Source organism: Haliotis rubra, unplaced genomic scaffold (assembly GCF_003918875.1).
Source record: "Haliotis rubra isolate DU_JTF1 unplaced genomic scaffold, ASM391887v1 Scf1731, whole genome shotgun sequence".
Taxonomy (NCBI): domain Eukaryota; kingdom Metazoa; phylum Mollusca; class Gastropoda; order Lepetellida; family Haliotidae; genus Haliotis; species Haliotis rubra.
The window spans coordinates 38,778-110,866 of record NW_025765705.1 but is presented as its reverse complement, the minus strand read 5'-3'; the positions used below and the strand labels follow the sequence as shown (position 1 = coordinate 110,866).

General features: G+C 40.3%; 1 protein-coding gene across 1 annotated transcript; it reads left to right on the top strand.

The window, feature by feature from the left end:
- The first annotated feature begins 30,504 nt into the window (after positions 1 to 30,504).
- LOC124272831 (platelet endothelial aggregation receptor 1-like) lies at positions 30,505 to 68,155 on the top strand. Its single transcript, XM_046708052.1, has 6 exons — positions 30,505 to 30,572; positions 56,105 to 56,171; positions 63,590 to 63,892; positions 64,173 to 64,308; positions 67,690 to 67,712; positions 68,145 to 68,155. The coding sequence occupies exons 2-6, from the start codon at positions 56,138 to 56,140 to the stop codon at positions 68,153 to 68,155; spliced, it is 507 nt and encodes a 168-aa protein (XP_046564008.1). The 5' UTR covers positions 30,505 to 30,572; positions 56,105 to 56,137.
- Positions 68,156 to 72,089: the final 3,934 nt, after the last annotated feature.

Sequence of the window (72,089 nt, the reverse complement as noted above, 5' to 3'; positions counted from 1 at the left end):
CCTTGTTTGATAGCATGTGCTGCCATACGTTTAGATGTCCCCTATATCCCATCGCACGGACCTTTACCATGTCCACATCTGGCTCGGATGTTGTCAAAGTAATCTGTGTGGTTTGCAATGATGTTGAACATAAACCTGTTTCTGTTTTGGAAAGATGGACTATCAGTTCAGTAATGGATATCCGTGAGCTTTGGATAGAATTTTTTCAATTGAGGTATCAGCTTCTGCACGATAATCTCAGCATTAGCATTATGATAGCTTATATCTGACACATAGACCAATTTTTATAAATTAGGTCTTCGGTGTCACGCCTGATGCCATATAGCTGGAATATTGCTGAGTACGGCGTAAACCTAAACTCGATAAACTGTGTCACTCCTGAAATAAAAAAACTGGGTGTAATGAAGCTGCTGTAGCATTCCAGTATGCGGACTGAATTGCATCCATGGTCTGGCATATAAAGTCCGCAAAGTCCATCTGTGTTAGGGAATGTCCTTGGGGCAAATTCATTTTCAGATCATGGAGCGCTTTGTATTGTGCAGCTACTCTTACTAAGAAGAGGTGGTACTGATGGGTTTGATACTCTTAACTGAAATGCTGCAGTACTGTAGTAGCTGTAGTGTCTGGTTCAGTTACGTTTGTCAGCATCTGATTTCTTTTTGCGTTCGCAATAGGCTTTTTTAATATCGACTCCTGTTTTGGCCATGACTGTCTGAACTTGGAAGTAAAACCACATTTAGACTTTAGGATTCGTTGATGGTTATCTAAAACTAGAATTTCATGCTTTACCATCTTGTAAAGTTCGTAAAATCTGATAGAATGTACAGTTGAAAATGTGCAACGGATACGTTACCAAATGCAACAGATACGTTACTATGAAAGACTTCAGTAAATCATCAATGCATGTTTAAACAGTAAGCTAATTAGAATCGCAATTTATAAATAAACTTTGCATTAAATAGTTAACATAACAAAAACCCAATATAGCATGTTTTTACAACGTTTAGACTGGTGATGATCCGAGACTGCATGGATAATAAATTCATACCTTTCAGATAGGTGACGTTCTTTCTCATGCGTCCTTCCTAGGAACCAGAAATGCTTCTGTGATAAAAACATCGTTAATTATCACGTAAAACGTGTGAGTTTTTAACGCGGAAAATTCAAATTTTGACACGGTGGTAACGTATTGGTAACGTATCTGTTCATAACGTATCTGTTGGACATAACATGTATTTAGATGTGTTGGACAAACAGTTAAAGCCAGAAAAGGGCCATAACCCCCAGACTACTCACCAAACTCCATGCACGATGGTCATGTATGAGAGTCGATGAATGTAAGACGATTTATTCCAAAATGGGAAGCAACATGTGTAACGTATCTGTTGATATTTTCGCGTACTTGTTACAGTTGAGAGTACTCTCTCAAAAAAAATAATATTGTGAAAGCATGCGTCTTTCAACTGTTTGTTAAATATTGTTTTATGTTCATTTGCCGTTGAGATGACATTATAATTATTGTTATATACCTTCAATTTTGGTTTCATAATGCAACATGATTTTAGGTAACGTATCTGTCAGTTATTTTGGCGACACCTACCTCTGAGCCTGGCTTGAAAAACACTGACATACTTAGGTATTGGAATCGTACTAAATATATTCTTATGTTATCGAGACAACATTAAAACCTAATATTTAGAAAATTTGTTCACTGTTTCGAATATGACATGTATAAATGTAACTGCTCTGTTGGTTGGCGACATGCATATTTATGTAAAACTGGCACATTTAAGAGCCTGAAAGTAAATAAAATCCGTTTCTATAACTTCTGTTCACTGAAACCCAATAAGGTGGTCCAAAGCATGTCCAAGCATTATTCAGAAATATTTTAAGGTGTGATCACAATAATTATTCATGCATATTGAAGTGTGCCACAAGTACAATTATTTGGCTAAGTTACACCTTTGTAAAGCAAATACTTCCCACTCAAATAATGGCTAATATAGGCAGAAATGACATGTACGTTACTGTCCAAAAGGCAATTTACACTTTTTTTTAAGGTCATCATTTTTTAAGCACAACCACAGTATAGTTTACATGAGCATAGGAAACGACAGAGTAACTTAATGCTTCATGATTTGGGGACAATATATTTCCTTATTCCTCAACACAATTTTTTCATGACGAGGAATGAATCACTCTAAGAATGTCCAAAGTTTCATGGAAATGTACGTTACTGAGACTTCATCTCATCAAGGTAGACAACTACTGAAGATATGAAAACGTTTGATTGATTTAAATTGAAGAATAATATGTTTTCAAAAGAATTAAATATTCATTAAAGAAATAACAAAACCTTTCAGTGCTGTTAAGAAGGTGTCTAAATGCACTAATCAACCCGTAATTTTAATAATGAAATGTACGTTACTCCCTTGAGTTTTTAGAGGTCTGACAAGAGAATGGTTTACTATACAAAGGGATGTTTATGGATATAAGACAAAAAAATGAAGTGAGTTGCTCATTGTTCCTACTTGAAATAAGCATACTGCTTCATATAAATGCATAGTTTGAAGATACGTTACCGAAATGTACGTTACCAAAGGATACGAAACTAATATCTACAATGCATACAGCTTTACACAAAGCTGACCATGTGCTTCCTGTCGTCTGCTTGACCTTGGTTACACTGATTGCAAGACAAACTATTTGAAATTCAACGCTGAAAGACCTAAAATCGTCAATGAAACTGAGGTAAGTTTGAATGACTATGCTTAGTAAAGTTCATAAAGCTCATCTACAAGGTTATTTGCGATTTATTCGTGTGAAAATGTCTTAGTTTCATGTCTAAGCTGAATTTAACTTCATATGTTCACAAAGGAAACTTTTTTCATGGTGATTGTAATGTGAAATGTACGTTACCAATGGTAACGTACATTTCAGGAAACGAGATATATTAATTTTTGACCACACTCAATCAGGATTATATATCTAGATTTTTGTAAAATACATTTTATTGTTCATCTAAGATTCTAGAGCTAAGAAAGTATGATTTTAGCCACGGAAAACTGCACAGTTAGACAACGTATTATGCTTACTGATATTCAAGTTTTCCGAAACATCTCTATGTTTGATCACCTTAGTTCGACCGAAAATATCTCTTCAAAATAGATGAAGTGAATAGCGATATTTGATGTAGAATTACAACATAAAGACGTATATATCACACAAAGTTGATCAAAACATTATATCCAATCAAACAAACATTCAATTATGGGGAAAACACGTGCTGAAATACAAAAAGCATATAGGGAACGAAAGAAATTGAAGGATGGCGAGGCATATCTTGAGAAAGAACGACAGAGACGGCGTCAAAATTATGTTCCGTCGTCTCAACTAAATCGCAACGAGTTGTTGAAAAGAAACCTAAAGAATCTTGATAATTTGAAGAGACACAGGTCTCAAAAGAAAGCATTGCTTGCGGCTGCAATTGAAAATGAACCTGAACAAGAAACGAGTGGCTACGAGAGTCAGGGTGCAGCTTCAGATCAACAGTTGGTGGTTCGGTTGCCCTTACCAAATGCCAGAAGATTGGGACCTAGACGTAGAACAAACAAAGCTTTAGCAAAGGCCTACAGAACCATTGCAGACCTCAAAGATAGACAGCATGAATTATCGAAGAAATACCACTCACTGAAAATAAAAATAGAAAGACATGATGTAAAAATGGCGGCTGGTTCAACAAGTACGCCGAAAAGCAAAACTGAGGCAATGCTGAAGCAAGCCAAGTTCAACACAATTGAACAGAGAAAAATCAGGAAAAGTTGCTTCTTAGTAATGCTCTTATTTCAGAAATTACTCATTCTAAGGACGAAATGAAAACCTCAAAGCGTCCTCTTCTGCATCGCATTGTCTCAGGGAAAATCATCAAGAAGTATCGATGTTTGAACCAGCTGAGTTCCCAGACTGGATTATGTCGCCACAAGTTATCAAACGTTAGGAATAAATGCATTGTGCTGACAAAAGGAAAAAGGACAAGGACTCTACAGATATACGAATCTAGTGTCCTGGCTTTCCTTGAACGTGATGACAACAGTAGAGTACAACCTGGAAACTACACATGTTCTGACACTGTCATATCATAAGGTACACTTTGGAGTATCAATTGCTCATTACCAACAAAACATTTTATAACTATCCCAATGCGACACCATTATCTGTTAAATGCACGTTTAGTGGAGAATGAACCTAAACATCTCAGCCCTGGTTCGTGTAGCCGGCAGATATCTGTCACGTAGGTGACGTAGGACGATTTGACGGTCTTCTACTCGTGACGTCACACGTGGACGACCCGACCTTGGGCGATCAGAAGTGGTGCCAGTTTGTTGTAGACGACCTCGCAAGACATACACAGTGCGACGGCTGCATCCCATTGCTCTTGCGACGTCAATAACTGATCTTTCCGCTTGCAACATGCCAACGGCACGTTCACCTTGCACATTTGACAATCGTGGCATTTCAAGTACCGTAAGAACTGTGGTTTAAAAGTGTTCTTTCAATTCTTGAGGCCAATGCAAACACGTGCATATGAAGAAAACTTCGATGCGAAGATCACGTGATCGACTGCACGTGTAAAACCTGATTTGGCACTAACGTCATTTGCACGACGAATGGATGGGTTTGAGTGGGTTTTGCTAACATTTTTCTAGAGTCGAAAGATAGGGATCCCATTTGGGATACATAGATGTATCATCAGAGAAAAATTATTCATTATTTTTCAAATAACATTTTGTGAAGTTTCTTTTTTGACTTAGTATATATTACAGCAACTCCTTGTTCGAGTAATGCGGGGATATATTGTTAGGGAATATCACTAGCAGGCAAGTATACCGTACAGAGATATTGAGGGACACTGATACCCTCCGCACCATCGAGTCAGGTGCTTCTTACGCCTTCACCGGGTCAGATATTATTATCTGTAGGTTGTGCATACGCGTTAAAGATGAATACGATCCACGCACATGGGATATTTGAATTCATACTATCACTGCCGATTCAATGGTGGCGCTCTGCATTGACAATTTCGAATGGGAGCGCAGACGTCAACTGAATTGTTACCAACAGTCCAAGCATTACAGTTGAGCCAAATCTAGCCACAACATGGTAAACAACTAACATAATACCTTGACTGATACCAGCTTTTCCTGCTACCAATATAGTATGATTTTAAATTAGTGTGGACGGGAAATGTGACTGCAACGAAGCATGTATGCAGATAGCATTTGGCAATAGTACTGCAGACCTTGTGTGACGCATACAATTTCCCCATGTAAAGGCAGTTAAGCTGCCACAGAAGGAAATGCACTTTCAAATGCCGAAAAGTGTCCTTGCCTCGTGGAAATAAAATTGAATTTACAATTTAAAAAAAATTGAAATACGTATAATGCTGCACGACTTTCTAAAATCTTTAGCAAGGGAAACCATGTAAGCTAGTTCTTTCGGAATGAAATGGTCCGATACAACACACAACGCATGGCTATAAACTAAAGTGATAATAATACAGAAGGCTGGGGAGTCTCCGGAAAGTTCGTGGCGGGTTCGACTAGGCAGCGTTTCCTTGGAGAAGTCCCATTCGCTGTCTGGGGTGGGTGTGGAGGGGGCAAGGGCCCCGAGCTGATGATGAACCTTACCAGCCTGATCACCCGAACCCTCTCTGCTGCAGGTTTTATCTTAATCTGTAACAAATAACTGATCACAACTTAGTGTCAGGCTAGCATGACACTTCAATAGAAATGTTTGTTTTGCATGTGTTGAAATAGAGTGATAAAGTGAATGAGTTAAGTTTTTCCCCTATTCATCACATCAGGGTACACCAGAAATAGGCTTCACAGTCTGTACCCTGTGGGGAGTCACACCCAGGTCTTGAGCGGGAAACAATGTCGAAAATGGCGAGCTTGACGAGCGAACGCTTTAACCATTAGGCTACCCCACCGCCCCGGAGTCATAAAGGAATAGGCGAAGAGGTAATGTGTTTTCATCATGAACCTTACTTACACTATGTACATTCAACATGTGTAAGTATAAGTAATCTAAGTGATCTATACATTGCCTGTCTCTCGCTTCAGTATCACACTGTTATACTGTACTCTGGTACTGATCTTCTGCATGTGATTACAAATATACCTTGCTTGGGACGTTTCCACTACAATAACATATTCGTCACATTGGGTACCTTCAACAGAACTGTGTGTGCAGCTACGAGAACAAATGCCGCCACCCTGAATAAGACTTAACAAGACTTATGTCCAGAATTTCTATTATATTGTTTTTCATACCATTTCTACAGTTGCACATGGGCTCCAACATGCAGGGTAGACTTCAGGTCAAGTTTGGTTATACGGAGCATGTAACAGTGACAATACAAAATAAATCAGTCGTTTAACAGATTGTGACATGAAGACCAGAATTTGTAAAAAGAGTCGATTCAGAGCTTAACATTGCTGCATATTTGGTTAAATTGTAATATTGAGTAATCTTTTTCAACATGAACTGAAATGTTAGCATATTTCCGGAAGTTATACGATTAAAAATAGTAGTTTTGAAAAGGATGAGGATCACATTAATTGGGTCGTTATGTTTACGACGGAATCCAAGAAGAATTTGTTGTCGTTTGTAAATATTTGTAAAATTCAAGTGTCCAGAAATGTATCAATACATGAAACGGGATTAGTTTCATTACAGCACGAAGGTCCCTTGATTTCAATTACGAGATTCCGACATAGTATCTGAGAAACCCGACAACGCCATAACACATAGCATTGCATTGAGTACAATCACCATTGAGATACAAACACCAAATTAATGTTCAACACGACAAACATGGACATTACTCATGTTAGCCCATATGAAAGTACGTCAATGTTGGAGGAACTCACGTATCCCTTCTCTCGTGTATTAAAGTGTAAATAAATGTACAGATCTTACAGATCGTGAGCACTTGCTTGAAAACATCTTTACAAAGAGAGAGTGGTTATGAATATTTCCGGAAAGAGAAAGAGAAACATAGTACCGACCGGAAAGATGTGATATTTAGTTGAATACTCGTCCTTCAGCTTTTTACAATGTACTTAGTTTTGTTCACATTTGAACAGAGGAGTTTCCACGCGATTAGAAATTAAAGTTTCGTTTTTATTAGTTTCTACACCTAAATGCACTAGAGAGTCATACAATTTCTGGGAAAGTATTCACTTGATTGTCCGGTAAACTTACAGGCTGCAGTCCCACGATGACTACTGGGCGGTGACGGACCAGTAGTACTTTTGATGTGAATTGTGTGAATAGCGGGTGTTACAGGTGGGGCAGGACATGCTTACACGCTTCACGAACACCTGGTGTCCTCACTGACTTTCAATGATCCATCCATGTAATTTCCCTGGTTAATCGAGGCTGGTTATGTCATTACATGGACACTTTATCATATTGAATAAAACAAAAACAATGAACTTCAAAACATATCATGGTTTTCCAGAAACTTGACTACCCTCTCGTCCCGTGGACAAGATATATATTAAAACCTAATTTAGAGAGAAATTGATCAGTTACACCACTCGGCTGCTCTTCCGATGAGGTTGCCGACAAGTACCTATTTCCCCTACCGATACGGTATTTGATGAGAACATGGATCCCTCAGTGTCAGTGGTTAACCTAAGACAAACCCCAAACACCTGTGCACACTGCATATTTGCAAGTGAACTGTCACTGTCGACTAAACATTCTGTGTGAGAAAAGATCAATAAAGGTATTAGCAGGAGTCCTTTCGATTGAGTTAAAATGCGTAAAAATCTAACAATAGTTAGACTGTGAGTTACACATCACAACCATTCTGTTCACTTGTCACGCGCCAACGACCCATGTCAAGGTTGTAAAGACACAAACACTGAGTCAGTAAAGTAGAGAATTGTGGACAACCAGCATGTAGCATTCATATATATATTTATGAGTGCGTGCGTGCGTGTGCGTGTGTGCGTGCGCGTATGTGCGTGTGTGCGTGTGCGTGTGTGTGTGTCAATTGCCTTGTATGTTGTATATATGGCGAGTTGAGACAGGCTACGATGTGTAATATTCAACATGAAAAAGCCGGAAACAAATCTTGATTTGTTATCACAGGCGATATATCCTCAAACAGGCTGTCATCACTGCTGTAAAATTGTACCTTGACTCACTTCGAAAGTAATCCTCGAAAAAACCATCTCACGAATTTAAAATGCATGTTGTTATTTCAGAAAAATAACCGAAAGTAAAAGCAATTGAATATTTTTTGTGCTTCATCTGGCAAAGGCTTCAATTTCTGTTTGTGGTCGAAATAAATCTGTGCCCAGAATTGCGTTCCATACTCAGTAATTTCAAATGTTTCACTTTATCGCATTGGCCAGAAGGTCACACACTATTAGGCTGCAAGGGCAGATAATATATTCGGGAGAAAGCTAACATGGATTTGTTATACTTTGAAGTTTATTATTGTCTTGGACAGATATTTTTTTTCTGTAAGAAACACGTAATGGTATTAATCTATTTTGTGAACGGCATACACTTATATCTACATAACCAAGCGTCAGCTCAATGGCACACGCGTCTGAGCAGGTGAACAGTTGTACATGTATACAAACAGTTCACACACACACACACACACACACACACACACACACACACACACACACACACACACACACACACACACACACCAAAAAAAAAACAACACACACACACACTTTTCACAGGAATTCCAAAAGTTATGACAATCGATATAGTCTTTCATGTGGATTTCACAGTGCACAGATCATTACTGATTGGCTTGAACTGTCACAGTGTCGACGTGACACAGGTTACGATAATCTCAGTTCATCTCGTGTCAGGGCTACGTGATGGAGTACACGGATGGCCAGTGAAAGCGCGGCCACACAGGTACTGCCTCTTACAGGTCCGCACCGGTCCCGGACACTATACAAATATGAATACATTTAATACACTTTCACAATATGAGATAAATGAAAAAGGCAGAATGTAGAATAAATGAAATTTATTCTAAATTATAAAAGAAAAAAACAAAAAACAAACCCAAAATAAATAAATTACAAAACCACCCTCCACCCACTACGCATTTATCACACAATCACATCAGTTCACTTCTGACACTACAAATCACCCTCCACTTACTACACATTCATCACACAATCACATCAGTTCACTTCTGACACTACAAATCGGCCACCACTCACAACACATTTATCACACAATCACATCAGTTCACTTCTGACACTACAAATCACCCTCCACTCACTACACATTCATCACACAATCACATCAGTTCACTTCTGACACTACAAATCACCCTCCACCCACAACACATTCATCACACAATCACATCAGTTCACTTCTGACACTACAAATCACCCTCCACCCACAACACATTCATCACACAATCACATCAGTTCACTTCTGACACTACAACCCACCCACCACTCACTACGCATTCATCACACAATCTCATCTGTTCACTTCTGACACTAAAAATCTTCCACATCTCACAACACATTCATCATATACGATCATACCTACTTACACACCTGGCATATATTACCACCGATCTCTCAAACCAAAATACACAAAACAACACTTTGGTGATTACACCAAAAAAGTTACCCCAAAAATTAAAAAAATACACAAATAAAAGTTGTATGTTCATCCATGGCTTGTAAGGGGCAGCTCCTGTTTGGCCTGTGTGGACTAGTACGGCCCTGTAAAGGGGAGCTCCTGTCAGGCTTGTGTGGACCAGTACGGCCCTGTAAAGGGGAGTTCCTGTGTGGCCTGTATGGACCAGAGCGGCCCTGTAAGGGGGAGTGTCTGTGTGGCTTGTGATGACCAGTACGGCCCTGTAAGGGGGAATTCATGTGTGGCCTGTATGAACCAGTACGGCCCTGCAAGGGAGAGTTCATATGTGGCCTTTGAGAATCAGTACGGCCCTGTAAGAGAGAGTTCGTGTGTGGCTTGTGATGACCAGTACGGCCCTGTAAGGGGGAATTCCTGTGTGGCCTGTATGAGCCAGTTATTGTCCTGTATGTGAGAGTTCATGTGTGGCCTCTTCTGGCCAGTACGGCCCTGTAATGAGGAACTCCTATGTGGCCTGTATGAACCAGTAAGTCCCTGTAAGGGAGAGTTCATGTGTGGCCTGTGTTGGCCAGTACGGCCCTGTAAGGGGGAGTACCTGTATGGCCTGTATGAACCAGTAAGTCCCTGTAAAGGGGGAGTTCCTGCGTGGCCTGTGATGACTAGTACGGCCCTGTAAGGGGGAGTTCATCTGTGGCCTGTATGAATCAGTACGGCCCAATAAGAGCGAGCTCCTGTGTGACCTGTGATGACCAGTACGGCCCTGTAAGGGGTAGCTCCTGTGTGGTCTGTATGAACAAGTACAGCCCTGTAAGAGAGAGTTCGTGTGTGGCTTGTGTTGGCCAGTACGGCCCTGTAAGAGGGAGCTCCTGAGTGGCATGTGATGACCAGTACGGCCATGTAAGGGGGAATTTCTGTGTGGCTTGTGCTGACCAGCACGGCCCTGTAAGGGGCAGTTACTGTGTGGCCTCTATGAACCAGTAAGTGCCCTGTAAGGGGGAGTTCATGTGTGGCCTGTGTTGGCCAGTACGGCCCTGTAAGAGGGAGTACCTGTATGGCCTGTATGAACCAGTACGAACCTGTAAGGGGGAGTTCATGTGTGACCTGTGATGACCAGTACGGCCCTGTAATTGAGACTTCCTTTGTGGCCAGTGTGGCCTGTGATGACCATTACGGCCCTGTAAGGGGGAACTCCTGTGTGGCCTGTTTGGCCTGTGATGGCCAGTACGGCCCTGTAATGGAGAGTTCCTTTTTGGCCTGCGTGGCCTGTGTGGACCAGTACGGCCCTGTAAAGGGGAATTCCTGTGTGGCCTTTATGACCAGCACGTCCCTGTAAGGGAGACTTCCTGTGTGGCCTGTGTTGGCCGGTACGGCCCTGTAAGGGGGACCTCCTGTGTGGCCTGTATGACCAGAGCGGCCCTGTAAAGGGGACTTTGTGTGGCCTGTGTGGACCAGTACGGCCCTGTAATGGAGAGTTCCTTTGTGGCCAGTGTGGCCTGTGATGACAATTACGGCCCTGCAAGGGGAACTCCTGTGTGGCCCGTGATGACCAGTACGGCCCTGTAAGGGGGAACTCCTGTGTGGCCTGTTTGACCTGTTTGGCCTGTGATGACCAGTACGGCCCTGTAATGGAGAGCTCCACACAGGCCACACAGGTCAAACAGGCCACACTGGCACTCCCCTTACAGGATGGAAGATCGCACTTTTCACGGACACTGTACAAATATCAATACATTTGATGTACTAATCATTCAACAGACAACGAGTATTACATGTTCAGAATGATTACAGTTTACAGACTGATTACAACACTACATTTCACGTAGAATAATAACCGTCATTCAACACACAGACAAGTGATTATGCTAATAGGTGCCGCTGTATTTGATAATTCACTATGCAACACAACTATATGTACATTCCAAACTTACAGAATATTGTAAGCAGCATGATACTTAATTATGAACGTTAACAATTAATTCACAAATTCAACTCACGTCATGAGATAAACCTTGCTTCGTGGAAATGAAAAATCAATTTACGATCACCATTAACACAACATGTGTGGTGAAGTTTACAGCGGACAGATGAACTTGTTCAATAATCCTAAGTTTGAAATACGTATAATGTTGCTTGACGTTCACAAACCTTTATCAAGAGGAACTATATAATCTAGTTCTGTCGGAATTAAATGGTCCGATACACCACTCAACGCATGGCTATAAAATAATGATGATAATATATACCTGTCAAGGACACTTATAGTGACAGGGTAACATGCCCGGTGTTCCATGGCCCACACTTCAATAGAACGAGTTAGTTTATCATGCAATGAAATGGAGTCATAAAGTAAGTGAATTTAGTTTCACGCCTCTTTTAGCAATATTCCAGCAATATCACATTAGAAATGGGCTTCACACATTGCACCCATGTAGAGAATCGAACACGGGTCTTCAGCATGACGAGAGAACACCTTCACCATTAGGCTACACCCCCTCCCCGAGTCTTAAATAGAAGCGACAAAACCCTTTTCAACATCGATAGCAAATGTCTGCAAAAGTGAGTGAGTTTAGTTTTACGCTGTTCCAGCTATGTCGCCGCGGTCTGTAAATAATCGACTCTGGACCAAACAATCCAGTGATCAACAGCATGAGCATCGATCTGCGCAATTGGGAACTGATGACATGTGTCAACTATTTGTGTAACGATTCATCGATAGTATCGATGTTTGCATCGTCAACTACGCGATACGAGTGCATCGATACAAATGATATTTAGGCAATACAGTATATCAGGATATTTATGTCGCGGGGGTCCATGATACATCGATGTATCGCCACAAGAGATGATCTATCTCGATACTACTTGCATAAACTAAAATTGGAATTTGTTTGTGTCTGTTATCTTTGTTACATGAACAAAGGAGTTTGGGTATAAGTGAAAGACTGTGAACTTTTTTCAAACTCTGTGAACTGTAGAATATTCGTCTTGTTTTAGTTGTCTGACAAATGACACCATTTATTAACAACTATTAATGATGACCTAGCACTTTTTAAGAAAGAGAACAAAATATGATAAAAATTAGAAAGTAGACTTAAGAAGGGCTTTTTCAGTGATTTTGAATTCTGATATAAATTACATTGAATCGTTTGTGAAAGCATTGGTGTGGAAATATAACTTCTCAAAGGAAACTTCAATTTCAGAATATACTTATAGCAGATCAAGGTATACTGAATATGTTTGACTGTACTTTCTTACCCATTCAATGCTGAAATTTTATCAGATTAACAGCTTTTGAAGTGTGTGTGAATGTAACACAAGTTCTGCTGTATAACAAATAAAGTTTAGGTCATTATATCTATCATACCTGTTCTGGTATTAGAAATTGTAAAGTATCGGGATACGTATCGTATCGCCACCATTGTATCGTGATGATAATTGTCTCGCAGGTTCCTTGCCAATACTTTCATCATATATCGTCTCGCCTCATCAAACTGGTATTGGGATATATCGTCTCGCCACTTAGGCCACGATACACAGCTGTAGTGTCAACCGAGTCAGCGAGCCTGCCCACCCGATCCCGTTAGTCGCCTCTTACGACAAGCATGGGTTACTGAAGGTTCATTCTAGCCTGGACCTTCACGGGTCCTGCAAAAAGCAGAGTTGATTGTACAATTCTAACTATATCATGAGTATATGAGGAGGTAATGTGTTTTTATCATGAACCATGCATACACTACCTACAATGTACATTCAACGTGTGTCAATATAAGTGATATATGGTGTTATATGTACAGGTTATACCTTGAGAGCCATAGACAATTAGATGTACATTGCAACAGTTCCTAAAATCAAGTTTCAATCCCAATGTTTTGATCAAATGTTTTGTCAATTTTGACAAAAACACATGAAAATCTTCCCATAGCATGCACATACTCCACTCGTAATCCAACGGAAAGGGTGGTCTTGCTTCGTGTGTGATCACATATTTAGCTGTCCCGCATCTGTCTCTCGCTTGAATATATACTATACGCATACATATTCTACATACACAATGTATTTTAGTGAGAAAGTGAGTCGTTTATGTTTCCATAGTTCCACAAGTAAGCATTACATAATGAATGTTAAGTATCACACTTTTGATATGATCATACATAAATAACCGTTTCATCAAATACTGTTACAACATTAGCCGGAAATGCATGTGATACTGCTGAAGTACCTTTACGCAATATTTACGCATTCACTCACTAAGTCTTATGTGAGGAAATACCTTATGCAAGTCACTTAAAATGTTTTGTATGTATGTGGTGGTTATGTACAGCTAAGTATAACATATGTACACTTTCGTATTTCTTTTAAAAAAACACCTTAGTCACTCACTGGTGTGAAAGGTGTCAGTTGAGTTTACAGAGGATCCTTTGAGTGCCCTGTTGATACTGTTTACAAATATATGGCTCTGTTTTCAAATGCAATATAGAAATGGTGTGACTGCATTCACCAGACATGACTGATTTCCATGTTACATAAACACCCACATTGAGCGTCTATCATCACAACTTGACAACAACTGGTAGACATGTTTTTTTTATATATATATAACCTGTAAACACAACTTGAAAGCTTTACTACTGCACCTGTGACAACCATCTGTAACGTGTAAAAACTGAGAAGAGAGAGCAGGGTTCTCGAGTAGAGGGCTGTGTTCGAGTGACATGTGACCTGTACACAAACAGTAGGTCATTAAAAGCTCTTTAACAAAGAGCGAATGAAGACAACGATGTGTAAAAATCGTCTGGTACTAATCGTCTGTATGTCATAACAAAGATACCTTGCTTGTGACGTTTCGCCTGCAATAGCTTATTCGTCATATGGAGGCACCTATAGGACTATTGTACATGTACCTATCAGAAGAAGTGCCGCAGCCTTGAATGTGACAGCTCTTTGTGCAGTAAATGTATACCAGTTTAGATATCAAAAACAGTGGTATATTCTTACTCCAGCACGTAGCTCTCCAACTGCGAGATTCCGACTTGGTTTCTGTTAAACTCGACAACGACGTAACATACCATTACGTTGATTAAAGTTCTACAGTTCACTGTGGTGTCATAGTTCAGTACAATCACCACTGAGGTACACAGACTAAAATTATGTTCAACACGACATACATGGACACTACGTTGATTATAGTTTTACAGTCTATAGTAGTGTCACAGTTCAGCACAATCACCATTGAGGTAAAAAAGTCAAAAAAAGTCAAAAAGGAGTTTATTTGTAACAAGGCCAAGGGCCCATATACAAGATATAACTATACGTAGTTAACAACAGCATACAAATGAAGTCTAAAGTGTTTCCAAATACCTATTTGTTTTGATATATGCATGGTAAATGTAATACTGTACACGTCTGATTAAATTCTCCTGAGTTGCACATATCAGCCTTTTAAATGTATGGATAGAAGGGAATTTCCAAAAGTGTTCCGGAAGAAAAGTTATTCTCAATTCATTGTACAAGTGGCATATAAGTGTGAAATGATACTCATCCTCTACAGAGGTGTTGCAAATGGGACACAAACGTAAACCAGATTCGATTGATTGCCACCTACCTTCATTATAACGTAGTGGCAAGACATTGCATCTGAATTTGATGTAAGTAGAACGTACCTTTTTTTTCTAATATGATATACAGGTATCTTTCTGGTTCAAATATGAATTTATATTCTCTATACATCACATATCTAGAGCTGTTATTCAACGTGGAAGTCCAACTTTGAAAACATTCATTTATCAGTGATGTTTTAAACAATTGTACAAAAGAAAGTTCATCGCCAACAGATTGGTTAATCCCGATATATCCAAAGCCATGAGAAAACAAAATATTTTTTACGAATGATACCCAACTCTTTTTTCCAATGTCATCAAAATATCTTAACATGTAATACACTTTCTTGGGTAATCTACACTCTCTCATTTTGAGCAATTTTAGCCAATAACGTAAAAGCCGTAAGTAAGCATTTATATATATTGGATAGCGGCCACATTCGCCATATACAATAGTATTAGGAGTTTGTTTTCCTACCCTTAAAAATCGCTTGCAGGCTAGAAGATGTACCTTTTCCAATAATTCATAATGCTTGACTCCCCAAGTCTCACAGCCATATAATAATATCGGCATCACCTGAGAATCAAAGATTTTAAAATATATTGTCGGGTCAATCATTCTAATCTTATTTAGTTTGACAATGATTTCCACCAATGCTCTTTTACCCCGGCTTGCCAAGTCTGAAATACATTTAGTCATCTAAATACTTGTAACTATTTACAGTGGCGATTTGGTTTCCTTTATGAAACCACTTTTCCTTATTCGAAAGAATGACCCCTTTTCTGAACACAATAATTTATGCTTTATCAAGATTAACAGTTACCCCCCAATTGTCTGAAAACGTTTCAAGAATATTTAACTGGTTTTGAAGGCCGACAATTGATTCAGATACGAGGATGACATCATCTGCAAAGAGAAGTAGGAATAGTTCATATAAATCAGGGAACAATTGCACGCCGTGTCTACCACATTCATTTACAGAGTTTGACAGTTCACTGATGAATAATGATAATAACAACGGGCTTAGGATGCATCCTTGGCGCACTCCATTTGGGCAATTGAATAGATCGGTAATATCTGAAGGAGAGCATTTTACGCAAGCTTGTACAGATATGTAAATTGCTTTGAGTGCTGACAGCATTTTCACCCCTAACCCGTTCTGTTTAAGGCAAAACCAACGATTATTTCTTTTCACATAATCAAACGCCTTTCTGAAATCTATGAAGGCGACATAAAGCTTTTTTCGTTTTTTCAGAAAGCATTTTTCGACAATAGAATTTAGCGTGAATATGTGATCTGTGGTTGAATAACCAGATCGGAAGCCTGCCTGTGTTTCTGAAACTTTATCTTTTAGCTCTGTCCAGACTTTCAGTCTATTATTGAGCACACCAGTATAGATTTTGCTCAAGACGCTTAACAACGATATGCCCCTGTAGTTGTCGGGGTTATTTCTATCACCTTTTTTGTGTATTGGGACAACGATAGACTTTGTCCAGCTTGTAGGAAATTTTCCCGAGTCATATATTTTATTGAAAAGTGTAGCGAGAAAAGGCATGAAATACGAGGAAGTGGTTTTGATCATTTCAATTTGTATTATATCTGTGCCAGCTGCCTTACCATTATCTATATGTTTTATAGCATCACTAATTTCAGATGAAGTAATATGTGATTCTAGGATAAGTGAATCAACTTCATCTAAGTCTGGTTCTTCCGTAGAGGCAAAGTGGTCAATCACTGGTGCATCATAAGTTGCAAACAGGCTACTAAAGTGGTTAAACCATGCATCATTACTGATATTCGGACGAGGTCGGTGCAAAGGAGATATACCTCCGAGGATACGCCAAAACGTCTTTGGGTTACTGGTTGCTTGCTTCAGCTTTGTTGCGCTCATACGAGAGCTTTGTGCGCTTACAGATACCCTTATATAAATTCCTCTGTTTGCAATAATTACGTCGGTTTTCCTCAGATTTATTTCATTGAGGTACACAGACCAACATTATGTTCAACATGACATATATGGACATTATGTTGATTAAAATATAGAACAAGTTTTATGGATAACAACTTCTTTATTTCGTGAGTGCGACGTTTCGATACAGATTCTTGTACCGTTGACAAGCAGGAGTGATACATGAAGTGTAGGAGCTGCATATTTATACTGTATATAACAATGAAACAACATAATAGACAAAGGAAACAACACGATTGCCATAATTGGCTAAGCGGTAAGCTGGTGAAGCCAGTGAGTACACAAAGGATAGTGAATGGAAGCCAGAGATGTATAAATACAGGAGTAGTTACAATGATATGTTTACACAATAGGTGCGATGTTTATACAATAGATTGGGCTTGGTGGAGGAGTGGATCATAAGCTGATGGAATCCTCCAAACCTCAGCAATATCCAAAGCAGCTCTTCGCCCATCTCAACAGCCAACATCCCCGCATCAAATTCACCATTGAAACAGAGCAGAACAACCAACTACCTTTCCTTGATGTCCTTGTATCCCGCACCCCCTGCAACCAACTCCAGACCTCCATGTACAGAAAACCTACCTATACGGATCAATACATCCACTACAACTCCAACCTCCCCCCTAAAGTCAAGACCGGCGTCATCTCTACATTGACCAGAAGAGCCAAAAACATCTGCTCAACAAACCTACAAGAAGAAATTGAACACCTGAGGAAAGTCTTTGTAGAACGCAACCACTACCCACCTGAAATAGTCAACAAAACCATCGAAGCAACGCTTTCACCTCCTGCCAAAAGATCTAAACCAGAATCAGCCCCCATCAAGATATTCATTTCCTACATTGGTAAACCATCACACCAAATCAGCCGACTCCCGAAACAACAGGCAGGCATAGACACAACCTTCTCAGCGTCCTCCAGCCTCAACAACCTCCTCCATGCCAACGGAAGAAAACAACCCACCTTCAACAACAACAACCCGAAATGTATTATTTATAAAATAAACTGTGATTGTGGACAAAGCTACATAGGTGAAACATCCCGACCCATCAACGCCCGAGTCAAAGAACATCGCACCTCGGTTTCCAATTCCGACGCCAAATCAGCCATCTCTGAACACATCAAAGAAAACCCCCATCATCGAATAGAGTGGTCCGACATCACCATTCTCGCCAACAACCAAACGGACTTCACTAAACGCAAGCTCACCGAAGCCATTCACATTAAACGCCATAAGCCCACCATCAACCGTGACCAAGGATACTTCATTTCATCAGTTTATGATCCACTCCTCCACCAAGCCCAATCCATTGTATAAACATCGCACCTATTGTATAAACATATCATTGTAACTACTCCTGTATTTATACATCTCTGGCTTCCATTCACTATCCTTTGTGTACTCACTGGCTTCACCAGCTTACCGCTTAGCCAATTATGGCAATCATGTTGTTTCCTTTGTCTATTATGTTGTTTCATTGTTATATACAGTATAAATATGCAGCTCCTACACTTCATGTATCACTCCTGCTTGACAACGGTACAAGAATCTGTATCGAAACGTTGCACTCACGAAATAAAGAAGTTGTTATCCATAAAACTTGTTCTATATTGTACGTCTCAACTTCTAAAATGCCACTCAAACAAGTTATGTTGATTAAAGTTGTACAGTTCATAGTAATGTCATACTTCAGTAAAATCACCACTGAGGTACACAGACTAACATTATGTTCAACATACATGGACATTACATTGATTACAGTTCTACAGTTCATAGTATTGTCATAGTTCAGTACCATCACCACTGAGGTACACAGACTAACATTATGTTCAACATGACATACATGGACATTATGACCCCCTATGAAACTATGTCAATGATAAGTATCACATGGACACACCGCATGTTGACAAATTAATTATCAGACTAATTATAACAAAGTATTGATGATCGACCCCGCTGGATACTTCCATGAGCCGTCAGTTGTTAACCTAAGACAAACCTAAAACCCCTGTGCACATTGCATATTGCAAATGGTTTGTCACTGTCTACGCAACTGTTGAATAATTCTGTGTAAGGACAGATCAATATAGGTATTAGCCTGAATCCTTTCGATTGATTTAGAATGCGTAAAGATCTAACATAATAGTTAGCCAGTAAGTTACCCATCACCTTTCTGTACAACAACATTCTAAGCCTGCTCCACTCGTCACGCGCCGACAAGTACCTATTTCCCCTACCGATACAGTATTTGATGAGAACATGGATCCCCCAGTGTCAGTGGTTAGACAAACACCAAACACCAGTGCACACTGCATATTTGCAAGTGAACTGTCACTGTCGACTAATCATTCTGTGTGAGAAAAGATCAATAAAGATATTAGCAGGAGTCCTTTCGATTGAGTTAAAAAGCGTTAACATCTAACAATAGTTAGACTGTGAGTTACACAACATCATTCTGTTCACTTGTCACGCGCCAACGACCCATGTCAAGGTTGTGGTGACATAACCACTGAGTCGATAAAGCAGAGAATTGTGGAGAACACACACGGCAACTGACATTCCTATATATGGATATTACGTCACCACTGTATAGCTATGGACAAAGAGCTGCTGCAAGTGTTATCGACATTTTCGACATTGTAAACTACGCGTTTTCCGTGTCACTGTGAATTGGGACAGGCTGCGATGTATTATATTTAATATGAGAAAGCCGGAAACAAATATTCTCTTGTCAACCTCCAAACAGATTTTCCTCACTACTGTAAAATTGTACCCTGTTCCCATTTGAGATTAATCCTCGAAAAGAAAAACATGCATTCAACTGTGAATTCACATTTCAATTTAATTGAAATGCAAATGTAACCTATTTTCCATTCTTAAATGGATGTTGTTATTTCAGGAAATAAAAGTTGTGCATGTATACAAACAGCTGTACATATATACAAACAGCTGTACATGTATACAAACAGTTGTACATGTATGCAAATAGTTGTACATGTATTCAAACAGTTGTACATGTATACAAACATTTGTACATGTATACAAAAAGCTGTACATATATACAAACAGCTGAAACATATATAAAAACAGTTGTACATGTATACAAACAGCTGTACATGTATACACACAGCTGTACATATATACAAACAGTTGTACATGTATACAAACAGCTGTACATATATACAAACAGCTGCACACGTATACAAACAGTTGTGCAAGTATACAAACAGTTGTACATGTATACAAATAGTTGTACATGTATGCAAACAGGTGTGCATGTATACAAACATCTGTACATTTATACCAACAGCTGTACATGTATAAAACCAGCTGTACATGTATACAAACAGTTGTACATGTATGCAAATAGTTGTACATGTATACAAACAGTTGTACATGTATACAAACAGTTGTACATGTATACAAAAAGCTGTACATATATACAAACAGCTGAAACATATATACAAACAGTTGTACATGTATACAAACAGCTGTACATATATACAAACAGTTGTACATGTATACAAGCAGCTGTACATATATACAAACAGCTGCGCACGTATACAAACAGTTGTGCAAGTATACAAACAGTTGTACATATATACAAATAGTTGTACATGTATGCAAACAGGTGTGCATGTATACAAACATCTGAACATTTATACCAACAGCTGTACATGTATAAAAACAGCTGTACCTGTATACAAACAGTTGTACGTGTATACAAACAGTTGTACATGTATACAAACATCTGTACATGTAAACAAATAGTTGTTCATGTATACAAACAGTTGTACATGTATACAAACAGTTGTACGTGTATATAAACAGTTGTACATGTATACAAACAGTTGTACATGTATAGAAACAGTTGTACATGTATACAAACAGTTATGTATGCAAACAGTTGTACATGTGTACAAGCAGTTGTACATGTATGCAAAAAGCTGTACATGTATAGAAATACAACAACCTTCCCCCAATGAGAGACTTCGAGCACATGGCTTATGTCTAGTGTGCAAATATACCTTTATCCGAAACATGTTTGTGAAACACCATCATTTAGTATTTCTGGCTATGAACGGAAACACCGCATCACCTATACTCTCTTTGACGATGATCATTGCTTTGTTCACTTTGCTAAATGGACTTTGATAGTTTTGTTGTGTATGGACCTATCATCTGCAACTTCACCAGAGATGACTAACTGATGGATCGCCTATGAGTAAGGTACCCGCAATACGAAGAAACACCACGTCCAGTATGGGGAATATAAAACTCACCCTCCGGGTAATGCTGTACGCGTGTGCTGTTGGGATGAGTGAGTGAGTGAGTAAGGGTGGGGGAGTGAGTGATTTTGTGTGCGTGTATGTATGTATGTATGTATGTATGTATGTATGTATGTATGTATGTATGTATGTATGTATGTATGTATGTATGTATGTATGTATGTATGTATGTATGTATGTATGTATGTATGTATGTATGTATGTATGTATGTATGTATGTATGTATGTATGTATGTATGTATGTATGTATGTATGTATGTATGTATGTATGTATGTATGTATGTATGTATGTATGTATGTATGTATGTATGTATGTATGTTCGCATGCGTGCATGCGTGCGTGTATGTAATTTAGTTTGTTCATACATTCAATATTATTTGGACTTTATTTATACTAGAAAGTTGTTTTTTTGTTGCATGTCAGTATGGCTCGGGAGGGTTCCACTGTCCACTGTTGGGATGCTTTGCTTATTTCATCTGCTCCCTCCTAGGGCTGGGGCAAGTGACGAATACCACATGTGACTGAGAGGATGGATAGTGGTCAAGGGTTCTGCAGATGTGGTCGACATAATTGATCTTGAGGAATAATAATCCTGGCTAGTTGTTTTCACAAGAATTCAGGACACAATATTGAAGGCATATTGTGCCAAAGTCTGCCTCTAAGTTCCTATACCATATCATTCCCCGATACACCGATCATACCTTTCAGTAAATGAATGAAATCCAAATTGTCCTCAGGTTCAGGTCTGAATCTCACTGGATTCGTTTTCAGTCTAAGAGGACAATGTGTGTTTCTTCCGAAACTATATGTCACCATGAAACATCCAATGTCCAGCCCATACATGCTGGGACTGTTATAAACTCTGCACCACGTTACTTTAGTTAGCGATTGTGTCATTGCTGAAGGAACGTGAACTGCCTGCTCATTCCACATAATATATTTGTTATCAGTTGTTTGTTTGCAAAATTCCATCTGTATGGCGACCGTCTGTAAATAATCGAGTCTGGAGCAGACAACCCAGATACAAACATCATGAGCATCGAAATTGGGATAGGTAGATATTTGACAACCACACCGGAAAGCTTGACCACCCGCCTCTTGCGACAAACATGGGTTGTAGAAGATTATAACCCAGATCTGCACGGATGTGGGATAGAATTGAGGTCGGCGAGAAACAACAAAGTAACCAATTCCAACCCGGATCTTCACGGGTCGTAAATAGTTATAAGCAACAATGATAAATCTGCTTAAAACCAATCAGACATGTTTGTTGTTAAAACAACCCTCAAAATATCAATTAAGAGATATAGCCATTATTTATAAGTTAAAGATTTAAGAAATGATATCTCACGTAGTATTACGAACACCAGATTACAATAGAAACTCACCAAGATACATTTTTATGTGAGTTCTATATCAGAACCGGTTAAGAGAACGATCATCAAAAGAAGTCGGTTATCAACATTCACTAAACACAGGTAAGGGTCCGGTTGCAATAGGTAACTGCTGTAAGAGTGAGTGAGTGAGTTGAGTTTTACGCCGCACTCAGCAATATTCCAGCTATATGGCGGCGGTCTGTAAATAATCGAGTCTGGACCAGGTAATCCAGTGATCAACAGCATGAGCATCGATCTGCGCAATTGGGAACCGATGACATGTGGCAACCAAATCAACGAGTCTGACCACCCGATCCCGTTAGTCGCCTTTTGCGACAAGCATAGTCGCCTTTTAGAGCAAGCATGGGTTGCTGAAGGGCTATTCTAATAGACCCGGACCTTCACGGGTCAACTGCTGTAAGAGGTTATGCCCATGATGTACGTTATCACCTGCAACAGGTGACATATGTGTGCACAACGTCCACGTGTCATCCAACAACTTCCCACACGTCAATTGAATCACATGTGTCAGTAATGAAGGCAGCGCCACTGCTAGAATAATTAACGTTCGTCATGTGTTCTGGCGAGACAGGGTTCAGTCTCGATATTCATGGCTAAATGAATCGAGTCTGGAGTCATTGTAATGGGTGTTTTGTGGTCATTGACGTTGTGCAGCATGATTGTGTTGGGAGTAGTTTGGTATCACAATAAAACTGTACTGCACTCCATATTACTCATGGTAGAGTCTCATGTTGGCATTGCTCATTAATTCATCTTTCATGATGATAATGCTGGCATGCTAGGATTGTGACCTTGTTACTCACATCCCTGCTATGCCATAGCCAGCACTGCCCCCTAGCACTCCTTTTTGAACACATCTGGGGCGTGCGGTACTGGTGGACGAACATGGGCCGACTCATGACGAATGTCAACGTCCAAACGCACCCACAACACTTGGTACTGCTCTCCTTGGTGCGTCAAACAATACGGATCGACCCACGAGAGGTTGGCCTCCAACGATGTACATCTGGTCTAGTGGTGTTGGATGCTAAAAAACAAAACAGTTCGAAATTGCTCTCTGATAGGCTACGTACAAGCAGATATGGCCACATGCCTTCTATTTGGACCAGACGATGCCACAGACAAAGACTGATAATTCCTAATATCCCCTACTTTCTTGCACACATAATAGTGTATTGATTTAAGACCAAGACGTGTACCTCTACGATGACCGCCACATGCAGGTCGCATTAACTGAGTCGTCACAGTCTCCTGTGCATGCTTTTTGGTACCAACAGTCGACAGCCCAGGTTTGGAATCTCTGTATCGTTACTATTGTTTTACCGAGTCATCGATGGACAACTTCACAACAGTGTTAGTGATCTACAATGATAGTTACTTGTTTACACATAAAGATTGCCACCCACTACGTAAATTCCAACATGTGGATACTACAATGGATACTACACCCCGTATACAACAAGAGAAGAAGCAGAGAAGTGAAAACATAACCTGCTCTCATCAATACTGGATACTTAACCCGCGATACAAGTGTCCCCGACATTACGAGACCAGGCATCTTGCAAAAAGACGGACACAACAGATCAGGCAGTGGTATACGCTCATTATAGAAAAAACAAGAAAATTGTGTCGTGAATAACGTTGGTTATAATGATGTAACAAGAGAATGTGCTCACCTAAACTCCTACAGCTGCATGGAAGTTCACAGACAACATAATGGTGAGGATCTTCAAAAGACTACCATTTTGTTGTTGTTGCTTAATCCCGCTCTCAACAATATTCCAGCTATATGGCTGCTGACACTTAAACTCTTCACAGAGTAAAGATACAGTAAAGATGTGAGACAAAGCATACATCAACATGGCCATATCTGATTTCCAAATGTCTGGGTTCGATGTTGCATTCTAGGAATGTAGGACTGAGTGTTCGAATTAGGAGATAAACATCATGTGTTGGGAATCATCCGTTCAATCCGGATGTTATTGAATATTTGAAGCACGGGAATTCATTAGATAACCGATGGTGTTATCGATACTGTAAACACAAAAGCAAACCAAAAGGCCCACAAGGGTTTTACTGTCTGCACTCATTGACACCGAGTAGGGGGTACAGCAATGAAGTGTCATTTGCTGGCCGTTTCAGCAGGTTCCCATGGTAGCATCTGGAACTGCTTAATTGTGACGACATTCCAACTTTACGTCACAGTATGATTTGAATGACGTCACCATTGCTGACGACGCAACTATACAATTGTGTGCGATATTTGTTGGTGTCAATACGCAATGAATAGTCTTGCAATTTCCGGGAATCGAGTACCATTCGATCATGTTTATTAAACCAATCAGATTAGACGGTGACTTTTGCTGTACAATCTCGATTTACCCTGATTGTTTCTACGTTTGTCAGCACCACGTCCCGTCCTCGAGAGATCAGTACATATGTGAACACCCGAGACCTGCGTCACTTCTGACTTAGCTGACACGCCATAGATATAGAGATAGTGTTAAACCTTACTTCACAAATTTGTCTTTATATTCTACTCAAAACAAGAAATGCATAGCCAGTACGTTTCCATGCAATTTTTAGAAAATTAATCATAAATGTGAGTCCAATAAGTATGTCTATGGTGAACGTTCCCTCGAACAAGTTTCGAGTTTGAATCCATTGCTATTGAAAACCTGTCGCCAAATCGCAACCAAATCTGTAAAAAAAGCACGAATGTGATGCGATTCATTCGCTTTCTTGCACATGCAAAATTCGTGCATCATTTGCAATCAAATTTAGGGGGTCTGATTGTTTTAGCGGCAAACGTAAATCTTGAAGTGAAATTCATGCCTGAATTACCGAGTACCAGAGTACCATAATTCATGCCTGACTTACCGAGTACCAGAGTACCATAGGGTGGCTTTGGCATCGGCACTAGCAGCATGGAACGACACGTGATCTTCCTCTGTCGGGAAGACCCCGGGTGACAACACCCGCCCAGGACAGGTTTATTCGTCTTCGACACTTACGGAACAGGTTTACGACAGCATCTTCTTCAACATCTGCAGTGGCAGGACTCCGTCAGACCAACAGTCAGGAGCTGCCTTCGTGAGGCTTGTATTCGTCCTAGTAGAACCTTTGCTAGGGACCTATCCTCACACGACATAATCGGCAACAACATAGACAGTGGTGTGGAAACTATCTCCAGTGGTCATTACAAAGGTGGAGAAGTGTCGTGTTCAGTGAGCAGTCGCGGTATATGCTCAAGCGTCCTGACGGAAGAGCACGTGTGTACACACGGCGTCATGAACGGTATGCTCCCAAGAAGTGGTCACATTTGTTTCTGGTTTTGCGGGAAGAATGTCAGAACATTCCTAGACAGTTCATCCGGAATCTGATCCAATGGGACCAAAGCAGCCATTGATGCTAATGGTGGTCACACAAGACAGTGACAAGATCTGTGACCTTGACCTTCTGCACATGTTATTTGTCACGTCCCACCTCCACTTCCATTCGACAATTTCCATTTCGACTGTGTTTTCTATGTCACTGTCCTGTATCACTCAATAAGTATATGTCCATTTTTTTAGTAAGAAATATTAAAATATCTCCATGAATAGTTCTGATACCAGGTTCTGTTCAACTAGTTTATCATATTTGACTGAAACGAAACTCTATTAGGAAATAAATGTCAGGTTTTACCTTAGACGACTGGGCTACTTATGCCATTATACAATTATGCTACTCAAAGCCACTGTAAAATATGTCCGTGAGACTGCGACGTAATGTGTCGTACGAGTATAAAAAACATCTGGGAACGCATGCAGAGAGCATGTCCGTGATATCAATGTCATCATTTCACAACTGTTTGTATTAGTATGCATGAGGCACATATTTGCTGTGTTTTCCGACCTTGGTCACGGGGAAGCTGAAATCACACTGAAACCATGACGTCCACGTAGCACTTGCTCAGTGTTGCCAGCAACACCAGAGACATCAGTTCAGTAGTGTTTTCATCTCCCATTTGCCCACACAGCTGAAGCTGAACTCAGTGGACAGGTACGTTTGTGTTTGAACACCACCCATCACACACCCGTTGATATGACATTCTCATTTATCTGATAATTGAAATCACGAACCTTATGATTTTGACACTTAATCAAATGTTGTGTTTCAGGACCGCGGTGGATATTCAAGTTATACTGAGTGTAGTAGGGCTGACGCTTTTGTCAACACAAGGTAATATTTATATATGTTTGGTATTTTGCTTCAATTAAAGAAAAATCCACATGTATTTACATTTGCAGTAAAGACGGATGATATTCTGTGTTTCCAGTGAACAGCAGTCTTTGTGGTCTATTACGAATAATAATGCTGTCATTAGATTTCAACACTGATGACTCATTTGACCTGATAATAGAGATGAATTGTCAAACTGTCTTCGTGTTTTATTGGATGTGTAGATGTGTATGATATTAGAGATAATTTCTTGTGCAATGCTGCGGTATAATGCAGTGCTATGAACATTGTATTCACGATTCAAAAGCATAGTTAAACATACATAATTAATGTCTACAATGAACCTATCTTTTACAGCGGATAAGTGCATGGAGGACCAACAGTGCTCAAACTGCTCAAGTACAACAAAATACTGCAGTTCGGATTGCTTTCCTGGATATTTCGGTTTCAGATGCACGTTCCGTTGCAGCAAACACTGCATAAACAGTACATGTAGTTTGACAATGGGTGGCACTTATGGTTGCTCTGACGGTTGTGTTCCTGCTTTGGACGACTGCTTTTGAACAATACATGCAAGCCAGCTTTGTGGCACCAGTTTGCTTGTAATTAATGGTAACTTGTAACAGGCAGAGTACTATCAGTACCCATGTGTACATTTTCAGGGGTCAGCAAGCAGATGAGTCGATACTCAGACGGAGATCAAGGCAACTAGAAACAGGAGAGAACTACGTAATACATCAATATTGGGATATACATGATTACGATGAAGTTTCCCAGGCTCAAGATGATCTGCAAGGACTGGAAGAGGTAGAACACTACGATGAAGTATCTCAAGGGCAGCTGCATGGACCCGCAGTGGAAGAAGATAACGATGAAGTATCTCAAGGGCAGCTGCATGGACCCGCAGTGGAAGAAGATAACGATGAAGTATCTCAAGGGCAGCTGCATGGACCCGCAGTGGAAGAAGATAACGATGAAGTATCTCAAGGGCAGCTGCAAGGACCCGCAGAGGAAGAAGATAACGATGAAGTATCTCAAGGGCAGCTGCAAGGACCCGCAGTGGAAGAAGATAACGATGAAGTATCTCAAGGGCAGCTGCAAGGACCGGAAGAGGTAGAACACTACGATGAAGTATCTCAAGGGCAGCTGCATGGACCCGCAGTGGAAGAAGATAACGATGAAGTATCTCAAGGGCAGCTGCATGGACCCGCACTACCTGTGTTGGCTGATTACTTTCCCGGGGCCAAGGATACAGAAGACAACAACGGTGGTGACACATTACCTGGTTCGGCGAGGGGTTCCCAGTCATACACTCGTTTAAGGAGGGATGTGTTTGTTCATGATCCGAGGACTGTAGTCACGTATATATCACCAACCGAAGACAACACATAAAGTAGCAATGGAAGATACTTAATTAATCAAATACTGATACATTACTTTAAAAAAGTACGCGATGTTGCATCTTTTGTTTTGTCCTGTTTGCAACATATGTTGAATATGTCAACAGGTCACCAAGTCACATCCTGTATTTTCACTGAAGGCTGGTGATTCATCACCATTCTAAAAAACAGTAGCATTTGTAGTTAATGTCATTATGACCGGACTGTTGCTTTGTGGTGTCCGACAGCTAACAAACACTTACACAATTATGCATGTTATGGGTTAACGAATATCTCGTCATCATCGATTCCAACACCTTTGCTTTATACACCTGTCACCGAAATGTAAAAACACATCGCATCACGGCTTCGAAATCCACGAGCCTCTGCTGTCTCAGTCTGGTGACAGGAATACCATTCTTTGTGATGTTTTCCTCAGGCTTCATCGAGATATTTTGGTATACGTAAATTATATTATCTAACACTATATGTTCATATTAGATATGTTATCAATGTTTTAGTAACTTTAGTTTTCATGCGGCAATGGGATTAGTTTGTACAGTATAGATATTCTTTGTTTAGTTATATTCATTTGTCCCACCTCTAGAATAGTAAATATATTTCTGTAAACGCTTAGCGCTTTAGTTTGGCGGCGATTGTTTTGACTTCCGTTTTGATACCAACATGCCAGATTTTGCTGTGAGGATCAGTTTACTATTCTTGGTTTTCCTTACTTAAGAAATCACAAGTCGATTGTCTTCACGGTGGCATTCAGTTCTCCAGGCAAGTAACGATTGGTTGTCAACCCTGACGTCCGCGCTTCACGCTTGTATAGCTCAGCTCTTCCCAGTGTAGTGACCACTAGGAGGCGTTTGACCATGGCGTTCTGTTACAAATATCATCTGACGTTTCTGATAAAACAAAATGGATTTCCCACTTAATGACAACTAAGTGCAGCTTGGGAGTAAAACAATCAGACAAACAGTGGACATCCCTGTTGGAGCCAAGTTTGTTACCACTTGCTCTAATCTATGTCCTAAACAAAGCAATTTGGCCATGATGTTCAGCTTAATTTTCGGGAATATCGGTGATCGAAGATCATGTTCATGTCGATAACAAAATCGTCTCAGCTCTTAGCGGATATTTCACGCCGACGTGAGAGGATTTCATCTATTTTATGTATTTGTCGGTGATCACGGTCTGTACTTATTTAGCGTATATATATCACCGACAAACAGATGTGTGTGTACGTGTATATATTTACTTATAAATAGTACATGCGTGTGAGAGTGTGTGTGTGTGTGTGTGTGTGTGATAGTTTATGTTTGATTTGTGTGGCTAAGTCACTTTTACTTGTAACTGTTAGTTTATATCTTATCACGTGTATATATATTGCTCTCTGCATAGCAACTAATTTGTTATGCAGATCCGCTGTTCAGATGATGCAACTTATCCGCTTGGGTACAAACAACCTGGGTACCTTAGAACTAACACTACCTTCAGTCTATGTTAAGGTATGGGAGATAGGTTACCTTAGCTGTACGATTGCTGTGTACAACGGCAACCAGGTAAATACTACCTTACCAGATTCACTACGTGTATATTATAAAAACATTTACTATAATATTTCCTACCTACAGTGTGTCTTTTTGCTCTTTGTAGAATTGTATTTATATTGTGAAACACTGTAACTTGTGGTAGAGTTGGGAGGTGTTCAACTACATGTAGGTGTATTTTATAGACATAATGAGTACTTTAAACGTGTACATATTATTACATTCCATTCTATATATTTCCGTGTGTTCGTTCAGGCTTTTTCACACATAGATAAAAATAAACCATTCGGCCTCACAACCCACAGTCGTTTGTATTTTTTCTTAGTACACTAAACAAAGCGATGTTATATGTATCACGTTATCCAATGGCCAGCTTGTGTACAAACCCGGATAAATAAACAAGAAAGGAATTACATTACATATATTACTGCAGTCAACTGGGACGCTACTAACGTGAACAGAACCAGTCTGTGTTGAAGAGAAACTTGGGTAAGCAGCCTCACACTATCTGTTTTCATTTTAAAACCTGCGGGATATTTCCCGTTTCTTTGTATCACCTACTATCATCTTGGGCAAAGTAAATGTGTTCAAATAACCTCTGGGTAATTTGTGTGCATCGTAAATGTCGCCGTTTTTGACACATCCCATTTTGGGATCGACGGTGTTTTTAAAAGTAAAAATCGGATTGAATCGCATAAATAATATATAAATGATCCCCGATACATGTATATCTTTCTTCATATCACCACCAAAGATACTTCTGAAACGTCTAAAAGTGAAGAACAAAACGAATTATAAACTTTTAGTATGTCCTTCGGGTTCCACAAAGGGAGACTGATCCATCTCATACTTGAGTAGTAGGGGGGAATATGGATTTCAGACCAGTTCCCCAATAGCGATAACTTCGCGAAATACGAGTCCTACGCAGTATGGAAATATCGCTGAATAATGAGAATCATCATAGAATGTCCGTGCAAAATTTTCCTCTGATCGGTCCCTTTATAGATAAGATGTTGTTAAACGTATGACGCAAATGGTTCAACAAGAGAACTTGAGATACCGAGATTTATCATTGGATTGGTATGGAATAATATATGGACTCCTGAGAGCTAAGCGTATTGAAAACATATCAGTCATAGCGGGAAGAGCAACAGACATTCTGGGTTGGTGTAGGTGGGCAGGACAAAGATCCAGTAGAGTTCTGCTTAAAGGTGGGACCGTTGTTTGGGCAAACCAAAGATTGGAGCTGGCGTTAAAAGTCTCACTATGCAGAATCTTTCGTGGACGGGAACGAAAAATTAACTGGATAATGAGAAACATGGACAAGTTCGACACTGGATTTAGAGTTCGTGTAGAACCAACCCAAACTTTCCTGAAAAGATGGAAAACACTTAGCTTGATATCCGACCTTAAAAAAGCACCTTCATTTTGTATGGATATGTTAGCTGCTTTGTTTAATTCAATTTTATCATCTGGAAAGTACCCCCAGGAATGCACTTTGGGAGTCAGACTCCCCATACATAAAAAGGGCAGCACTAATAACCCTGCACATTACAAACCTATAACATTACTAGAAATATCTGGTAAAATATTCGCAAAGGTGATAAGTCTTAGGTTAGACAAATGGGCGAAAGATGAAAAGTGTTTTGTTTCTGAACAAGCAGGTTTTCGCAAAGGGTTCCGAACAACTGATAATATTTTTATACTTGAATTTATTATAACTAAGCACCTATCTCTACATAAGGGTAGACTTTATTGTGTCTTTGTTGATTTAAAATCAGCTTTGGATTCAGTCGTATAAACTGTGGATATTTAAGGCAAAGTGTTTCGTTTACTTCATAATACGTATGCAAATGTGAAGGCTTGTATTTCTTTAGAAGATGGTAATGCCGTCTTTTTCGAGTGCCTGTTTGGTGTTAGACAAGGATGTCAGTTGTCGCCATTTCTATTTTATTTCTTTATTAATGATATTCTTCAATTTTTGTCTATGGATAACCAAAGGTGTATTGATATAGATTTACTGGAACTTTTCATTTTACTATTTGCTGATGATATTGTTATGTTTGATAGTACAGTTGGAGGTTTACAGAAAAGAATCGATAAATTAACAAGCTATTGTGATAAATGGCAACTAAAGGTTAACATTGACAAGACTAAAGTGATGTTTTTTAGGAAAGGTGGTAGACTAAAAAATATGAACGTTTCACACTTAATGGTACCTCTATCGACAGAGTTTCATCCTACAAGTATCTTGGAGTCCACTTCTCTTCTTCCGGATCATGGTATATTACACAAAAGACATTGTCAGAGCAGGCCATAAAGGTTTTGTCGATGCTAAGGTCTCGAATCCCAAATTTAATGAATCTTTCATCTCAGGTTTTGATGCATTTTTTTTATGTCAAGATTATGCCCATCCTATTATATGGTAATGATGTTTGGGTTTTTCACCCCTCACCCAATGCTATTCGAGTTCATGATACGTTTTTAAAGGACTTTTTACACCTAGGTAGGACTGTACCAAATATTGTGGCTAGAGGCGAACTTGGACGTTATTCTGTTAAGGTGAATCAGCATGTCAAGATAATCAGTTATTGGCTCAGATTAGCTATATAATGCTATCTTAAAACATATCTATTTCTACCAATATAAGCTGGCAGAAAATGGAATTAATTGTTGGGCTCTCAAGGTAAAAAAAATATTATTCAGTTTAGGATTTGGCTTTGCTTGGGTACAACGGGGCGTTGCAAATATTAATCATTTTCTAAGTACGTTCAAGCAGAGATGTGTGGATATTGACAGGCAACTATGGTTCGATAATTTAGCCCATTACTCCAAGTTAAGTTTTTATAGACAAATTAAAGTGAATCACAGGCATGAAAATTTTTAATAGCTGTACCAATTCATGTTTACCGTATAGCGCTCTGTAAATTCCGCTGCTCAAATCATAATTTAAAAATTGAGGTTAATAAAAGATGTAATATTCCACCAGAAAAAGATTGTGTCCTTTTTGTATTGTCATTGTTCAAGAATCTGAATTTCACTTCTTGTTACAATGTCCATTTTATTCAGACCTTAGAAGTAGTACTCTACCCATGGATTACTGTACATCGCCGTCTTTACAAAAAATGTATCTGCTTTGTAAATCTGATAATGAGTACATTATTAACTGTCTTGCAAAGTATGTTTTCCTCGCATTTAAAAACGTGCCAAACTTTCGAAATTAATATAATGATAACAGGTATTTATATATGTTCTCATTATAACTACATGTATTCATTACAATTAGTGCTCCTTAGAGTAACGCTATTGTTATATTGCCTGTATACGTAAAATGGGCCGGTGTTACATTTTGTGGTATAACTCCTGTTGCAATGTCCATCTTATACAGACCTTAGAAGTAGTACTCTAATCATGTATTATAAGTACATCATTAACAATATTGTAAAGTATGTTTTCTTCGGATTACAAAAAATGTGCAAAGTCAATATAAGGATCACATGTATTTATTTATGTACTCATCATAACTATATGTATTCATTACAACTGGTGCTCCATAAAGTAACGTTATTGTTATACTCCATGTACATGTAAAATGGGCCGATGTCCTCATTTACTTCTGAATAAACAACTATTACTACTCGTCTTAGCTGGTGTTAGTTCGAATCTTTTGTTTCATTCTGTGGTATTTGGTGAGTTGTGCCAACGCCAAACGGAACTCTTCCTCCGTGATCTTGCTATCAGCTTCAGTTAAAACCGTAATTCTCGTACATTGCAGCCGACGTGAAATGAAGTTAAGAGCTATCCCCGCCGGCCCCAATACCCTGGCTACTATTTGTAGCCCGTGGACGACAGGAAGACTTCAATAATAAGTGTATAACATTTATCCCAGATTCTCGGGCTTGATTATGTTTATTAAATTCTAAAAATAGACTTTTATCTGTTTTTCCCTGACGGTTGAATAACATATTGCATGTTTGGTATGGAAATGTTGATACGTACGGCCACCATGTTGTTGGGTTTTAAAGAACCAAGTAGAGCAAACCCCTCATCATGCATGACAATACAGTGGTAGGTAAGGATGATATTGATTATCTGTTCAGTTCGAGTATCACGTCTCGTTGTTTGTACACATTGTTTTTTAACTGCAAGGCGTACAACGCGTCTTCAACACTGGGTTGATTGAATTCACGCGTGTCCCCGAGATCGGTGAGCGCTAGTGTAGTGCATTTTGCAGCGTACATCATTATGATAATTTTACAAAATAGTTTTCCAATGGTTTTCTGATAGTGTTTCGTGCGTGAACTTCAAGCTGATGAGATGTGTATATTCGTGGGTTAGAAACATTTTGCTGAGTGAAATATTATTTTCCAAGACGACATTGACCCCCTTGAGACTCGTGTAAGCTGTCGTGATTCTCTGGATGTAAATTTTAAAAGTGATGTTTATGTCTTTGAGCGCAACGGAGTTTGACACTTGTCACGATTTCGACATCATCAGATGATTGCTCACTGAGAAATACTTTGATGTATACAGTATAGCGTCATACTCCGTGGAATCCCTTGTACTTCAGCCGACGCTTCATCAAATTCAGTCATCAGCTGTAAACGTGTGCCGCCTTGGAGGGACAGATGACTCGGCAGCATGTAGTCTGCTCTTCTCGGGACGACGTTCACGAGCAAGCTCCCAGCACAATCCCGTTATTGACGACTTTCATTACATAATAATCCTTATTCTCGATCAACACGCTTGGAGAAACGACGTTGATATTGAGCAGCCAGTCGATTTTAGGCAATATCAATGTCCATTAGTTGTCGTCAGTGTAGACGAGATTATACAAGGTGTTTTGGATATAACCCAGGTTTTGCCATCATTTAAATCGCCTGCTGCGGCCATGAACCATTTGTTGTTGTTACGCACGAGATTGTATTGAGTGTCATTGAAGAGTCCATCCCCGATCTCGACATCGTCGAAACCTCCTAGATTACTAGCAGTAGCTCCGTCATCCAATTCGGTGCGATTGTACACTTTGTTTTTCAGTTGCAAGGCGTACAGCGTACCTTTGACTCCGGATTCATCGAATCCTCACGAGTCCCCGATGATTGAGATCGCTACGTTAACACATTTTCTGATGCGTTGCGTTCCGGGACCCACAGCTTCTGTCATTGTTTATGTGTAGCGTCGTGCTGAGATATCCTATGTGTATTGGTTCATGCTTTATATCTAAAACGGATTTTTGCGTTCGGTGATAGTGCCTGGAGTTAATTTCTTGTATGGAAACGACTCAGTTCTTCCGTCATTGTAGTTTTCTTTTTTGACCATCATTGCTCTCAGCATCTTTGAAGGCCTTTCGCCTTGAATGTTATCGGTCGTACTTATCTGTTCGAGATAAATGCACAGCTCATGATAGGAAACTAGGTTGAGTAGTTTAGAGCCCGTCACGGTGGTTTGCTGTGGTACTTTCTTCGACGTCAACCTGAGTGTTCTGGCCAGAGGTCGGCTGAGTCTTAAGTTGTCTATCCCATTGTTCAATAGCACGATCGTGCCATTGGAATCGTTCAGTTTCAATTTGGCTCCCAGAGGTTTGAAGATTTCATCGTTGAGCGAGCACTGTAGTAACCATCGCTCAGCATGTGTCGCTCTTTGTTGACAAAGAGTTTGTTGTTGTTGGCGTCGCGGGTTGTACATGATATCGCAGCGAGCGACCTCAAGTTGTCCCGATGTGTTAGCGATTGCGTGCAGCAGTTGAATGGGCTCGCCGCTGTGAATTCCCGGCAGCGTCATGTACATATTGGAAACATATACCTATATCATTATTATTATTATTAAAATGCAATATGAGTGACGTGCTAACGAATATGGAAATCATGGTGGATATGGACGGAACGAGTTTTAAAACGAATTTCATTGATATTTTTGAAAACAATGTCTTGACCGACAGTAATGCTAAGGTGGTGGTAAACTGGAATCATAACCCGATGCGGTTTTGGCAAAACCAACTCAATTTTGCCTTATGGTGCATGACGACGGGATCGGGTGTGACACTCGATTATTGAACGGACAAACTTACTAAGGCGGTCACCTTGTTTCATATTTATTATCAGACGAAACGAATTTTGAAGGTAATAGGTGCACCTCTTCTGCAAGATGAGGCGTGGAGAATGATTGATAACCCATACAATTGGCGTATTTGGTCGGAATTTATGATTCACACGAATAAAGACTTTCGACTTCCTGATGTGAACTACTTTCTCAGTAAACTCTACACTTATTTCCTTTAAAAGTCACATGCAACGTAAAACACAACTTTGCAGATTCTGATACCTTTCGGTATGGACTTACCGAAAAAAATCGTCAAAAATGCAAATTCAACTTATAAAGTTGAAAAATAACGCGAAGAAAAAAAACATGCGTAAATCGGAGTTCAAACGTTTCACTAATTTTCCCCTGACTTTTAGGGTAAAAACTGGTTTCAACAGCTGGGCTGCGCTCATAGCACGTGCGCAGTGAAATAGGTTCGCGCAGCTTGGAAGCGGGTTGTCCGGTGAAGGCTTTGGTGTGAGCTATTTTTCTAATGTTTTGTTGATATCTCACAGGCGCGAGCTTTTTATATGTTATGACAGTAAATTAACTGTTTATATAATTTCATTTGTCTATTTCACCACACGTTCTTCTTACCGAGTCACTTTCTCAGTTCGATACTTTTAAGCAATGTCATTATTTAGCGTTGACAGAATTTCCAACTGTGATATAGACATGTCGTTGTCACAGACAAAACTCAATGTCTTGTTTTATTGACACCTGTGTGGCTGCCTGCCCCGCGTCTGCTAAGGACAATATTCAATACACAGCTGCTATCACTGACCACATGCAATTTGAACTTAACACCAGTCAGGCTATAAACCATAAACAAAATGCATTGATTTATGGCCCGAGTTCGGTCTCTGTCACATTATGTAATTTCACAGACAGGCAGGTGTGATACTTGAACACATGACATGTTATGATGTCTGTTGATTGCTAAATGTTATACATAAAAAATGAGCATGTATTTACAAAACCCAACATCTCTATATATACACACGCAATGAGCCGTGCCGTTACACTTGAGTGAACACCCACCCGCTCTGACTGGGTTTGGTATCCCGGCTGCTTCGTTTCTTGGGAAGTAAACCCAAGTACACAATATTGCACTTTTGATTTGAGATTGTACGCTTATAATTTTGTTTTAATGGGTTTTTTCATAACCAACAATGTATATTATATGTCATGAATACGTGATAATTGTGTTTTAATTATATTTGATTTTTCGGTTGCATGTGACCTTTAACCATGAACGTTTAGACTCACTTATACGGGTGGTGAGTACATACCGGGATACCATACGTTTACAGGCCCCATGACCAACGATCAATTCATGTTGCATACATCAAGCCAACCGATCGTGGAGCAGCTACCGCCTGGATGAAAATGATATCAAAAAACTTGAAGGGGTTATCTCATGCCGGTACCATACGCTTGGACCATTCCATTTGAATTTGTGTGTGGCGATTCTCGGCTAGCATGCTCAAACACTTTCAGGTATCATTGGTAATGGAACGGAAAAGACTAACAGAAAGAACTGGTGTCGAACGTCGAGGATTCCCTCTCATCTCTGGTGGATTTACCAATAGCCATCAAGAGATACCAAGACACGTTGGAGAATGCCAGGTCTAAAGTCGACTACGTTTTCGGCGTAGGGTTGTACATGGCTCGGAGGGAGACATGCGACTGAGGATCAATAAAGTGGTAGGTTATAATAACGAAATCAAAATCGCCAACAGCGATCAGAAACTGGGCGTGAACCCAGACATCAACGCGTCTCAAGTCGCACCATCAACTCCCACCCGCAAAACAGGCATAGTGGTACCACCATCGCCACAACCGAAGCTGAGAGTTTAACCCCCACCACCGAACCTACTGACATACGCGGTGGTCGAAAATCAGCGACGCGTCGATTGCAAGACGGCACCTGTGGTCAGCGGGATCACAGTCAGACTGTTACCTTTGATAAAACATTCCTTTGCAGTGACATACACTTGCGATGACGACCACAGATTTTGGCCATTTTTGACAGAAAGCCCAGCATCAAGGATGCCCGTGAGTGTGGCGGCAGCTTTGCCAGCCAGTTTGGCGTGCTTCCCAGAGACATTTCAGATGTTTTTTAAACCAGTCTTTCAGTTCGCCACTGCCGCTGCATGGAGGAGGAACCAGTGGGGCGCTGCCACCCCTGCCAGTCAGAAAGATGACTAGGGTCGATATGATGAACCCTAGCGTCATCAAAACGCTGGTGATAGTGCTCACTTGTTCCCAGAACAATGTTCAGATCATGTTGGCTAACGTGGTGTCTAGCACTCGGCTGATTTGTGATCGGTGCGCTTCCCTGTTGATGGTGGCGGCTTCCAGTTGGGATGATTTCTGGTCTTGCAAGTTCAATGCGACACATGCTGAACTCATTACCGTTGTTGTCCGCTTGCTTAAGTTTTGTTTTCTTGTAAGTGATGCACTCCTAGAGTACGTTCACTTTGGCCATGTTGTTCACAAGGTCTCCCCATATGTTTTTAAGGGCCTCGTCTAGAGCTTTAAGATCCCTGATGGGAAATTCGAAACCGGGTAAGGGTTTGTCTCAGTACGTGGCCACCATATTTTTCAGTCCGTCCGATGCTTCTTGTGCTCGTTGCACATGCTGTACGTCTTTCAGATTGTCTCCAGCAAAAGTGCTTGCCGTGGCACCGAGCTTTGTCTGCACGATTTCCAGATGCTTGGCAGCCTTCGGTGAAAGTCTGGATCATCCGCCGCCATAATTTTGCAGGTTTAATTCGTTGCAGAAGAAGTTGATATGTGTTTTCCGACCAGAGTCAACAGAGCGAGCAGTTTTCTTGTGCCAATATTGGTTTTCACCGAAAGCGATTTTGAGCTTGGAATAGTCGCAATACAGGGGCTTGATGTTAGTTATATCTCGCCTTAAAGCATCATAATAATCGTTCAAATTGACAACATCTTTTTTGAGTTTGACATGGTCATGAGCCCAGAACTGACCTGGCAGATTGGCAGTACTTGGGAAAGCTGTCCATCCTGTATGATCGCGTTTTGCAGCACCCAAAGATTGTCAAGGGCAAGAGTGTCACGCTGTGGGACATCAACCTAAACGTACGGCCGGATCGATGTAAAGCATTTTGATCATTCCCGTGGCGGAAACCTGTTTTTACTTGTACTATGGACCTCTGGCCTACAGTTCAGAAATAAAGAACTCTCTCACGTGGCGGAATACCAGCGGCTTCGAAGAAGCAGCAAAGCCACTTGGAACCCAAAGATCACAAAAGTGGAAGTGACCGTTGAAGGCGTGCTCCAACCATCTGTTCAGTCACTTACAGTGAGACGAGAACCAAAAACTACCAGCTATCAAGCGATCACCGGAAATTCACGCTGTCATCAAGTATATTCAACTCGTTGACGTGTCCATTGGGGAATTCCTGACACGCCGCACTGACAACGGGAGCGAAAGCATCATGCTACAAATCACCAAGAAGGCGCACCAAGATTCGTTCAAGCCATCTCTTAGCTTACCTCACTATCCGCTCTGTGCCATAATCTGTGGCCAAACGGTTGGCAGTAAAATGGTATTCATGCTGGACATGCTAGAAGGATACGATCAGGATGTGTTCGACCACGTTGTCATTCTCTGCCCGACTTTGCACGTCAACAAGACGTATACGGAGAGAGCGTGGTTGATCAACGACAACTGTGTACAAAAACTCAATCCAGGAACCCATCGGCAGGACTGGTTGCGTGTGCTTATCATGAAGTTTAAAGGAGAGTCGATGCTGTTCCTCATGGACGACAGCAGTGCCAACAAAGAAATCATCAAAAAACGAGACATGCTCTCGTATTTAGCTTTTTCAAGCCGGCAAATGAAACACAGTGTGTGGGTCCTGATGCAAAATTTCAACCCGGTGCTGAAAGATCTGCGGGAACAGATGCGATGGGTCACCTTGTTTCACTGTAAGGACAGCGATTGGTTCGAGGAATGCCTGCGGAAAAACAATGTGACCATGTGAAAACTCTGCCAGACGAAATGAAACACGCCAAACTCATATTAAAAATGCACCAACCCGTGGCATATGCAGCAGTCACTTGCAAAATTTACCAAAACTACTAGCAAGAATTTAGAGAACTTCTAGCAAACATTTAGAAAACTACTAGCAAACTTTAGCAAACTACTAACTACTATAATTAGAGAAACTACTAGCAAATTTTAGCACGACTTAAGCAAAATGATATTCGAAATTCTCTTTCTGTTTCACTTGACGTGAAACTATCGTTCTGTCTCGGCTGCATGGGATTTTGTTATTTTAGACTAAAGAAATAGATTGTTGCATTGTAAGATCTACAACGACGACCTACTCAAACAAATGTGCGGCAAAGATGATGGCTGTAAAGGCAAGCAATAATTGAGCAATAATATCACCACCGAGAAAATTTACAAGATGCCGGCTGAGGAAGTTGACAAACTGTATGCGAGGTAAAGTTCCAGACTCAGCGACGAAATAACAATAAGGTCTGCCATGACTCAAATCTTCTCCGGCACTGCTTCATATATCCTCCCATTCCACCAAAATATCGACTCTACCTGTGCAAAGACCTTGAAGTGGATCCGTTCGTTGGCCACGTTTTTAATGCCATCAGCTGTGATATGTACCACCAGTATGGCACGTTAATATACAATATGACCAAACCGACGATGATGAACAACAACAATTCGATTGTGGAGGAGGTGGGTCTGTCGCCAGTGATTGATATTTAGACCAAGAAAAAAACACCAAAATTAGCTGCCGGTAAAGAAGACGGGTTAGTCAAAGGCAGCATCATGCATCATCGTTGTCACTGTATTGATATATAAATTCAAACCAGCGTCATCGACACCACAGTCACCACCGTCGCTGCTAACGCTGCCACCTACTAGCAAACAACAATTAGAAATATGCCCGCATATCATGTTATAAACAATTTTTAGTTTTTTAATCTATGCACACACAATGTCAACTACCGACGGAAAAACAAAAATGAAATAAATATAATCTTAATCTGTAAAACATAAAAACAACTTCTTGTACAAAAAATTATTTTGGAAGAGGCTAAAACATATCACCGCAACCTCTCCGTGTTCTGGATTGACTACTAAACAGCATACGACTCTGTTCCTCACGAATGGATTCTGACGTCTCTTCACTGTATTGGCCTCCCTGAGTGACTACTGGATTTATTCAAGTCTCTAATGAGTTTCTGGTCGACTCAACTTGAGATGTACTCGCAAGGGCAGGTGCAGACTTCGGAATCGATTCCAATCAGAAGGGGATTATTTCAGGGGGACTCCTTTAGTCCTTTGCTTTGTTTGTCTTTAAATCCTTTGAGCTTTCTGCTCAATAAAGAGGAGGGTTACCATCCTGGACCTCCTCAGCACAGATCCCCAACACCACTTACTCATCATCTCTATATGGATAACATTGAGCTCCTTGCCAAAGGAGATACCAATTTGAAAGAACAGGTTCAGTAGTAGGAGGATGGTGTTCCGGCCGCAATTGTGTCTTAGAGGTTTAATTGTGACCGAATCCGGTCCCCCCGGAGGGTAAAACAATTCCCTTCAGCAACGTGAGGGATTTGAATGCCAAAACTCAGAGCCCTAAGTCCAGCGTGTTCCCTTCACTCCAGTAGACTTGCTGGTGGTGCCAGTACATTAAAGATATGTATAGCTCATGCACCTTCCCAGCTGATGAAAGCCGCTTTTATAATCATGGATTGTGTCTTCTAAAAATCGGGAAGATAGTGTTCTGGATCCAATGACAGTGGCACAAGCAACTGCGCCACCATCCCTGGACCCATCTGTAAATAAGGATTTATATGTGTTATATTTATTTCTTAATTGACTAAATTCTTGTTGATACTGTTATTCATTTGTTTCTGGTTTTTAAAATATGGTTAATGTTAGGTCGACTTGTGGCCTAACCAACTGCCAAGGAGGCCAAGAAAGCAAACGGGTAGGAGCTATATTTTCCAGCTCATTGCCGGCAGCAGCAACGAATGGTTTAATTCTGAGCCCAAGAGGCGGAACAAGAGAAGACTTTTTGTTGTACAGATTCCCATAGAGAGGATGAAAGACACAGTTATATGCAGGGTTCGACTGATTAGAAGATAGTTTAGTAATATACTGCAAAGATAATTTGATACGGCGTTGGTTTAGAGAAGGCTGCTCAGCTTCAAGATAAATACTATGAAGTGTAGAAGTTCAGAAAGATCAAAGACAAAGTCGTAGACCTTGGTGATGGACAGAATCCAGTAGTTTCAAATTGCTTTTACAGGCTCAACCATATACGATGGAGCCATAATCAAGTTTTGACGAGATGAGTGATCTGTACAAATGAAGGAGAGAAGTTTGATCCCTTCCCCACTTTGAATTAGACACGACTTTTAATAGATCTAATGCCTTCAGACATTTAGTCTTCAAATACTTAATATGTGGTAAAAAGGTCAAATGCTTGTCAAACACCAGTCCCAAAAACTTGGCTTCCTTTACAACGTTAATTGGAGAGCCATCCAAGTACAGTTCGGGATCTTTATGAGGCTTATATTTCCGACAGAAATGTATACATTTGGTCTTTATCTGTGAAAATTTAAAGCCATTCTCAAGTGACCATTTATGAATTTTATTTAAACACATCTGTAATTGTCTCTCGATGGTATGCATATTTTTACCACGACATGAAACGTTAAAATCATCCACAAACAATGACCCATCTATTGAGTCATTTAATACTTTTGAGAGACTATTGATTTTTATGCTAAACAAAGTAACGGACAAAATACTTCCTTGTGGAACCCCCTGATCCTGATTATAATGGTCAGACAGGGTTGATCCAACACGCACTTGAAATTGCCTGTCAGCTAAAAACTGTGATATAAAATGAGGCAAACGGCCTCTCAAACCAAAGTCATGTAAATCTCTTAAAATACCATGTTTCCATGTTGTATCATAAGCTTTCTCTAGGTCGAAAAAGATTGATACAGCATGCTGGTTATTTACAATGGAATTTTTAACGAATGATTCTAGTCGAACCAAATGGTCAATAGTGCTTCTTTTTTTACGAAAACCACATTGAATGTTAGTAATTAGATTATTGGATTCTAGAAACCACACTAATCTATTATTGACCATGCGTTCCATGGTCTTGCAAACGCAGCTAGTTAATGAAATAGGTCTGTAGTTTGATGGATCTGTATGATCCCGGCCAGGCTTAGGTATTGGTACAACAATGGCATGACGCCACGAAGGAGGAAAATGCCCTGTCGTCCAAATATTATCAAAAATATTCAGAAGTGTTTCAAGACAAGCATTAGGTAAATGTTTCAGGAGCTGATAGTGGATATTATCAGCACCTGTAGCCGTATCATGAGCTTGCGTTAAGGCAGTATTCAGCTCATGTAGTGAAAATACTTCATTATAATCTTCACCATTATCAGAATGAAAGTTAATTTTAAGTTTTTCTTGATGATCTTTATATTTCTGAAACTTTGGATTGTAGTTGGATGAAGAAGAATGTCTAGCTAAAGTTTCACCCAACTTGTTTGCAATGTCAATTTTATCAGTTAACAGATCGTGGCCATCTTTCAGATGATGAACACTAGAATTTCTACCTTTGCCCTTGATTCTCTGTATCATGTTCCATACCTTCGTCATTGGTGTACGGGAATTAATCTTTGATACAAAGTTCTTCCAAGACTGGCGTTTACTTTGTTTAAAAGTACGTCGAGCCTTGGCATTATTCATTTTTAAATTATTGAAATTGTGGACTGTAGGATGGCGGCGAAAGTATTTCTCTGCCTTCTTCCTACACTTCCTAGCTTGTTTACAATCGTCAGTAAACCATGGTTTACGAATGTGTGGCTTAGCAGAAGCCTTAGGAATAGTTTCATCGGCAATATTATTCAGTTTATCAGAGAACAGCTGAATCGAATCTGGAGCATTGACAAACAATTCTGATTTCAAGTTGTCAGCACATAGTGTCTGAAATAATGGCCAGTTGGCCTTATTAAAATTCCACCTTGTTGCAGGTGGGTCATCAGTCGGGATTATAGCTGAAAGTATTGTGGGAAAATGGTCACTTCCACACAGGTCATCATGAACTGACCATTCGAATTCGTTATAAATACTTGGATCTGTGAGCGACAGATCGAGTGCAGAATAAGTTCCCGAACCAGGGTGTAAATATGTGACAGATCCATCATTAAATATGCATAAATTATTGTTTGAAATGAAGTCCTCAAGAATTTTTCCTTTATTATTGGTATCGGTACTTCCCCACAAAGGGTTATGTCCGTTAAGATCACCCATGATTATAAATGGTTGAGGAAGCTGTTCAAAAAGATCCTGGAGGTCAGACTGCTGAAGAGTTGAAGACGGAGAAATATATAAAGAACAAAGTGTAAAGGTTATCTGTAAAGTAAGACGGACAGCAACAGCTTGAAGATTGCTTTTAAGAGTAACCGGGCTATGGATAACACCCTGCCTCACTAGAATAGAAGCGCCGCCAGTTGCTTTATCACCTGGAGGGGAGAATGAATGAAAGGAATTGTATTGACGCAATTCAAATTTATCAGTACTTTTCAGGTATGTCTCTTGTAAACTAAAAGCCGATGGTTTAATATCTTGCGATAGTAATTGTAGATCATTAAAATTGTTCCTAAGGCCTCTGCAATTCCATTGTAGTAATTTCATAAAACAAATTTAAGGAGGTTCAACTGGAGATCGTGAGCGCATGGAAGTGCAACTCCTACACCCTGTATGTGAGTGAGTGATCTCCATATCAAGTGGTTCAAATGGATTTTGAACCGTCACAGGAGGTGTCGACGAAGGAGAATCTTCCAAATGTTGAAGAGCTCTGGTCTTTTTTCTCAATTTTTTCTTTTCCTTATTCGACAGGTGGACAACGCTCTCTGTTGCCTGTGTTGAATTAATATCATCTGGCTGTGATTCCTCAGTCTGGGATGCTGATGAGCGTTGACAATCTTGTGATATTGAAGTATTGTCACTCAAGTTCATCTGAGTTGCATTTACCCAGGTTAAGTCAGTCTGACAGGAAGTTGAAACTGTTTTTTTAATAGATGGCGAAACAGAAGAAGAAACTGTGGCCGAATATGTTTGACCAATAGAAGATTTTGACTGAGCGTTAACTAATTTCTTTGCCTCAAAGTACGAGATGTTATTCATGCATTTGATTTTAAGAATTTGGCTTTCATATTCAAACTTTGGGCAAGATTTTGGGCAAGATTTAGACGAAGCCAGATGCTCACCACTGCAATTTGCGCACTTGATGTTACCAGTGCAATCGGTACTGTCATGGGTTCCACTGCAGCGTGAGCAGATAGACTTGCCAGTACATGATCTTGCACCATGGCCAAACTTTTGGCATTTATAACACCGGAGTGGATTTGGTACATATACCTCCACTCCGATATTACAGTATCCAGCCTTAATAGATTGAGGAAGCATAGTCAGACCAAAAGTGAAGAGGTAAGTGTTTGTTTTTATCACGTTTGAATCCTGTTTCCGGGTGAAACGCTTCACAGAAATAACACCTTGATCCGTCAACTCTGCCACAATATCTTCTTCAGACATGTCTGATAAACAACGCGACCTGTCTCTAACAATACCTCTACAAGTGTTCAGTATCTTGTGAACCGAGACAACGACCTGTTTATTCACAAACTGCTGCAATCCCAGCAGATTGACAGATTGCTGTCGCCGTATACATTCTACCAAAATGAACCGTTTCGGAGGCGAAAAGACACCTTGGATGCCCTTGGAGGCGGCAAAAGGATTAATATTCAATGGACTTCCATCATCAGTAGAAATAACCAAAAATCTTGGCCAAGAATCTTTCATGAAAGGGGATACTTCTTCGTCAGATGATGAAGAAAGATGTCTCTGCTTATTTGTCTTTGATGAACCAGATTGAGTGTTTTTAGCCATGGTGTAATAATATAATTCAGCAACCCTGCCCCCCACCCGCCATCGAGTGTCAACAAGGACGGTATTGCAGTGGAAACCAGACAGCAATACCAGGGTTACAGGGATGCCATACTCCAGAAAATACAGACTTGAAAAGCCATGATATCTTAAAGAATAAGTGCCAGGCTGGTTCGGCCCATGACGCTTTTCTAAAGAACACGGAATTCAGAGGTCTATATAACCAGATTGGCCCATGAGCCACCGCCTTCTGGCATAGGACTCTAGGCAATTAGATACATTCATAATTTATACACTGAAAGTTTAAACGACCAAATACCCAATAATAGAAATGTGCAAAAATATTCACCATGCACAGGGCTTGGTGTGACCAGCCAATTGATTGAACCGGGCCAGTTCAACCACCCGTCTATGTGAAGTAAGGGGTGAAGTGGTGTGTTGGGCAAAGGAACACTATTCCTGGAACCAGTGCCCTCAACCACCAGCCTCCCGTCCTCCACCGGGGCACACAGGGCAAACGCAACCCCCGGCCAAACGGGGGTCAAGAGCTTGGTGGACCAAATATACTCTTCACCGGTCCACAACTAAATGGGGGACGAAGCAATGAGCGCTTAGCGTTACCCAGCACCCACCACGATTGGAGGTGGCATGCTTCAAAGGGTTTACTCAGTACCACTAGAGATTTCAATGTTTTTGATCCAGTCTCTGACGTCGCTGCTGCCACCTGGTGGGCGTGGTGTTGGGCTTGGTGTGCCGCTGCCACCGTCCGTCAGCGATATGACCGGGGTCGATATGATGAAGCCCAAAGCCGTCAGAACGCTGGCGATGGTGATCCAACGTTCCTGGAACAAAATTCGGATCACGTTGGCAAACGTGGTGTCCTCGTTCAAGACTCGATCGATTTTTTCGCGAATGCAGCTGATTTAGGACCGAAGGGCATCCCTGTTGGAGGAAGCAGATTCCAATAGGTTCCATGTCTCATCTTCCAGGCTGCGGAAACTTTTCTCGATGATGTTTTTTATGGCCTCGTCGTCCTGTACCTAGACGAGTTTTTTTTTCTCACGAGTGATGTGCTCGTCGATTTCGTTCAGTTTACCCATGTTGTTCACGAGTCCTCCACGAATGGTTAGCAAGGTCTTGTCTAGCCATCACAGTTCCTGAAAGGTTCATTCATGTACGTGGCCAATATTGATGTCGTTCGAGGCATCTTGAGACATCTCTCAAATCATCATCGATTGCCTTTGGCGTGGCACACAGCTCAGCCCACACCATGTTTAATGCCAGAACGGTCTTCGGGGAAGTTTGGGTCGTGCACCGCCATGACCTTGCAGGTTTAATTGATCGTGGGCAAAGTGGACGAGTGGCGACAGGCTAGCGTGGACAAGACAAGAGGTTTTCTCGTACAGGAATGCATGAGGTCGAGGCCCAGAGTCTTTTTTCAGTCGCAGTGTCCCACGATCATCGATTTCGAACTTAGAATAATCGCGACAAAGAGAAGCGAGATTTTCTTTTCGTCTTATGGTATTGTAATAATCATCCACGGTCATTTTTAACAGGGTACCGCCTCTGCTTTCACCCATTAAGGAGGTGTCCGCATCACCATCATCGAGCAATTGAACCACCCAAATCGTCCATGGGAATATCTTCGCCACCACCTTCAGCCATATTTTTATTTATTAAAGTTATATTATATACTTTTAATAGAAATAATGTTGCAATACGGACAAAAACTAGATCCTTTCCGATGATTGCAGGAACCCCTGGGTGTCAAAGCCATGCATCAATCCGTGATGATCACCAACAATCCGAGGACGATCGATGAAAACCAAGCGCTGTTCGTTCTATTCCCCAACATGACATCATCGTTCCGGCGACAGCTCGCCTGTCTTTTCAGATCAGTTTGGAATCCACCAAAAATAAAAGGGAAATCATGTGGAAGCTGGGATGCGCCATTGTGAAAAAAACGATGATCAAAATCAGCGGGAAACGAGATCCTGAGCATCGACGACAGTGATGTGTTTTTTAGCTACACGAACCTCTGGAGAACTGCAGGCGAACGGGTGAACATGAAATACCAGGGCATTTGTCCAGCTCAGTGTGTGTCGACTTGCATGTGGGGTATACTTTTGAACAAGCCAACCTTGCTGCTATACCGAGGAAACGTAAGGCTATAGCCAAGGTATTCGGGAACCGATTATGCATTCCGCTCCACTTTGAACTCCTGGAGGGCCACATGCCGTTTTACCAGCCGCGCTTGGCAATAGGCTGGAATACGAACTCATGTTTAACGATTATAGCGATGGGGGCAGCTGGGGATGAAGCTGAAAAAAATACACCAAGTTAAAAACTTTGATCAAAGCCCCTGGATGGAGCCTTACATTCGATTAAATACGGATCTGAGCAAAAAAGCAACCAGTGATTTTGAGAAAAAACTGTATAAGCCCATGAACAATTCCGTGTTCGGTAAAACCATAGAGAATTTAAGGAAACGTATCAACGTAAAACTGGTTAGATCCAATGAAGAAGCAAAAACTGAGAAAACCCATGGCGGCTCTACATATGAACAAAAGTCACATCAAACTCAATTGACTTGTCTACATGGGGATGAGCATCCTGGACCTATCCAAACATTTGATGTATGATTTCTACTACAACGAGTTAAAAAACCAATACGGTGATCGATGCCAGGTGTTGTAAAACGGCACCAAATTATTACTGTTAAAATTCGTACCGAGGACATGTACAAGGACATGACTGAACACATAGATTTGTATGATACGAGCGATTATCCATCAAATCACGCTTTACACAATACGACCAATAAAAAGGTCCTAGGGAAAATAAAGGAAGAATGTGCAGGGACACCCATTAAGGGATTAAGTCGGACTGAGGTATAAAATGTATTCCATCCTGAAAGCCGACAATGATGAGATTCGAAAGGCGAAGGGTGAGAAAAAATACGTGGTTCAACAGCAAATCAAACACACCCTCTTCAAACAGGCTCTCTTTGATAAACGCACGTTCAAACACCAAATGAATATGCTCAGAAGTGACAAGCGCAAAATCTATGAAGCACCCTGAATAAAACATACTTGTCACCCATGGATACAAAACGACGCAGTCGTATTGAACGGAAAATATCGTGACCTACATAAATCATGGAGAAGATTTATTACTGCCCTCGGGGATACTGGAAAGCTACTGCACTATCCACAAGCTCGCTGAAGCCACAAAAGTCTCTGAGGATAGCTGCAAAACTAATTGCCGGCACCGTGCTATGTACCGAGAAGAAAGTATGACATTTCAACACCGAATCGCACTCATCAAACCTGCCTCCTGTTTCTCCCGCACAACATGGTGAGGCGCAAAACGTAGAAGTATGCTCTGACCATCGTGGATGTTGCCAGTCGCTACAAGGACGCCGAGCTACTCACCCAAAAGATTCGAGTCAAGTAGCTAAGGCATTGGAACGTATCTACCAACGGAGCCCTTTGACGTGGCCGACCGAATTACAAGTCAATCCCAGGATGTGAGTTCATGGGAGCCGTGTCACAGCTGTTATCAAAGCACAAAGTCCAGGTCAGGCGTGGTGTAGCAGGAGCTCACCGCATCCAATCCATTGTTGAAAGATTTAACCCCACCTTAGCCAAGTGTTTGTTTGGACACCAGTACGCCCAAGAGATGGTAAAGCCTGAAAAACGATCGACGGAATGGGTGACCCATTTACCTCGAGTGGTGGTTGCCATCAACAACGAAGTGACGCGACTCATCGTCAAAAAAGCCGTGACGACTGAATCAGCCGCACCACCATCCAAGTGTAAAAATCCCGAGAAGAAGTATTGGGTGGGATCAGCGTGAGGTATTTGTACCAGCCCAGGGAACTCGAGGGAGGAGATCGACGTTGTGCTACAAACCCCGTATGGTCCATCAATACGTACAAAATCGATCGGGTGGATATCAAAGAAGATGAACCCCATTTGCATTACTTGAAAGACGGACCAGGTAGGGGATTCGTGTGAGAGGAATTGCTCATCGTACCCCATGATACGGTATTATGCTCTTATTAATTATTCGTCTATTTATACTCACACTCAAAAGAAACGCAAGTTTCTTCCTCAAAGGAAGAATTAAACTCAGACCCCGAAAATTATAACAACATTGGAAATAATGATGGCTGATGGTGTTGTTAACATTTTCTGTTGCCAGTGTAGGAACAGAAGAAAGAAATGAATTGCCAGAATGCACCGATTCCATGGTGATGTGGGCATCATGCACACTTTCCTCATGGAATCAAACATGCACGAGATTAATCTTAATCTGTATAACATAATATAGATAGAGATGGCCATGACTGCATTGATGATTGCATGACTGCATAGCCGTGACCGTGATGATCGTTACGTTAAACAATTAGACTAAAAAAAATGTATATGTGTATGACGATGATGGCCTGACATGCTCTGTATCATTGCGAGTTCGTGCTTTTGGGAAAATCCAAAATGTGCAGTCGGAAATGCACGACCGAGTATTGTGGCATACACATGCTGAAGATAAGAAAAAGCAACAGGATCAACTACACGTGCTCAGTGTGCGGCACCACAGTGAAATGTCACTATCGTTTGTGCAAGGCCCATGGCGGTGATGCCTTCAGGTTCAAAGTCATATGCCGAAAGAAAAAGGATTACATGCACTAATGCAGGTGGCTCCGCAAAATAATTAAATATTTTTATCAAAAAGCAGAGGTTGGTTTCCCTCGAAAGCATATCAACCTGTTGGACATTCGGTTTTCACTCGAAGTCATAACAACCATTTAGACATTCGGTTTTGACACGTATATGCACAATGACAGTCAGAGAACTCAAAGCAATAGCGAAAGAGCGTGGATTGGTGGGCTTTCCTCATGAGAGAATAGCCCACCAATCTGCTTGGACTACTCGACATTATATATGTCGATCCCTTCCCAATGAAACAACTGAAACACCAAGTGCCAAAAGGTCGGCCTGTGCGGGTACTCCAAGCTTCGCAAAGCTGAGCTGATCACATTGCTAGAGGACAGCAAGCCGGTCGAACTGAGATTCGTGCCGGCAGAACACGTCGTGGGTAAGTATCTGTGAGGCTGGCAGATGGCCGTCGTCTTGAACATCGATATTGATTGCATCAGGCCGCTGATAGCCAGCAAGCTTGAGGAGGAGCTGAGCCATCTGAAATCCATGAAGTACCAGCTCACGGTTAAAATGTCACTCCACACACAGTGAGCGGACAAGCACATCGAGCACATTTGGCCATCAACGTGTTCGGACATGAAGGTGTGCAATTCTCCCAATGCCGTACGCAGGCTCAGTGTATTTATGACTCGTAAAAACGAAAATTATCATTATGTCGGGATTAACAGTTTGAACAGGCTGTTGAACGACCAATCAAAATATAAGGGAAACAACACTTCTGTGAACAATGCCTGCATGGCTACATGTGCCGACCTGTTGGAAGTGCACAGAGGGTACTGCTTACGCGTGGGGCAGACAGCGATCAGGATCGACATGCCCAAGGAAGACGGCAACATTTTAAAATTTGTCAACCACCAGAAACAAATGCCAGTGCCCTACGTGATATATCCAGATTTCGAGGCCCTCATCAAAAAACCCCGTTGAACAAGATGACACACGGAGCGGAGTTTCACTTACACAGAACAAAAACATGAGGCTTTTGGGTTTGGTTACGTGGTCGTCTGATGCGATGGAAAAACCTCTACCGAGGTCCAGATGCACCCGATAGAATCATCAGGAAAAAATTATACAGAATCTTCCCCATGCGCATGACCCTCAGTCAACTGCGACGCACCCAATGCGTTCAACTTGAAACTGAAAATCGATCCCAAAATAATACCCATCCCCGTGGTGCTGCACAACCTTCAAGGATACAATTCGAACCTCATCATGCAAGCCATCTCGTTCTCGCTGGACGGTCTGAAATTCATAGATAGTTTCAAGTTCTTTCTGTTGTCGCTAAACAATCTGGTGAAAGCAAACGACCCCGAGGCCTCCTACAAAACCAATTTATACACCACCTCGTTGACTCAGTCTATGCTGCTGAGAAAAATCATTTATCCATACAAGTACATAGGTTCGAGGAAACCGCTTGACCGACTCGGGTATCAGGGAGGACGAGTACTTGCACGTAATAAAAGTGTAGGACAAACTGGGCTGCAAGACTTACTAAGGTGATTACCTCGATCCTTACTTAAAACACGGACATGCTGTTGTTGGCCGACATATTCGAGATATTCAGAAAAACCTGTTTGAAACAATACGACCTGGGTCCCACCTGGTATTAAACCAGTCCTGGCTTTTTCTGGGACACCTTGTTGAAAAAGACTGGCAGGGAATTGGAATTTTTGACTGACTATGACATGCAACTGTTTATCGAGAATGTCTGCCAGGCGTTACGCGTGCGAGACCGACGACGTCGCTAGCATTGCTCCGGATTCGAAAGTCGGCTACATACTCAAAGTAGACTTGGATTATCATACAGAGATACATTGCCCACACAACAGCTACCCGCTGGATCCCAAGAGGTTGGCGGTGAATCAAGACTGGCCGTCCCCCAACCTAGCAAAACTTGCAAGGCAAAAGTAAACTGGATAAGATCGAAAAACTTGTGCCCATAATGATGAACAAGAAAACGTACATCGTGCACTACAGAAACCTGCAGCTGTACATGTCTTTGGGAATGAAGCTGAAGAAAATACATCGAGCACTGCAATTCGATTAAAGTCTGTGGATGGACCAGTACATCTGAATGAAAACAGATTTGCGAAAACTAGCCACCAGTGATTTCGAAAAAATCTCTACAAAGTCATGAACAACTTGGTGTTTGGCAAAACGATCGAAAATCTGCAAAAACGACTAGACGTGAAGTTAGTCCGAGCTCACAAGGAAAAAACCCCAGGAAACTGATAGCCAGCCCGGCTTCCAAACAAAGCAAGGTATTTGATGGCGACTTGGTGGCGCTGCACATGAACAAACGCCACATCAAATTCAACTGGCCTGTTTAAGTGGGGATGAGCATCCTGGACTTACCCAAACACTTGATGCATGACCTTTATTACAACGAACTCAAAACACAGTACGGCGATCGATGCGAGGTGCTGTACACGTAGTCACTACTGATGGAAATTCGTACCGAGGACGTGTACGCAGAAATGGAGAAACGCGAACGTGTACGACAGGAGCAATTATCCCCAAGACCATCCACTGCACAGCGAAGTCAACAAAAAGTTTCTCGGACGAATGAGAGACGAATGCGCGGGCACACCGATCGTGGGATACGTCAGCTGGAGATCCAGAATGTATTCCACCAAGAAAGCGGACCACGACGAAATCAGAAAAGCGAAAGGCGTGAAAAACTACTTGGCGAAAAAACACATCAAGCACGATCGATTCAAAGAGGCCCTGTTTTAGAAACAGACCTACAAACACGAAATGAAAATGCTGAGAAGCGATAAAACACAAGCTATATGGTCTGAGAATTACCAAGACGTTGCTGTCTCCCATGGACATGAAAAGATGGATTGCCTATGATGGTGTCACAACTTACGCCTACTGACACACTTGTATTAAACAATAAAAAATAATAAATCCAATATGAATGGCGAAAATGTACTACTGCCAACACCGATAGTGGAAAGGCACGGGCGCCATCCCTAAACTCACCAAAGCCGCCAGACTCGCCAAAGCCTCCGAAGCGTTGCTAAAGCTTGGCTTAAAAAAAACAAGTTCATTGACATCTTTTAACGTTTCATTGATAATTAGAACGTGCTGCATTCACACATTCCGAGATTTGAAACAAAGGTTAAACAATATGAATATTCTTTCTATTAGACACTATTATTTTGCAATAAAATTGCGTTATAAATACTAGTCTTTTAAGACACATAACCCTAAAAAAAAAAAAATCATTTGCATTGTTTGTAAACAATCATGGCCGCCATTAGGCTAACCCCGATCAAAGACATTGACCTAGTTAAAGTTGACGGTGACCAAATAGGAAGAGTGATAATAATTTTACAGCCCTTGAATTCCTACAACCTGTTTGTTGCTGAAACTGAATTCGGGGGAAATAGAAGCAGCAACATACCGACTAAAGGTGTTACCTGGAAGTGTGACAAGTGAGTCTGCCACGGTGTCACAGTCTTTGATGCATGCTGTAAATCTTCCTTCCGTACATACACTATTCTCAGGTCAAATTTATGGTGGTGTATTTCACCTCAACATCTCGAATGACTAATCTGTCAGTCGACCATCTGCTCCAAAGAGGCGTATTCTTCCCACTGACTCGGATTCCGACTAGAGTTGTCCTTCTTGGAACTGTTGTACTCCACTTGGACCAATGGCGTGACTGTAACACGCCTTCCACAGAACAAAATGTTTAATCTTCAAACTTGTTGAATTTCTTGAGAGAAAACTTTTTCTAGATGATTTCGTGGGATGGTTGTCTTCAGTAGAAACCGTGCTACGGATCCAATATGGTCAATGAAAACGTACAATGAGTGGACATCAAAGACGAGGAACCCAATGTGTATTACCTCAAAGACAGACCGAGCCGAGAACATACAGACCTGTTGGATATTTAGCCTTTATCCCAGCTGACCCCATGCTCACTGAACAGTGAATATCTCTTAAACATGCATTTCCCTTATACACCCAAGGACATTCTATGATGATTCTCATTATTCAGCGATATTTTCATAATGCGTAGGGCTCGCGAAAATATCTGGTCTAAAACCCCTATTCCCCTACTACTTACTTGACATCAGTCAGTTTACTTGTGGGAGGACCTTATCGACAATTTCTCAGCAGATCAGGCTGATACGTACTTAGGAAACTGTCCCTTTCTTGACAGGCTTTTATAGTTTAACTTTATTTGCTATGAGCTATTTTAGTCATGATATGGTTGAAATACTGCCGATGTGATTTATAATCTTAACTCACTTAGGGAAATTCCGGAATACCTTTGGAAAGGACACACTGTCATGCACAATGCCACAATCAAAGACGCAAATACTTCTGTCATGCCCGTCCTGTCTTATCATATCATATCAACACAGGCTCAGTTTGTTAAGACTCTCTGAACGAGCACTGTGCTGAGTGTGCAATGTGTATTGCATTGTGAGCAACTTAGGTTTTCTATATGCTTCTAAGGACAAGTTCCCCCGACTCGTAACTTTCAATGTGTTGATTTTTATCAAAATGAAAATGGGATATGCAGACTGGCCAACAACTTGTTAAAGGATGATCGCTATTGGCACTTATACCACTAGGGTATGTTATGTCCATTGTTCTGGCAGGGTGATTTTCTGCGTATCAATCTTCTATCTGCACGTGCAGAGGTTGATATGTGGATAACAGCCTTGGCGGTGCAGGTAACGCACGTGCAACAAGCACTGGGCGAGTCCATTCGGCGCCCATGTGGTATAAGTAGGTTAGCACCACACACACACACACACACACACACACCCATCTCCCCTACACCCCCTTGAGGAGGGTGCTAACGTATACATACTTGTTGGTCGTTCCCGCTTTTTGATATGCTTGTACAACCCAGAGGACATTATGGAAACTGATAGCGATAAACTTCTTCGGCACACAGCACCAGATGTATCTCAGCAATATTTGCCAAGATTAAGGAAACACAATGGCAAATATGTGTACCTCGATTTCGTCAGTAACGTTGGTTCTATTTCAGCCATACCGTGACTACAATAAGACGTACATTGAGTTTTACAGATATAGACTAAAGACTAGCAAGAATCTTTTTAAATGTTATCACTGATAAGAACAATACAGCCGAAGGAAGAATAATATACTTATATAATCATTAATAATTAAAAAGACATTAGGCGCGATAATTTTATAAAACATATATCAGCTTTGTGCTTCAATAATGAATACATTTCATTGTTTTACAGGTGATCTGCCAAAGGAAATATTGTCGCTAAGACATGTGGATTCACGGTGCAATTGTGTTTTTATGCTGTAAGTAACTTTGAATGTCTGACAATCTTATCAAAACGGGATTTAAAAAGATGACAAAACGTCACCATATTCGTATGAATTATATGCAATATTCAACATATTCAGTGGTAAATGTAATAAAAAGTATACAGTTCGTGTGTACATCCAGGTCACAGTTGTATAATAAGAAGAAAACAACAGTCACTGGTCAGCAGGTTTAACTGTGTTATGCAATGAGTTTGATTATTGATTCTAGCAACATAATTACCCACGTAACAGTTCAATAAGTCACAGGAACTGGTAGGAAACCGATCCGATAATGTGTCAAATAGATAATATGAAGATGAAGGCGAAAGTGGAAAATAAATGCATACAAACCTGACGACTGAAGGGTCGAGTGTGTAATAAAAGACTTTGCTGTCACATATTTGCTGTTTTAGGAGTTTGTTAGTTGATGCACTGTACTTCAAAAAGTGCAGTGTGTGTGTACCAGGAGAAGTCATCAGTGGCAGTATATATATATAGCACTGGTGTAAGTTTGTTTCTAGTCACACGCCAAGATGTGTAATTGAGCTTTTATCATACATCAGGAAGCCAGTCTAGTCTGTGGAAAGATACCCTCTAGAACCAGACAGAACTGGCCTCACAAGGAAATGAACATATGAATAATACGTAAAAAGACCTCATGTGCATAGTTTGCATTTGTGTACACTTCAGAACGTATAATATATCAGCTACATTATCATTTAGTTATGAGTATTCTTTATACCCCCTTCACACTTGAGGAGGAATGAGCCGGAATGCCGTCAGAATGAAAATTCCTGGAGATTCCTGGAAATTCGAACTGCATTCTAAAACTTCTTACTCCATTTCGTATGCACTCCAACTATGCGTGTCAATTCTTGCAACATGCCCGAATGTTTTGAACATGTTCGAAACTTTCAAGGTACATTCTAAGTGTATTTTAACTGCATTCTATGTATTCTTACTGCATTCTTACTGCATTCTAACTGCATTCTAAGTATTCTAACTGCATTCTAAGTATTCTAACTGCATTCTAAGTATTCTAACTGTATTCTTACTGCATTCTAATTGCATTCTAAGTATTCTAACTGCATTCTAAGTATTCTAACTGTATTCTTACTGCATTCTAATTGCATTCTTAGTATTCCAACTGCATTCTAAGTATTCTAACTGTATTCTTACTGCATTCTAACTGCATTCTAAGCAGTCTGTACGTGTTCGAGGGAGAATCGAAAAGGCAAGCCACTTCAAATCCTGCAAGAATGTCCCGAATGTGCCTCGAATGTATTTCGATTTCTGGTGGAATTTAGGTGGAATATGCTTCAAACGTATCGGAATATTTCGATTGCACTTGGAATACAGCTAGAATGTACATCGAATACACCTCGAATACAGTCAGAACGTTCCGAATGATCTTCAAATGAGCCCTGACATCATCAGAACACCGCCGAATCGCATAAAAACGTAGCCGCCTGTCATTGAAACTTCAGATATCATTCACATCTTCAAGCTGCGCAAGTTGTCTCCAGCTTCCTGGTACCACGTTGTGCTGCTCATCTTCCTCATCCACCATACCAATGTGGAGATTAGGATAACGAGTCCTCATCAAGTTGTGCAGGCAGACACAGCATTCAATTATGTCCTTCAAAATGGAAGACGTTGGCAGCATGGTGGTGGGGAGGATTTTCCAACTCTGGGCCATGATGTCAAATGCATTTTCTACTTCCCGTCGGCCCCTGGTGATCCTGTAGTTGTAGATTCTCTCGACTCTCTGGATATACTATGCCCAGACGATTTCATCAAGAAGCCCCTTATTCCAAAGGCATCATCTTCCAGAATAAAGCATGACATACGCTCGTCATCTTAGGGTAAGGGGGACGGATCAAGAAATCCCATGCTCAAGGCAATCTTTGAGCTCGCACTCGTTGAAGATCTGAGCATCAGACATACTTCCGTAAGCACCAACATCCACCCACAGGAACTTGTAATTTCTATCCACAAGGGCCATGGGGACCACAGGGAAGAAGCCCTTGTAGTTATGGTACAATGGGCCGCCCTTGGCAGGTTTCCTAATGGCCACATGTTTGCCATCTAAAGCTCCTATGGCATGAAGAATATTCCACCTGTTTCTGAATACCTCCCTTTAATGGGTGCCCATTATTCTGGAGTGGTAGGGCAGATGATAACCTCATCCTTGTATTCCTCCACAACGACCTTACATACTTCTGGGATCATAAGGCTGATTGTTATCCTTGCCACGCGGAAGCTGTACATGATGCTGGGGTACCTATCACCTGAAGCCAGGAACCTCAATGTTATGTCTAGCTTGAAGTCGGGAGGTAGCGCCTTTCGCATATATATCTCATATATTTTATATTCCTGGTCCAAATTTCTGCACCAACTCATCAAGCATGGGAGACTCCATACTAAGGTAGTTGAAGAATGACTGCGTGTCCCCAACTCGGAGCTCCTCCATGTAATGTCCATACAGCCTCCTCCTTTCCTCTGTCAGCCATGGTCTGGTCTGGAATCTCCTGGGTCTTCTCCTGTTTCTTCGCCTGGTCTCCTCCACATCTCTTTCAATCAGGGCTTGCTGGACGACAGCAATCTGGAGCAACGCAACATGATCCAGGGGGTCCATACTGTATAGGAGTTGGGCAGAGACTGATGAATAGTCCAGATTCAACATGTTTTTATACCCCATCTTAAAACATTCCGGCAGCATTCTTGATGCATTTCGGACATTTGTGTTACATTCTAAGTGCATTTGAAGGACATGTAAAATATTTTAGCTGCATTCTGTTTTAATTCTTTAACATTCTATTCATATTCGGGGGTCATTCCAAGGGGGTTCTGAATGCATTCTATGTAATTTCGTACAGCATTCGAGGTACGTTCCATTTGAAATTCAAGTGCTATTCATGCAGCAATCGAACCGGCCTCCTACTGCAGTCGAAATTCATTTTAAGGATTCTTAGTGTATTCTAACGGCATTATAATTATACCTACTGTATTCCGATTCATTCGAGCTGCATTCGTGATTTAGTATATTTGGAATTAGTAAGAATTATTCGAGGCGGGTTCAAAGTGCGTTCTAAGTATTCCAAAAGCATTAATACCAAGTTTCAAAAAAGTGTTTATTTTGACATTCTTTCCCATATGCGGTTCGAATTTTCTGGCTGATTCTCCTTGATTCCTATCAATTCGAAATAAGTGTGAAGGCCCGTTTACAGATGGAATAATCCTTTATAAAATTTCAATACAAATGTAACGTTGGTGTCAGGATGTTTCCTGGCTTCGTGTTTAACGCAGCACTCAGTAATATTCCAGCTACAGGTATATGACGCTGATGATGTATATGTGAGTAATTGTGTCTTGACAAGACAATCCAGTGATCAACATCGTGAGCTTCGATCTACACAGTTAGGATACGATGACATGTGTCAACCAGCCTGATCACGTGATCCTGTTAGTTACCTCTTACGACAGGCATGGATTGAAGACAAATTCTAACCCAGATCATCATGGATTGATGTCAGGATGTCATATAATCCAAATAATAATCCAAATAATGAACTGAATGGGATAAAACAAACATCAGTAAAGGTGAAAACTAATACCACCAGATAGACTAGTCAAATTTCTCAGAAATATAAATGTATGAGGCATTTTTTAGTAAAAGCAAGCAAACCACATATTCGGGGGTAGTTCTTCGTGCTGAATACGAATCTGGAGTTTGCTAAGCTCAAAAATGCATAATTAGGTCACAAATTGGGGTTAAAGGTCAATGAGAACAAAATACTTTTTTTTTTAAAAGTGTTTTATTTATCATTCTCTGTCCATACCATGGACTCATTTTACAATATATTGATTAATAATGTTACCACAGGATTTCAAGGAAATGTTGAAGGAAAAATGTTGTATTTTAGCAAATATCTCCATTACCTCATGTGCATAGATGGTGTAAGTTGCAATCACTTGTGTGTGAAATGTTTATACAAGTACAATTTGTACGTTATACGATATACGAAATGATGCATTAAACATTTGACGTGTTTTTTAACTTGTCAAGTATGTTCACTTGCCCTTAGCATTTAAACAATTTGCATGTCCATGTTTGTAGACATTTGAGTTGTGTGTTACACAAGCACACACTAAAACATATGGATCAATCAAAGAGATAATATTGTCTTTGATTTATTCACATAGAGTATGTCATTGAAAGTCCTGGTTGCCACGGTGACGCCCCCAAAACAATAGGTTTAGTAAAATAGTGATTCTGAGCTCTGGATCAATGTAATTAGTCTCATTTGTGTTGACATACCAACAATTTATGAGGAAATATTGAAGTTTAGTTCACATTTGCTACAAACTTGATAAATGTGACCTTGACCTTTGACTTTGAAGGTGTTTAAGCACACGAATGTATCACCCATGGATCAGGATATCATGAACACCAGTAAACATTCTTGAAAAGCAAAATATTTAGTTACATAAAGGCATGATATAATGCATTCTATGATATAATTAAAAATGCATGATAACCATGGAAACGCCCTGAATCGCACGTGTCCTACCAATTACTCGTCTGAAATGTATTGTCAGAAAGCTGAGTCTTTGAAGTGCCTCATGATACCAAATACATGGTGCTGTATTTATTCCATACTTAGCATCTAAGAGAGATGCAATGTTATACATAGAATTTCAAGCAAGAATAGCAACAAACAGGATTGCTGTGACCTTGACCTTTGACCATGACCTTATTGCTTTACATGGTTTGGTGGAGCAGTGCTGGGATCAGCACGTGCATTCTCAAATATGTTAAAATCACTATTCAAAGTCAAGATATATTCCTTTATATGTAGCTGCGATGTTCTCTGAAAAAATATCATTGTTACCATGGAAATGCACCAAAATGACATATTGTCTCGCACTTTCAAGTCTGGCAACATTGGTAGACCTATCTCCTTTATTTTGCTCGCTAGCTGGAGATTGCCACTGGTCAGGAGGAGTATTGCTGAATGCAGTGTTAAACATTAAACAATCAAATCAATCATTCAACTTACCATGATGACAAGTTTGTTTCGACAGGCATCTCGAGACTGAAGCGTGTTTTGGAAGAGGTATATTTCTGGCCGTTATCATCAAGTTCAGGAATACAACTTGGTACAATTGTTACGAAGAAGACTTTGTGTTAGATTGACTGCCAGTTTGAGGAAACCAAATTAACCATTTCAATTTATACACATACATTCTCTCAGTTTTGCACAAAATTAAAAACTCGAAATCTACTTGAATGAAAAAAGATTATATTTATGCCAACAAGATTCATTTACATTTTATTCATTACTTATTTTATTATCTCGTTCAGAAATGAAAACGTTTCAGACATTGTTACTTGTTGATTCCCACATTGGAACTAAAAGAAGCCGAATGGAAATCAGTCTGCAGAAGAACCGGTACGGAACCAACAAACAGCAAAGAACTGCCTATTCCAAATCACTACAAATATATTACAGTGGCAGTGCAAATCCAAAGCCAGTATACAAAAGCAGTGATTATAACAATGCAGACTGAAATAGGAACATTAACGTAACTGCAATATCCACACAGTTGCTGGTTTTTGTGTAACTTGAGATGTAAAATGAGAATCGACCAAATCTACAACTGTCTGTGTCAGAATATAGAGGAGTAGCCCGTAAAGTTGTAGTTCCAAATGTACCATCCAGAACTACGGTCTAAATATACCCATCACTGACTACGATGGGCTATTCAAAGGTTTTGAGCCTAAAATACTTCTGATATGTGCATGTTAAAAATAACTATATGATATTGTAGATTGGTTAATGTCATTCTCACAATCGTAGTTTCCGGTCATGTCACATCTAATCACATGTACCCCTGTTGAAACGGCAGAAATGGATCAGGTTGAGTACAGAGCAGTCATAAAAAACGTTTTTGGTCATCGATAACCACCCGGCGAAGCACATTGAAGAGAGATTGCCAGCAGTATTTTGGGGGTCTTGCCCTCATCTGCAACCATCATGTGATGGATGAGGGAATTCCAGTGCGGTAGAGAGGGTCTTGAAGATGACCCGCGTCCTGGTTGGCCCACAACCTGCACCAGCCCGGGAAACATTTACCAGGTGCACACCCTGACTATGAGCAACTGTCGAATCTCCATTTATCAGTTAGAGTTTTAGTGAGTGAGTTTAGTTTTACGCCGCACTCAGCAATATTCCAGCTGCATAGCGGTTTATACGTTAGAGGAGACAATGACATCTCATATGGATCAGCTGTAACCATCCTGCATGAACATATCCACATGTGTAACGTTTGCACAAGATAGGTCCCAAGAATGCTCAACAGCGAAATTTAAGCTCACGATGATCACCATAAATAATGCCAAGATAACAAGATACAAACAAAACCCAGATGATTTTCATTTTAGGTTTGTTATTTGTGATGAGACGTAGATTCACCACTATGGCCCTGGGAGCAAGCAGGAATCGAAGGAGTGGAAGCATGCCAAGTCTGCCTCGACCAAGAAGTTCAAGTTATCCAGATCGACCAGGCAGGTTATAGTCACCACATTTCGGAATCGCGAAGGCGTGATCCTCACAGATTATCTTCCACGGGGATATTATGGTACCCTACTGAAGAAAGTGAGACAATCGTGACAAAACTCAGGCCTGACGTTCTTCTTCTTTACAACAACGTTCCAGTCCATACCAGTCGTGTTGCACTGGCTGCTGTCGAAGAATGTGTATTTAAATCCTACCCCACCCATCATATTCTCCATACCTGGCACCTAGTGACTACCCTGTTTCCTAATCTGAAGAAGCACTCCCGTGGTAGGAGATTCGACTGGCCTGGCAGACAAGATGGACCAAGAGCATCGAATTACAAGGCGATTATGTTGAGAAATAAATGGTGACTGTATCGATGTTCTCCCTCTAAATATTTTAGGCTCACAACTTTTTGATAGCCCCTCGTAGCCCTATATACAATACATTAAAGTTGGAACATTCTTACACAATGAATGCCAATGCCATATGGCAAAACGATAGGTGCGCATGGCAACAAGTGTTACTGCGACCTTAAATCATTATGACATACAAAATGGAAATACAAAACAGAATTTCTCGCATGTGCAATAACGATAGTAAAACTAAAAACAAATCGATCTACCACAGAGCTGCTTTGCCACTGTTACAATTCTTTTGCATTAATTTGTGAAGTTAGCTAATCTTAAAATTGATAAACATTTTCTTGTTGATTGTTGGTTTCACACCGAATTCGTTTACGTTCAGATTTCTGGCATAATTGTCCTTATATTAAAGCATGTGTCTGAAGGGTATGTGATCTGTGCTATGACTAAACTTGAAATCTGGATCACCTATAATGTATTTCAGGTTTGACTGTACAAGGTGAAGACGTATGTGAGCCTGGAAGATATGGGGATAAATGTACGCAGACCTGTTCTCCAGACTGTAAACCTCTTCCCAATGACATAGTGCTCTGTGGCAGAGAAACTGGAGAATGCTTTGAAGGATGCAAAGCGGGAGTGTACGGTGACCGGTGTGATCAACCGTGCAGCAGAAATTGCAAAGATCTCACCTGTAATCAGCACAATGGGTACTGCACTCTGGGCTGCATAGAAAATTACATCGGCGACTTCTGTGAGACCTTGAAAGAGATTACCACCGTGCATCAAGGTTAAAAAAGTTTAAAACATTAATATAAGATGAGAGAAAGCTGAACATCTAATGCAAACGACGACAAATGTGAAATTGCATCCATTTCCAATATCATCTTGATACACTTAATTCAAAAGCTGTATTATATTTTAATAGATGTACAATGTTCAGAGTGTCATGTATAAAATGTTACCAAGATGTGTGGAACTGCTTAACCGCTATCGTCTCTTCTGTTTTTCAGCGTTGTGGACTTCGTATGTTCAAGTTCTCATAAATGCTTTTATATATCATTGCGCAGGTACTGCCTATAGCAGTAGCACAACCGTTACCACAGGTGTGGCACCGACAAGCAGTTCTCAGGTCGTCATTCCAGTTGTTGTAACAGTACTTGTCCTTATCCTTATCCTTGTGGGCGCAGTGGTTATCTTCATATGGTAAGTTCTAACAAACTCTTTGTTTTGTTCATTTGCTGTTTATCGCCAGTTGGCAATATGCCAGTTTTATGATAGTAGCCTGTAATTAATTCACCATCGTGTAATACCATATTTATTATACGATATTAATTAAAAATGGTATTTCACGTTAACAATTTTAGTATTCTGTCTGTTACTTTCAAACATAAATTGATAGAATCTGCCTACAGTGGGATGGCCCTCAGCAAGGTTCAATACCACTGTGATAGAGGTTATAGCAGTGTGACATCATAACTATGATATGATACGTCTAGCGATATTACACTAGAGCAATATTGCCGTAGAAATAGTACACTACATTATCTTCCACGGGCGAGTAATAATAATTGACAGCCAGACAGACAATCCATATCATGGACATCGATCAACACAACAGGCACAGGGTGACAGCATCAGCCATATGAACCAGCCGATCCCATTAATCGGGACAAAATACAGACTTGAACTGAAAATCCCGCTTCAGTTAACAATCATTGTGATGTGCCTATCTGGTCAAGGATAAGAATGATCTGTGTGCCTTGATGGGAGTATCCTTTGGCTGTTATCGTCCGGTTCAGGGTCACCACTTGTGACAGTTGATATGAAAATGAATTAGTAATTGGGAAATATCCTGAACACTAGGTTTTCATTAAACATGATTTATGAAGAAGGAAATACACAATGTGGAGTTACCTCCGATAGATCAGTGCGACAGTGAATAAACCGTGACCACAATAAACTAAACACATCATGAGTGAAACATGTTGAAACCCAGGTCATCGCCACAGTCTCTGTCCTTTTCGGCTCTGCCCTTACTGTATTTATCGTAAAAAGATCAATGAATTCATGAAATCTCAAAGAATAGCTTGGCTTCGTATTGCTTGCCTATCTTTTAACATCATACTCAGAAGAATTCCAGCTATATGACAGTGGCCTGAAATAATCGTCCTTTATTCATTGAAATGACAAATCTGTGTCGAGCTACGTCATATGAAAATAACTCTTAATAATATGGACCAGTGATCTGTTTGATTGGCATTTAGAAGTTGGTGACTAATAAGACAGTAAGAATATTTATGGATAACAACTTCTTTATTATATATGATGCGACGTTTCGGTATGGATTCTTATACCGTTGTCAAGCAAGAGTGAAGTACTACAGCACAGACCAGGCTTATATACATGAACAGGGATTAAGTAATAACAACATGTAGGACTGAATGAGGGGGATTAACAATAACAACAAGGCACGGTGGCAATAATGTAGTGACAATAGGAAGCCAATGGTGGTGGATGTAAAAAACAAAATATACATGCTGATGAGATTAATTAACAATGATGGCTGCGGTGCTCTAATCTGTTGTTTTTATGAGATCATTGTATGCAGAAGGGATGAGATATCCCTGGTCTCTGTTGATTGAGAGCTTGTGTCTCCGGATTTGTACTGCTTCTGCAAGTTTCCTTTTGGTGAAGTCCTGGTGGTTTTTGGATAATATGTCCACATTGTCCCAAATTATGTTGTGATTGGGGCAGTTGATGATGTGGTCTGATAATGCCGATTTTCTATCAGATTTAGTGGTAGATGATAAGTGTTCTTTGATTCGGATATTTATGGGCCGGGAGGTTTCGCCTACATAGGCCTCGCCACAGTCACAGTTGATTTTATAGACAACACCTTTGGGTTGATGTTGTCGTTTAGAGGTGTTCCTGCCATTCGCTTTCAGTAGGGTTTTTAGTGGTGTAGAGCTGGTAAAGTAGGTTTCGATGCCTGCTTCTCGCTTGAGGAGACGGCTGATGTGGTGAGAGGTTTTCCCTATGAAGGGGAGGGAGATACGAATAGGTGCTGGGACAATGTGGACATATTATCCAAAAACCACCAGGACTTCACCAAAAGGAAACTTGCAGAAGCAGTACAAATCCGGAGACACAAGCCCTCAATCAACAGAGACCAGGGATATCTCATCCCTTCTGCATACAATGATCTCATAAAAACAACAGATTAGAGCACCGCAGCCATCATTGTTAATTAATCTCATCAGCATGTATATTTTGTTTTTTACATCCACCACCATTGGCTTCCTATTGTCACTACATTATTGCCACCGTGCCTTGTTGTTATTGTTAATCCCCCTCATTCAGTCCTACATGTTGTTATTACTTAATCCCTGTTCATGTATATAAGCCTGGTCTGTGCTGTAGTACTTCACTCTTGCTTGACAACGGTATAAGAATCCATACCGAAACGTCGCATCATATATAATAAAGAAGTTGTTATCCATAAATATTCTTACTTTCTTAATATGGACCAGACAATCCAATGTTAAACATCGTGAACATAGATCTACACAGCTGGGATACGATAACATGTGTCAGGCAATTCAGCGAGCCTGACCACCCGATCCCGCTAGTCCCATTGGATACTGATGATCAACCTAACACGGATATCTCCACGGGTCTACAAATTCAGAAGTGGCCATATTATTGTATATGTTTTATACCAGAACGATGTATCATTTGTTTTGCCAAAGTACGTGTACTGTGGTTTCTTCCACAAGTTAACCACTTGAATCCACATGCCTCATGTGTCTTAATACGTTTGTACCTTTAGTAAAGTTGACAATTATTAACTGAAAAAAGTCGATCGATCGTCCATAATGATGAAAAGTATTTTTATCTATTATTCTTACAAGAAAGGCATATATAGCAATATGAATGTACATATACTATTGTGTTTCACAAACAACTGACCATGAAAATTCATGTTAATCGACTTTTATTCTGAGCATACTGTAAACAACTAATCAAATAACAGTTTAAAGAAATATTACCTTATGGTTTGTTTGCATCCTTGATAGACAGGAACAACTAGAGAGTTTATTAACTTCCTATTCACATAGAAAAAAATCCCCAATTCGGCCAAGCAATGACACTTCATCCATAGCTGATTTGTTATGACAGACCTTTGGTTCGGAATAGATCATCATGGCTGTTCGAACAGCCGGACACGTTTCTAAGTTTAATGCCTTACATGACAAAAAGAGAGTTAGACAGTATTTTATTAAAGAGTATTTTTGGTACACATGCAAAAATGTTGTGGTTCAGTCTCAACATCGGACACCAAACATGATTCAAGTAACATGGTTTTAAGAGGATGGCAAGCTACCCTGTCACAAATAATGCAGTCGAAGTTGATGCAGTATTGCAATTTACCCGTTTTCAATGCTGAACTAGTTTACAGAACCCCATGCATGTCAGTCATCTGAGGCTCATGGGTGTTGGTAAAGAAGCGTCCTTAAGGTGTTTACATTTACCAATATTAATCTTGTAGATAACTGTTGCTCTTGTTTTTCGTTTCTATTTTAGGCGCAGAAAGAAACAGAAGGAAAGTAAGTAAATATATTCTGCACTCATTTTATAGAGTTGTCAATTCAAATAAGTACTTCAAGTATGCAGTGGACAATGCTGTTAATCTGTCATCGCGGTGTGCCTTTACTTCTCTCAGTAGAAATCCGTGGGATTTCCATGCTAGATTCGGTGACATATTATTATTATGAGATGCCACTGAAACTGATCATTTGATCAGGTTCGGCGACTTACTGAGTTGCCTTCTTAGGTATATTTATGTGTGTTTAGTATGTTCTGGTATCACCGGCCTGTTGTGTGTTATGTGTTGCCTGACCTTCTGTACAAAACCCACACATTTGCCTTAACAGATGCATACATACCCACTAAACATCATAGCCGGAAATCCTGTCCTTGACAATAAATATTGAAAAGCCCTAATTTTGTGGTTGCATTTAGTTCGGTTTATACTTCAGAGCAGTCATGACACATCAACATAGAATCGATATAAACGGAATTAATATATCTCATTTCCCTTCCGCTAAACCGCTATTGAAAACATATTCACCACAATCACATCCAAGGTCAAAGTCAAAGTTTCCCCTTTCAACACTATACGTTTGCTATCCTGTTTAAGACAAAACACGATACGTTCAAACCTCCACGATCACAGCTCCAGATGTGTTTGTTCACAGACCGTCACAATATAGCTGGAATATTGCCGAGTGCGGAGCTAAACCAGGTGGAATATGGGGTGTGGACATATTTAACTGACACTTCTTGTAGATTCTTGACACTGCAGCTGTACGAGAGTTCAAAAAGTAAAATATTTGGTGCGTAAGACAAAGAGAACTCAACAATTTGTGCAATAATCTTCTAACTATTCCCATCACACACTTGCTTACAGCAAGCTTTAGTTGATAGCTGAATATCTTGTACGTTCTGAAATAAGCTGTGATAGTGCTAATAACACTCATCCCTTCACATTTAACATGAACATAAAAAGTTATATACTATTAAATTATGTGATGTATTTGAGATAAATAGCCAATGCATCCAATCTATTGCTGAATACTGATTATACCTTGACACCGACACTGGTGTATCAATATCACTGCTCTTTACGTCTTCCACAAAAATATGCAAAATTAACTCTTTGTGAAAATTCTAGCAAATTATATTGAACAATTCTCACGAAACACCGCTCAGACATGAATGACAACTACTTCGCTCATATGTAGCTTACAAATTCACATGAATGTTTACCTCGCACATCGCAGTGCACGAAAACTGAGAACACTGTGTAAAACAAACACTACAACCACATTAATTTACATTTAATTTTCACAATTTGTTGTTACTTTACCATATTAAGCTTATGTCTTGACATAAAATAAAAAATATATACCTGAAGCGTGGTGTCTTTACACAAAATTGCTCATAGGCGAGTGATACTCGGCTACATGAAAACTCCGCGCTCTGCATAGCGGGGGACATCATTATATAGTTTTGCAAGGGAGAAGTCATTTCTATAATAAACCATTAAAGTTCAAACTTCTGGTTGAAAAATGATTATCATAAACTATAAAATAAGGATTTGAATTAAATTCTCAACAGCCTGTTGTGGTTATATGATGTGCCCCGTACATATTAAAATCACTTAGAATTTGGGACTGAGTGAATTCGGTTTTACAACGCTTTTAGCAATATTTCAGCACTATCACATTAGAAAATAAAGATGAGTTATGCTTGTATCAAGTATTCAGAACATCGCCAATGTACATGTATATCAGGAAGTTCAAGTGTTTCAAACTGGCGCTGAGACTGCTGTGACTCCAATGAGTAATGGTCTTTTCTTACTGTATACATTTCCTATTGAATTTCAATAAGACTGAAAGAAATTCTCAACAACATTATATACTCTTAAAAGAGTAGGGGAACTTCATATCTAATTTACGGTTGAAACAAGTGGAAGATGTACCAGAGTCAATCAATGTTGATATGATAATAATGAATGGCCATAGTTTTTTCTACAGTAATGGCTCTTGAAAGATGAATGGTGTATCATGTGAAATTTGCATGTGTACGATTTTCATTTTGGAAAAAAAAGGCTAGAAACAAACACTAACAAGAGTGTGCTGCAAGATGATTGTCAAAATTAATGGTCACCAGTGAGTTATCGATCTTCTGGAAAAGCCTCAGAATCAGGAATGACACCCATGCACGTTTGTGAGCTACTGCGTTGTGCAAGTGCATCTTATGCGTTCTGTTTAGGGGTGATGATAAAGAGAAATGGTGGTGCATTCATAAGATGTCTGCCATTGTAAAGTTTGTTAACGCTTATACTTCCTATCCAAATTGAAAGTTCAGATTCCCCTACTTTTTTTCAAGAGTATATATAGCCACCAAATGTCGTGAGTGAGTGACTATGGTTTTATGCCGCTTCTGGCAATAATTTAGCAATATCACGGCGGGGCATACAAGAAATGGGATTAACACATTAAATCCAGTAATGGTGACACTGTTGTTTGTGCCACTGTCATTGGATCAAGAACAGATTCTAGATTACCAGATAACGACTTTTTTTCACGGCAAAAACAACCCCCTATTACCAGATCTTAAATATATTTATAAACACTCTCATTACGATATCTTCCTCTTTTTGTTAACCCGTGAAGGGCTGGGTTAGAATATTGGCCTTCAGTAACCCATGCTTGTCGTAAGAGGCGACTAACGGGATCAGGTGGTCAGGCTCGCTGACTTGGTTGACACATGTCATCGGTTCCCAATTGCGCAGCTCTCTGCTCATGCTGTTGATCACTGGATAGTCTTGTCCAGACTCGAGTATTTACAGACCGCCGCCATATAGCTTGAATATTGCTGAGTGCGGCGTAAAACTCAACTCATTCACTCACTCACTCACTCCTCTTTTTGTTACCCAGCCATGTTGTTATTTCTATTGACACAATGGGGATTTTGCTGGGAGCATCACTCGATAAATCTGTGACACCTTTTCTCTTCCCATATCCCGGTTTTATACCTGGGATTAGATCTTACATCTGTGATGTAGTGATGAATAAGTGGAACGCCCAAATAGGTATAAATAAATTACATCAAACAAAACCATCTACACTTACTTAGGTTGTCATTCAGTTGAAGAGGTCGTTATGTGACGATTTCGCACTGGTCATACAAGATATGCTCATGAATATCTATTAATAGGCGAGGGTCCTCCGGTTTGTATCCCCTATGATGATAGCAGCACGGTCAGGCATGCCCTGCCTGATTGTTGTGATTTTTATCCCGCAGAGGGAGTAACTATTGCATGATTTCAGTATTCATGGATCTTTTTAAAATTCATTCAAAGTTAATCATTGCCTTTTTATAAGAAATAGAGTAATTAGATAAACTTGATTATAGCTGTTCAATTAGATAGATATTTTATAATTAGTAGTTTAAATGATCAGCTAAGATCGTTAAGAGCAGCATCCTCAAATGGGGTTAAGGTACTGTAGAATTATTGCCCTCCTTAGTGGGTACATAAATAGAAAAAAATCAGATTTATGAAACAGATAAGAACAGAAGTACTGCCTTGTGTGTTTGAGGGGTTTTGGCATTGGAAAAAAAATACATGGAGACGATTTTTTACTTTGTCTCAAAAAAGTGGGATTGGGTTTTGTATGAAGACGACTGAAAAACCATGTACTAACCAAGGGTTGAATTGGTGCCTTTTGCTATTTAGGAATTTTAAGAAAATGTTGGTTATTTTATGTTCCGTGACAACACGTTTGACTTTGACCCTGTCAATAGTGGTGTATTTCACTTGACCATATCTGTCATGAAACTGTGTGCACACAAACACCAGGTTGGGAAATATTGTTTGTGTTGTTACGTGTTATGTTTTGCCATGCAGATAGCAAAGGTGCTGTAAGTCCCCATGGTCAGTTGCTTTTGATCTCTATCACGTTTTTATATATTGTATTGTTCATAAAATGTGTTTATTTTACAGATACATGCTAGTTTTAATTCTCTGTCTGAGATAATATGGTTATTTTACTGTCCCTCGTCAACAGTTTTTTTTTTTATAATTTGATTGCACTTATTATGAGTTGAAAATTGTTCAAGTCATATTGACGATGTGACTATAAATCCTAACTCACTCACTCACTCACTCACTCAATATTACGTATTGTGTGAGTTTAACCATGGTCGAAGTGTTGTGTTTGTCAGCACCATCTTGAAAGGGTACTACTTTCGTGATCTATGCAAAAAACAAAACCCTAGGTGTCAACTGCCGCCTTAAGCTATTAGGGACTTTTCAGATTTGTACTTTTCTCTGGCTGATTTTGATCTCTACCTGACATAGAAGTACAAAGTTACGTATCCTAATTCCATTCCATGTTATTGTTTTCACAACCCAT

Excerpts from the sequence above, each read along its gene's own strand:
- LOC124272831 (XM_046708052.1), top strand. The coding sequence starts at position 56,138 with ATGTGGATTCACGGTGCAATTGTGTTTTTATGCT. Across the intron at positions 56,172-63,589 it reads TGCAATTGTGTTTTTATGCT|GTTTGACTGTACAAGGTGAA; the intron begins GTAAGTAACTTT and ends AATGTATTTCAG. Across the intron at positions 63,893-64,172 it reads GATTACCACCGTGCATCAAG|GTACTGCCTATAGCAGTAGC; the intron begins GTTAAAAAAGTT and ends ATCATTGCGCAG.